Raw genomic sequence first — 72,089 nt, forward strand, 5'->3', positions numbered from 1 at the left:
ACCTGGTAATTTTATTCCATTTGCAAAGCAGTGAGCAACTTCAGCAAACAGCAGCTAAATTAACCTTAGAAAAGCAAAGCCAGTCTCAGTTCTGTATGAGGCAGCATTTTACCATGGGGACTTAAACACAGTGGCTCCATGTACACAGACAGCTGAGCCTTCTGAGAAGCTCAGATATGTGGCATCCTGAGCCAATACAAAATCAACAGTTTGCCTAAAACTCAGGTTTCACAGGCTGAGCTCTGGCCCTTTGGAATACTAAACTTAAGCTGAAATCTTACCATTTCCAACATAACATGTGGATGCTAAAAGACTTGCTTCTGTTCAAGAATGTCTCCCAGACCTGCAGTAGTCACATGAAAGCATGCCCCAAATCCACAAGTACATGGATGGACTATTCTACCAGGCACTGAACTTGTCCTATAAATGCCCCAGTCTCCCCATTCACTTCCAGGGATTTTTCTGAACTCTGACGTTTCCTTTGGTCTGCTCCCATCTGGTTTTCTATCTATGTCCAAGCACTCTCTCTTCATCTACACATTCAAAGCGCAAAGCTAAAATTGCACAAACTAATCACTTCTAAAACTCCTCATTGTGGATGTGTGAAGCATGTCTCCACTGAGAAACAGCAGACCATGGTTCATTTCAGCAGCACGGGCAGACAAATCCGCTTAGTGTGTCCAGAAAAACTGGGGGTTGCCCTGCAAAAAGAGCCCAGAGCACTTGCTGGAGGCGCAACGTGTCCCCTGGTGCCTTATCTGTGCTGGTGGTATATCTGCAGCCTCAACGCAATACTCAGGCAAGGGAGAAGACGACAGAACATGCTCCACATAGATTTAGCCATCACGTCCTCATGTCTAATTGCTTTAAGTGGTTGGCAAAGCTGACAGGATATAATTGATGTGGAGACTTACCCTGTCTCCTGATACTGACATTTTTAGAGTTGTGCTTGCTGACTAGGAGAGAAAAAATGTTAGGATTCCAAAATAACCTGCTATTTGCATGGGCTGGACAGACGCTCCATGTAGCAATAGGCTTGAAGACCAGAGGACAATTTGACATCTCCATGGCATGCCCGTGTGGGCACAGCCAAGCTTATGTTGCTCAACACAGTACTCCAAAGTATCAAATATGCAGCAATTTAAAGTGGAAAATGGAACTTCCCTTGGTTCTGTGATTGGGTTTAAGATGCATATTTTTGTAAAGTACAAAATGTGTGTTTAAAAAGTAGACCTTAAGCCCTTTAAGTCAATATCCACACCTTCTTATCCACCCAACTACACAGTTGTGATGCTGCCAGTATGCTGTAACCAGGCCAGGGGGCAAGGAGCATGAATCGACCGTACAGAACAGGCAAGCCCATGCCCTAACAGTATTCCCTAATGCTCCAAAACCTTTGGCCTGGCATTATTTCTCTAAAAATTCTCAATACACCCCAGATTGGATCAAGATTAAACATATTAGCACGCTGGAATGAATTCTGGAGGTAGAGAGGAAGGGAAGCAAGTAATGTTTAAGGAGTTGCCTTCCATCCCTCTTCCCAGATAAAGCTGGAACGCTGAGCAGCCCAGCCCACGTAATTGTATCTAACCCATGATACACACTCCCTTCACACATTTCTCAGGGAAACAAAAACAAACAGAAAACCAGGCATCCCAAATCAGTAAGGAAAACTCAGAATTTTGCTAAACAGGAAGCACCAGATCATTATGATTTCAGCTCAATCATTCATAAGAATCCACCGAGCCAATTTTAGAAGCAGAAGAACCAACCAAAGGACCTCAGAAGAGATCAAAAATCTGATGATGAACCTTGAACATAACATAACTTCTAGCATGAAAAATTAACCAATATAACTGATTATATTCAAAGTACACGTGGGTGGAATTTAAGTGGGTTGTTAGTAACTTCAGCGCAGAAATCAGATTAAGCATGGGAGAAGCTCCAATGCGTGATTATCATGTGATAATTACTCAACATTTTGACAGAGCCCAAGGCTCCGCTCAGCCCAGCCCTTAACAATGAGAAGGCAGCCTAAACCCGTGAGTATGAAACTACCACTTCTGTTCATCCTCAAGCAGTTCCTTTAAGGGAAGTCCATGAGCTTCTGCTGAAACCCCAGGGTTACCGATTCATGAGAGCCCCTAGGGACCAGAAACCAAAGTCCAGGCCCCTGGAGAAGGCAACATTAAATCAGCTGCAGTGCAAATCTGTTTTGATAACCTTTTGGAACCAGGTCACCACCAATCGTTCACATATAGGGAGTTGTTAGAGAAACCTGGCTGGTCAAGGCATCCATTTGATCTGCTCTTCATGCTGTTACCACAGTAACTGGTGCTTGAATGAAAATCTGTTAGCAAGCTGGATCTACAGACTGCCCCATCACATCACAAGGTAGCAAAAGTGGAAGCTTGAGGCAGGCCTGGGAGGCATTTATCTGCATGTTTACTACAAGGGTTTTCAGCTTTGTTTTCCATTTGTTCTTTTTCTTTTGACAGAACAAGCATCAGCACACCAATTTTTCTCTATCAAAAAGTACTCTGTAGGTCAATCACAGAAATGAAGTCTTTTTGTTTGGCCTGCTGTGCTGTCTAAATAGCTCAAAATTTTCAGTATTTGCATTAGGTTTCCATATCTCATGGAAATTGAACATTTATATTCTGTAAACACTATTGCTGAGAGATGTAACGGTAGCTACATACCTTTGCAGAAATAAAAATGCTTTACAAAAGTATAAAAAATCTAATTACATGTTCCCCAAGAGATTCAGATTTGTCCTGTTGAATTTGACCCAAATTTATTTTATATTTTAGGCATTCCAGTTCCTTGCAGGATATTTTCATATCTGAAAATGCAGATTCTGAGACTTACTTCATTTTGAGGGAGGGAGGGAAAGTCTGTATTTACTTTAGAGCACATTACACAAGCTGACGTAACCTGTGGTATTCTCCCAGTTGACTTCCTGAACTGCTCTGGAATATGCTATATTTCTGTCTCTGTGGCAGGGCAGAAACATTAGAACTAAATTTGAACTCTCATCTTTGTCCTGAGGAGCAGAACAAATGAAGAATAGATTTGGCCCAGTACTAAAGCCACACTGAGATGCAACACCTAAGCATCACGCTTAACCCAAAGAGCGAATTGTGAATTAGTGACTGTGGACAGGTGAGGGGGCAAACTGATGCTGGGGTCAGTGCTAGTCCACACTACCCACATCTTTAGCTTTTGAAATCAATGCTGAATTTTTCCAATAGGAAAGGTGAAAGGTAACACAGCTATGCCTTTGATATTTTCCCCTATTACTCAAAATCTAGAAGTGGGACTACCATTGTTTAAAATCTTTTGTGTCACAGGTATTATTTCTTTCAAAGACAGAAGTTGGGGGAGAGAGTGAGAGTCCAACAGAGAAAGAAAAAAAAAAAAGAGAGAAAGATTAAAGCATACCACTGTGAGAGGTGAGGATACATAAAATAACTAAGCCTGGAATCACAGAATGGTTGGGGTTGGAAGGGACCTCTGGACATAACCTGGTCCAACCCTCTGCTCCAGCAGAGCCACCTATAACTGCTTGCACAGGAACATGTCCAGGTGGCTTTTGGAGACTTCCAAGGAGACAGATCCCACAGCCTCCCTGGGCAGCCTGTGCCAGTGCTCACAATTAAAAAAGAAAAAAAAAAAAAGTTTCCCAATAGGAGGTTTAGGCAGAACCTCCTGTGTTTCAGCTTATGCCCATTGTCTCTTGTCCTGTCAAAAACACTGCTAATTCATTGTGCAATTAAGCAATTTCCTTCTCATGCTCTTAATTCCTCTGGGTGACAATTTTCGTTTCTCTGATTGCTTCATCATGACAAATACAGAACAGCTAGTTCTAGCTTCTATTGTAATAAAGCCATATTTGGTAGAAAAACACTTATACCTGATTTGAAATACATAGGAAATGGGACCTTTATTTAAAGGTAAAGATGAAAGACTGGAGAAGCATGTTTCAGTAAAACTACACTACTGCGCAATTTGCCCGCTAATTTCTTGCAATTAAAAGAACTAGGAAAAAAATCACACGCAAAAAAATCTTCCCAAATATTATTTTTACCGCATCAATACATTAAAAAACAAACAAACAAACAACAACAAAATATAAACAACCTATGAATTTCTTATGAATCAACTTAAATTTCTTCCCATTGGCTATATGAAATTAGACAACAAAAGCTGCATTAAGTAGATTTGTGTGTTGGGAAAAGTCTTCAGAGGGACTTGTTTTGTTTCAAGGTTTCTGGTTCTTGATATTAGGCTGGTGACCTCTCTCTCACCTAGTTTCTTTTCTGCTCCATCACTGACTGACCAGAGGTGAAAAGAGGAACTATTTAGAGCAATCGCCATAATTTACTCAATCAATAGCAGAACAGCTACCCATAAACATCTCTTGCACAAAGTTCTCTGTGAACACATTGGCATGCTTAGTAGCTAAACTTTGCCGTCTGAAAGCACTGTTATGAAAAAACAACTAATCATTAGCATCAAATATAGTAGAAAACACATTTTTAATAGCACCAAATATAGTAGAAGACACATTTTTAAAGGCCAAGAAAACTAAACTGACCTGGAAATTTTTATTACTGGAAGTGTTTGAGAATTGTTTTGTCCTTCTGAGAACACCTAGGTCAGAGGCCCAAGATGTAAATTCTGCCCAAAGACAAGTCTGAGCCTTGCCTTCAGAATTTGGTCTGAATTTTGAAAATACTAATTAGTAAAGCCTCATGTGGATCATCTCTGTGAAATGGATATATTGCAACTAGAAGAAACAACCCAGTAGGAAGATATGAAGCATGCACTATGCAAAGAAGCCCAAATTCTGAGAGAAAATTAGAGACTTTTCATGATTCTTGTTGAAACAATCCCATAAAAGCAACTAAGCTTTTCACTGATCTCAGTCAGGTAAAAGCTATTGAAGTAACTAAGGAAGGAATTAAGTAATTAAGGAAGAAAACTCCAAACCTTAATTTGCTACTTTACTTTTAGTGATTCATTTAATAATATATGTGTATATATATTGAATATCTGATTTGGAAAAGCAACGTGCCTGTCATACCATGACTGTCTCTCTTCCTCAGCAGTAAATCACTACCTTGGTGAGGGCAGAGGACAATTATTCCCTTGTCTGCTAACAAGTACCATGTTTGATCTCACCTTTCTCCAGTGACTTCACTTCATTTTTCCTTAGCTAGGTTAACAACAATGTTCACATCTCCTGTCTCCAGGCCAAGCAATTGTTTTAAGGGCTCCAAAGTCGTTTGACTGATGGTGTGGACAGGAAGGCTAACATTTCTGAGCTGATCAGGGCTTTATTTTAAGACATCTTGGTCCCTCTTACTTCCTCCCATCATACTGCCTAGAAAGACTGCCAATGGCTATGCTTACAAGGCTACCTATTTCAAGCTCATACTAGCATTTCACAGGAAGGCTCCCAGGAAGTTTTGAGTTTGTCCCAGATTAGAGAGACCCAATCTTTCACATTGCAACCAATTCTAACAGAGGCAGGATGATCACAGCCTCAACTTTTCCCTGCACACTCCTGATAAGATCATAGTGCCTTCCGTTCTCTCAAAGTCAGCTGTTAAGAAAAAACATATGAATAAAAAACCCAGTCCTGCCTGCAGTGTACCGTGTGCTTGTATTCCGGATGAGTTCCTGTTACAATCCTGGTGGATGCCATTGTCTTACTCCAGATATTGATCTGGTGGAGCAAGAATAAGGCACGTAAACTTCTGGTCTGTATTAATGTGTACTATAACTCTTGGCACTGTATCAGCTGACATTGCTCTACACCATGTTTTAAATCAATTACCTGAAGTAATAATTGTTTGTTATCAGTATGGGGAATTTCGTAAACGAGACATACTTGATAAATCAATGCACAGATAAATCCAGATATCATAAAGTAATTTACATGAATTTACTAAAATGAGACTACTGGAATTATAATCTTTCAAATACACCAAAATGACGTTACTGTTTCTTGCAGCTTGCTATGTTAAATACATCCCTGTCCATTTTGATCTTTAGACCTTTGCTTCTGGTGAAATGATTAGATATTATAATGAAACTACGCTGTAAAACCCAGACTTATCTTTCTTCCAGTTTTATCTTAATAGAGCCAGTGAAATCAAAATATGAATTATGCTGCTATATCAGCTGAGCAGTTTACGTGATGTACCTCTGCTCCTGCATATTTGAAATTTATTTATTTTTAACAATAGGCTTCGCTCCCCCACTCATTTGTAAACAAGAGCTACTGGAGCAGCACTGAGCCTAGTTCTGCTTTCTCACCAGCTACATCTGTTTTCTTTTCTGTGAATTCATTGCTGGTTTACATCATCATAAACTGGGTCAGAAACAACCCTAGCAACTGCTCATTCGAGCTAGTGAAACATATGAAGAGTGGCTGCAATGACAGAGCTGTAATAATGCTTCTCACCTTTACTCAATTAAATTTAGGCCATGCAGAACTGTAAGTGGAAAATTTTGGCAGAGTGACTGGCAAATCACGGCAGATCTAACAAAGCTAAAGTCATTTAAATTCATCTTCCCTGTGAACTTCAGTCCAAGGCTGTAAAAAACCCAGCTGAATACTACGAAAACTCGAGCGAGGATCGCTGATACAGACACTTCCCGTTACCTCACGATGACTTGCAGAAAATCTGTCTTATCAGTGTAAGACATTCATCCTTTGTGTTGCAATCACAGCTCACCTCACGGGAAAACAAGCAACGTAGTAATGTGCATTTGCTAAACTTGTGTACCAAAGACAGATATTAGAGGAGCCCAAACATGTTTTCATAAGCTACAGAAGAGGACAACTATTTCCACCGGAGGGGATAGGAGAATATGGAATGTGCTTTTGGATTTAGGAGTGCCCTTTGAGAACTATGGAATATATCTTCAAATGAAAACCATAAATTAAGCGTAATTACTATTTCTGGCAGCTTGCATAAGAAAAATAGAGCATTTATCCTGTCACCTTGGCTCACAATCTCAGCGCAGTCTCAAGATTTCTGACTCGTGCTTTTGGCATGGCTGCACTGCTGCTATTATACACTTTCTTTTGATTTTCTCCACCACTGTTTCTAAAAAGTACCTAATTTTCCTTCAAGATTTTGTGGCTAAAATGTTTGCCTGTCCTTTGTCTGTTTCTGTTTTTGACTACTTCCCCAACAATCCCCAGCAGCCACTCTGCAAAAAGTGCAGTCACCTCCCCTCCCTGCCTTAACACCAGCTCAACAGCAATCATAGTCACGTTTTTCTTGCCTCCTCCCATCTTCAGCAGCAAATCCAGATTTTATGTCTCTGCCCTACAGATGATACGAGGTATCTTTCATTACATTTATCCATATGCTCTGCCTCACAATTCCTGCCGTTTTGTCTATTGCCATCTATCTGCAACCCCACCCCAATTTGCCTTTTATTCAGCCAGGCCTACAAGCCAGATCCTTTCTGGAAAAGCCAGAAATGACTGCTGTGCAAAATGCATCTCACTGATTACATATCCAACATAGATTTATCTGTTAATACAGAATGTTCCAGAGGGCAGGGGCTTTGCTTTCGTGCATTGCTTGGGATTTTGTCATTTAAAATGCTGCAGCTATCAGCCATATTACAATGACAGTAGCAACACTACTTTGCTGTAATTAGGAGGGACACAGGACAGCAGGGAACTGGGTTTAAACTCTTATTGAGAAAGAAAACAACAATGAAATAACTAGTCAAGTCTCTACTTACAGAGAACAACCAGGCTTCTAGAAAACCAAGTTCCAGAACAGATATCTGTACAAGGGACATGCCATGTAAAGGATGGTTGAGTTTGTCAAATGACCTGAGAGATGAAAATTTGCCTGCATTGAAGCATGATGTTGGTTTTGGTTTTTTTGGTTTCTTGAAAATATTTTTGAATATTACAGCTGAAAGGCTGCGACATATATTACTTAACATATATATGTAATATATATTACATATATTATTTTCTGCTTAGAAAAGTAAGTACAAAAATAAATACTAAGCAAGATATTAAAAGCTGACAACAAAACCTTTTCCAAAACAGTTTGCTGCAGTATTTCTGCTATGTAGAAATGCAGTCTGGCAGAGAGCACAAAAACAAATATAGAATGTATTTAATTAGTGAATACATTTCTGGGAAAAGGTTTTCACAAAACAGCATCTAAGGGAGAACAGACTCACCCTGACCCAGCCAAGTCTATGAACCAGCTCATCCCAGCAGACACTCATTGGTGAACAGCATGGAGGAGAAAGGACATTGCAGCTGCTCAAAGCAAAAGGAACTCCTATGGTGGCCTTGCTCAGTGGGAGAGTTTTCTCAATTTTAACATATGAAATAAAAAATAAAGCACAAAACCTGTATGCAGAAGAAACCTGAAACTTTTTTTTTTTTCAGAGCAATAACTGTTTTTTTTTTTTGTTTGTTTGTTTGTTTTTTCTCAGAAGGCAGGCAAGCTACTCTGCAAATAGAAATAGGCTCAGTTTACTCAGATTGGAGAAAAACAGATTAATTTGACATTCCTGGTTTTAACTCTACATTAGATGAAACAGCAAAACAACTACCACCACCGACAAAACCCACAAAATGACTTACACTGACTTATTTATTTTTTTTCATAGTGTCTGATAGAACTTCAGATGCATTAATTGGCATTTACCTCTTGGGTTTCCTACAAGCAGGTTCCATTCTCTGGGGGAGAAGGATGTACAAGATGCTCTGTAAACTTTCACCAGGCATGGGCCCCTCAGCAGGCATCAGCAAATGCCCCTTAAATCCATTATTTAGAAGCTATGTACAAATACGTGTTTTTCAGATTATCAGCAGATTCTGTTGATAAAGCAGTTTCCTCTATGTATTGCTCTAGATTTTGACAGCATAATATAGCATGTTACAGAAGCTTTGGTTGCCATCTCTGCTTTGCATAAGCCTGCTATATTTGTTTTGCTGTTTCCAAGTATATCCTGTAAGGGGAAGAACAGTTAGAGAGGAAAACCCAGCAGGAATAATGATGCATAAGATGTTTTCTATAATGTGTTTTCTACCTCTTTAACAAAGTATTGAGAGAAGAGACCAAAATCTAGTTCTTTAAAATAGGATAATTTTACCAGAACTTAGACAGCAAAATTTAAACATTTTAAACATTAAGTTCATCTTTGTTATACAGTTACATAGTTGATCAGTTTATCTGCCAAAGTCAAGATATCTGTTGTTGTAGTATCACTGAAGTGTTAAGTCAATAAATTTTAATATGGACAAATTTCTGATGAGCAAACATGGAATGCATTCAGGTTCTTTTACCTATCTCTTTTACATTTATCTCTTACCTTTACCACTTGAGTAGGGTAACTTTCAGATAATTTGTTAATTACCTCTTCAATACAAGCTGAATCCATCTTTCCTTACATAAAGATTGGTTATGTACCTAATAAAACAAAACAAAATAAAACCTCCTACTAATATTTTTATCTGTCATTCTGGTATTTTACAGCAGGTCTCATTCTCAGTGATCACCTTCAGTTCATATTTTATGAGCAAGCACATAAGGAGTATTGTCATTATCTCTGCAAGGACTGCAACTCACCAATATTGTAAAACGTTTTGTAAAATAAATACTGAAGATAATACTAAAAATTATTCAAATCAGACATTGTCCATCATTGGAGCCTAATTCAGCAAAGAAGATGAGATATACGAACAATTCTTAGAATTGAAAAGCATGCTCCAAGGAGACTTATTTGTAGTTTATTTCATATAAGTTGTATCTAGATGGATAGAAAAAAATGCATTAATGTACAAGGAATTACCACTGCCAATATTGGTGAAGAAATAATGAAAAGATGATTGACATAAATCATTCAGAAAGCTTATTACACAATCCTCAAGCATATATTAAATTGACTGGCATTCCAGAGCTGAGACATACTAAGGTCAGACTTATGCTGGAACACTATTTCTTTCCATATTGTATTGTAAATAAAAAGTGGAATTCTCATCCCATGGGAAATTCCAAGAATTTGACATTTTTTCAGCACAAATAAGAAACATAACGAGTTGGAATCACTGAAACTCTTATAAGCAATGATATAGGAATATAAAAATAATGTAAATATAATAAAAGTTAAAATGAAAAGAATAAAATGCCAATATAAAAGATTTCAATATAGCCAGAAAGAAAGAGGGTAAAATTATTCATTTTGATATTTCCCCATCAAATTTAATCTAAATCAATGTATTCACTTAAGATATTCATTTTTGACAAAACTGAATATAAAATCATATATTTTTTTCAGCTGGCTCTCATTATTAAAGATTGATCAGATTGGAAAAGTGCCAGGGAAAAAAATCCTTAAGAATTCAACTTTTATAAACTGATTATATTGAAAGCAATTTTGATAAAAGTTTTAAAACCAACAAGAACAAAAAGCAAATAATCACAGTAATTATCAATCATGGTCAAAGAACAGGCCTGTAGAGCAGTTGCACAAAAGACAGCCAAGTGAATTGCTAACACGACTGCTTTTACTTCAAGCCAAGTGCTGACTCCCTCCTCTGCAGGGCCCATGGTTCTACGCCTTCAGAACTTTGGTCGCTTCCCTGTTGTAGTCCTGCACTGAGGATTTAGAGCCTCTCTTCCACTCATTTTTCAGCATCCAATTTATTGTCTTGTCAAGGAGAATGTATGTTGGGGTGTCCAGCTTTTTTCCCCACTGACTTTCTACCTCCCTCTCTTTCAAATTTAGCTCCTGCACCTTCTTTTATGGCCTTATATATCAGCTTGCTTCTCCCTTTCCATTCTCATTGTGATCCCTCTGTTCACTTTGTTTTTTAATCCTCCCTCACCTTCTTCTCTGGCTTTTCTTCTTTCTTACGAATATGCTACAGAATTTGTGTTGTCATAGACAAGAAACATTTTCTTCTCTCCCCAGGAAAAATCTCCTAACTCACTGACCGTTCTCTCATCCTACATTAAGTTTAAACACTTCAAGGCTCTTCGGGGAGAAAAAATAAACAAGCAAACAAAAACACATTTTATGTAAACAGTAAGACTTCAGTAGTATTTAGAAAATAAAGAATAATGAGCAGAAAACTTTTCCTGCAGGGAAGGCAATTTAATTCTATACCGAGCTAATTAAGGGAACTCATGAAGATAAGGGATGCCTTCTGTTCAGATGCTGCTATATTTCTTCTACAGCACATACTACTGCTGTACATATACTGTACATCCATTCACCAGGTGCAGAAGGAGATAAAACCTTCAATTTTTCAATGTCCTTAGCTGATTTATTATAATGGTACTATCACTAATTTTTCCAATCTAGGAAAAATTACAGTAAAATTAGTTTGCTATAACAGGTTATCCAGGATTTGTTAATAAAGCAATAAGAAGGACAAATGAAAGAAATTAGTGTAATGTACTTGCTTGTTAACAAACCTTTGATGCTATTGAGCATGGAGAAAGTCTGGCTTGGAAACCCAGTTAGCCTACTCACACATATTGAACTGTTCCCCATCTTATGCATCACTAAACTTCTTGCAGATGCTCAAGTGACTTACACCAAGCACTGCAGAGAGCAAAAATATGAACAATGTCCTGCATTGCAAGCAAAGAGAAGTACTTTACAATCTGGTCCTTGGATGCCATGGCTCTAAGAATGATTCCGTATACTTTCTTTTCTAGAGTTAGTAAATTTAACCTACCACAGGCTTATCCAAGAGTTATTTCTTCCTATATAGATGGTATTTCTCTAATCAAATATGCCTGATTCAGAAGTTCTCTCTCAAGGAAGTTTTCTCCTCTCCTTAAGTCTATCTAATTACTCCTAGGTGGCCCTGCCTTGTTCCACCCTAAATAATTCCTGTTGGTATTTATATACTGTAATTGTGGACATTTATCACTGGCAGTTCTCTAGGCAGTCTTGTGACTTGCATAGCAGAACGTAACTGGTGTTTAGCATTTCCTTTACTTTGTACTTTTCCAAAGCACTAAACAACCATTCATTACCTGCATTTGGCAACTGCCCAAAAAAACTTTAGCTTTTCAAGCACTTGTGAGGATGGGAATGCTGTTAAAGAAGAATTCTCAGAGGGCTGGATGTACATTAACTCGTGCTGCAATTAAAGTGTTTCTGAATATTTTCAGGCAGCTGAGAGTCCCCGAAAGATGATGGTGGGATTCCTTCCCCCCGTTGGTGGGAACTTTGCGGTGTTACATGTCTCTGTCCCCTTTGAGGACAGGCTGGAAGGAACCAGACAGTTATGGTCAGTGTGGTACTGAATCCAAATGAAGAAGGTGGGCTTGGAGGATAGAGGTGTCAGTTTAATCTCTGTCACAGGACTACCTGGCTCCAATTAGAGCGAGCTCCAATCTGCCTAGAAAACATTAAGCAAGAAAACTGATTTCTTACCACTACCTCGGGCAAACACCCTAGTTGATTTTTCCTGCAGCCAGCTTTACCTTCATCCAAAACAATTATGAACCTAGAAATACTTGCAGCACGGCCACTGGTCATCTAGTAAGTGGGAAACGTACAGAAAAACCTTCAGAAGAATTCTTCAGGCAGTCAGTTTTAGAGGATGAGGTTGTGTGACATCTTAAGATTTCCCCTTTTTGCAGAATTAATGCAAATGCATTTTTTTGTTTGTTTTTGACTGAAATGTCTCAGGGAAAAGTGGTTCTTCCCCTCTTGTGTCAGGCATTAGAGAAGGCCACAGTTTCTGAGCAGATCTGGAGAGACAGGATAAAGCACAAATGGAGGGTGTTTAGTGACCTATCATTAATTTAGGTATTTTTTTCCACCATTACACCACCCAGTCCACCCTAGCTGGACATAACCCAAGAGATTCAAGAGAGGACTAGCAGCAGGAAAATCCCCAGCCAAAATGGCCAGGCAGAGCTATTTGTGTATCGGGGTAGGCATGGACTCAGGAGACAAAATGCAAGCCCTGGCACACTCACTGCTTAAAAACCAAACCAAACCAAACCAGTAAAAAAAAACAATGCAACACACAAGAAGGCACAGAAGGAAAACAGAGGGCTGGGTAAATGCCTGAAACACTATTTGGCTTGATGTGTTTTTCTGTTTTCATGCTGTTCTCTTCTCATGTCTTGAATGAAGTGTTGTTACATATTATTACCAATAATGAGAACACACAACAACATTGCCACAGCACACCAGAGAGAGGAAAAAAATATAGAAGAACATCTTCTCACTAGAACAAATGAGTTTAATTATCTGGCCATGATTAAGTTTATCCTTAATTACAGATGATTTTTAGCCATCAAAGCATAAGTATTTTTCTCCTAGGACAAACAGCAGGGGCAACGGAGCTTTCATTTAAAGAAGTAGAAGATGTTAACAAAAAGGATCTGTGAAACAGGGAGGATTTTCACCCGTTCATGCTCTTATATTTGTTTGTTCCTTGACAAAGGAAAGCTGATGTGGTCAGTGCCTGGAAACAATGAATGGCCAGTATGTCCAACTACTTGGGTTGAGGAAAACTCTGATTTTAGCACCCAGTCCAAATGAGAAAGGGCAGAAATGTGAACCTGTGCTTCACACGGCCTACGTGAAATCTCGACCAAAGGGCCAGTGTGTTTCTGAGAACAAAATAATAACAATAAATATAGAGAAAAACATCCTGGACTTCAGAATCTTTTCTGATACAAATTCCAACATAGCCAGCATGCTCCTAGGAAACATTTAAATGTTGAGAAGTCTGCATCTCTCACTGACTGCTAATTTAGTTGAAAAATATTCACTTCACTCTAGTTAAAATCTTCTTAGTTCCACCTCAGTGTTTTAATTTTATGCTCTGCCACAAACTTCAGTACAACTTTCGGGCAGTCACTTCATTTCCTGCATATCCATTTTCTTGCTATGATGCTGCAATTTTCTCTCTCCATAAACTTTTCAGGGAAATGGAGTGTCTGTAATTGTGACTATAACTCATATCTTCATCCGCACGTCTCAGATTGCTACTACAATAAAGATCAGGAGCGCTCAGCACAAGAAAGAACGCATTTGCTGATGCTTGGAGAAATCAGCACTGTTCATTCTGAGTTCTTGGTTTGAATACTATGAAAAAAATTGTTGATACGCAGTGATCCCACAGGTTGCACAACGCAACTCCCAGTAGCTTTAGGATCCCAGCAGGGTCACACCCATCCATCAGAGCCGAGGATAAGTCAGCAAAGTAATAACCTTCCCAGCACCTCTCTCATCATGAAGATAACTTACACGAACTTCAGCCGTGCACGCAGCCAAGCACGTGAGAACACCACGCACAGCATGAATATCTTTTCATCCCCTGAATCATAAACTGCTGGTCTTCAATAGCTACACAGTGCTGCAAAACTACTGCATTATTCATTCAAAGCTATGGTGTAACTTGCTTTATTGATTCTGGATTTAATGCTGGCTCCAGCGGAGGGATGGGTCAGATAACAATTACTTAGGGCCCCACAGAGACCCCACAAAGCTAAGTTAAATAACGCAATGAGTCATTCAATGCACCTGCCCCTTAATCTCTGCCTGGGGCCACCACTAGTCTCACACTGGCTCTGGCAACAAAGTAGAGATTATTACACCTCTGGGTGTATGAGTGTGCTATGTGAGAGCATGTGTACAAGAAAGAAGAATGATCCTGTTTTTTTCCTATTGCTACACAGGTAGTTCCTTTATCATTCTCTGTGAGAAAATACTTAAATCAATGGTGTCTCTGAAGATGAAATTCATTGGCAGAGGCTTGTGCAGTACATTTTAAAATAAACAACTACTAAAAAGAAATGTCAAAAAAATGAAAAAGATCTGCCCTGCACTTGCACTCCACTTCTACATAGTCTTTTTAGTGAAAACAGATGATTTAATAACCTTTCCTTATAAACAGCAGTACAGCTCTTGCTGAACTCGGTTTGTATTTTGTAATTTCTCACGTCCCATCACTACAGTCTTTAAGCACCTTTCAGAGGCAGAGCCAACTCTGTTGCCCTCTAATATACCTTTACATACCTTCAAAGACAGATGGTGTTGCAGCATTGTTACTGAGGACAGAGTGTAAGTTGGAGAGAGAACTGCCTTGATAACAGCACAGCACAGAATTTGTCCAGCAGGATTTTCAATAGGGCCCGATGCACTACCAGGTCCAGACTTAACAATCCATGCCAAACTGCAGGGCTGACTTTGTAATGAATAAAAAAAGGAGTTAAAATAGTTACTGATAACTAAAACCAGATCTCGCTAACTGTGCATCATAACAGAACCACACTTTAACATTTTGTACTTTTTTACCTAGAAATTTACATAGAAAGGCAGAACAAAACATCTAAAATGGTAGTCCATGCCAGCTTTCACTTTATGCCACTTCACTCCTAAGGCAAAGTTACCAGGATTCACCCTAGATTTTTTCTGTTTGAGAAACTGTTTTATTTCTTTCCTCCTCAACACTCCCTAGGTTTACATTAGATTGTCATTTCTCAGCCACAGAAGGGTAGCAGCTTACTAAGACTCACTGAGGACACTTAGGCCATGAGAACTCTGTGACTCACCCCATCGTGCCTATCTCCCATTAAAATGTTAGTTGAGAACTCCATATTCAGCAAGGATATGGGACAGTCATCTAAGCAGGCTTCATTACGATAGTTGAATTGAGGAAAAAAACACTCTTAGTTTGTTTTTCAGGTTCTCAAACGCAAACGAAAAGACTAACATTACAGAGCTAGCCAGGAGTTTTGTTTAATTCTGTTTAGTTAAAAGAAGTTTGTACATTTTTGACTGCCATGGGTTCTTTATGAATGAAAGATGCAGTACGAAGCACCAGATCCTCCATAACACATCAGCCTCTTCTCCACCTGCTCTATTGTGCTCCTGAGTGTGCCTCACTGAAGGATCAGAGCAACAGCTTCTTGAAGAAAAAAATGGATTTTGAGAGGCAGTGCTCCAGCTCCTGGTTTTTAGGTTTGATACCTTAAGCAGAGGGTAGGAAGCATGCACGGATTCGGGCAGTGACAGAGAAGGCCACCTTGCCATCCTCAGTCTTCCTGTGTGCTTCCAAATGTTTGCACGCCAAGGCACCCAGTCACCAGAGGCAAGCATCAACGGGAGCTAATTCAGACTGATCCTTGGCACTACGGATGCATGATACCTGTCAACTGGTGCACTGACACAGCTACCAGGAATGGAAACATAAAGCTACAACAGCATAGCTTCCTTTATAGGCAAGCCTCTGCTTCCACAGATAAGTCTCTTCTATAACACGAGGCTCATGACAAAGGGATGCTAAAGCACTCAACTGATGCGAGACTCAGTGCTTCATTCACACTGAACAGGTTTGGATAAGGAGTACAAGAACTTTCAAATAGGAGACCAGTAGCTGAAATTTTGCACCTCTTTGAGCAAATGTGTATAAGTAAGGCTTTTCTGGACAGAACTAGATCAGCAATGCAGTATTTGTGTTTTTGTTGTTGTTGAAGAGAAATGAAAATTTAATATGACAAAAAGAAACAGCAGAAACAGCAGTCCATACTGTGTGATTGCTGTAACAATTTGGTCTACCTTTTATATCTTAAATGTATCCCTTTTATGTTTTTCCTCTCAGAGGTACAAGTGAGGTAGTAGAAATTGTCTGCATCACTTGGCGATTCCCTAGAGACACGTTAGAAAAGCCTTTGGCAATTGACTCCACTGCAAAGCAAATGGAAGTATCATAGAGTCTCCGTATTATACAGGAACCACAGTTTAGCAAGATTGGAATTATTTTGTTAAACAGAAAATCTATCTGGCAATTCTACCTGCTTTCAAATTCAGTCATTATATGAAACAGCATTTTCTTTATTAATTAGAAGAGACAATATTTTAAGGGCTCTGAGGAGAAATAAGTATTGCTTTTTCATTTTTTCAGTTAACCTCATAGCTGTCCTATTTTCTCTCTCATGACTTGATTATGAGAGATATAATAAGCCTGAACTAAAATTAATATAAAACTAAGAAGTGTTTGCTCAAGTATTTGCACCAGATAAGACTACAGGTTGCCTGTGACTACAGCTTATGCAAATATATCTCTCTGATTAGCATGATTCCCACACATTTATACTTTTCTTTGCCATTTGATGCATCTTGACATAACCGTAAACAAACTCTTTACACTACAGAGGAGCTGATCTACTAGTGAGGCTTCTAAACCCCACAGCAATCTACGTAAATAAACAATTACACAATCAACTCTTGTTGCACGCACAAATCAACTACCAGTGTGTTACTTGGCAGATGGGAAACTTCAGGAAACAAAACATATGCTTCTGCTGAAAATGCAACGCTACTTATATGAGCTTTTTAAGTGCTGGATTTAAACTTGACGCATATTCAGAATGCAGCTAAAATCCCATTAAAATGGAAATGAGTCATCTGACTCTTATTCTTTTATCAAAACTTTCTTTCCGGTTTCTCTCATCTTCAGAGTGGTTACAATTCAGAATTTGCAGCTTCTTATTTAGTCCAGCAGAATAAGCAGTATTAGTGAGGTGAAAGCTTATACTAACATATAAAAGCCTGGGTATTTTTTTTTTTTTATTAGTGTCGGGAAGGGGAACATAAGGCTATGACAGCACAGCTTCCTTTATAGCCAAGTCACTGCTTTTACAGAACAGCTTCTTCCCTAACATGAGGTTCATAACAAAGGGATGTTAAAGCACTTGATTGAGGTAAGACTCTCAGCAGTTCATTCGTCATAAGCACGTTTGGGTAACAAGTACAAGGGCTTACAGAAAAGCATGCAGCAGCACAGAGCCAGCAACTCTGACTTTCCTGTTCAGGCACTAATTCACCCCCTTCAGCTTTACATTTATGCGTACCTGTTCCAGGTAGGATAAAGTGGCTCTTGCATGTCTGGTCCATGCCTTGCAGTAATTGCCAAAGAGCTGGGAAATTCCAAACCTTTCTCCTATTCTGCCACACACTTCTTATATCTTCAAAATTCTCACTTCTTTCTCCTGAGAAGCTTTTTCTAACCACTTTTTCATATTAAATACATGAATAAAATCAGTGGCAGAAGCAGGTTTTTTCAAGCACTGGAACAGGAAAGTTATGAATTTTCTCATCAACAGATGTCAAGACTAGACTGGTCAGATATCAAACATGATAATTTTCAGGACAGTTGTGTCTACCTCCAATGAAGTTGCACTAAATGAACTCCAGAAGACACTTTTTGTTTTGTTTTCTGTGGCTTTCCTAGTGCTATTTAAAAAAAAAAAAAATTTTAATCTTTTCCCCTGTAGAAGCAAGAAGACTGATCCTGGCATTGTAACCAGAAACCATTCTCTCAGTTCTCTAAGGTACCAATAATAGATACATCCGATTACCTATTTTCATACATATACACACCCACAACATCATAACATCTGGTTTCAGCTAGAAATCAGTCATTTTATTTTTTTTTTCCCTGTCAGGAAATTCAGAAAAAAAGACAGCTGAACAGGATGCATCAGGAACTAAAGGCAGAAGCTAGAACAAGCAGTGCTTTGAAAAAGGTATAGCCTGAAAGGGAAAAAGTAACACCTGTACCTTGCTGGGTAGGGTCTGGTGTCCCACTGAATCAGAAGGGAATTGTTCCACTGAGGTAGTTGTAGAGAAGGTTGATGGTGGGCTGGAGCAAAGACACAGAGCTATTTTATCTTGTCTGGCTGCTGAGGAAATGCTTTAACCTTACCCATGAATACACAAAAAAATAGTAAGGGAAAATTATGATGTAAAGTTGAATTATGATATAAAGTTGAAGCTTCATTAAAGGAAAAGGAATGTATAAGTCTGTCCTAGCAAACTTCCATTCAACTAGTCCTCTTCTGAAGAATGGGCCCCCATTATTTTCACCCAGCTTCACTGCATGTTACAAGCACGCTCCAAGTGTCACACTTACACGGATAGCAGCATATACATCACACAGGAAGTACTGGAAAGTATTCAGAACTTTCAAACATTGATAGAAATGTTTTGGATGACATAAGACCAAATCCAACAGGCTGATGGCACGCTTCCTACAAGTAACGAGAGCCAGCTTTGTTGGTTGAGACCTTTCCCAGGCATTGCATTTCTTTGACAAGTCTACTACTCACCCCAAACTGCAGAGCTTTACCAAACCGCACCTATGTTAGTCTCTTTTCTGGAACAGGATGTTTCAGTGTTTTGCAATTCTTATTAAATCCACAAACCCATTGTCAGCTCCTAGCAATCCTCCTCCTACTACTCTGTTGGATTTTCTGCCTGCATTACGCAGACTGGATCACGGACAAACCCAGAATGGATAAAAACTGTTCAAACACATGGAAGCTGCAGCTAGAACAGCAGCACAGCAAATTCTCCTTTAGCAAGTGCATCCAAAGTATTCTTTCATTGCAGAGGGACAGAGCACAGACCCAGCAAAGAAAATAATGAGTAAGAATCAAAGGTAGCTAACACCAGTTACAATAGACTGCAGATTCAATTGCATATGACATTTTTTTCCAGAGTAAACCACTTTTTCCTATATAGGGGTTCTCGTATCATTTTTAAATTCTAATGATTTGCTGAGAACTCGAGATCAAGAAAAAAACATAAATCAATTATTTGCTACCAATGGCCACTGGAATCAGATGCAGCTGTGGCATGGACAGGGTGGTTACAATGACATGGCATTTTCCCCATCTTGTTAGTTAGAGATTATATTGCATTAGATGGTATTAAGAGAGTGGAGAGAACTAGAGCCCTCCTAAGACAGTGATGTATTGTAGAGCTGGATGAGCTAATTTTAGATCATTTAAGCTGAAAAACTGGCAGCAATTTCTTTCAGAGAGCTCAGTTAAGACTAATTTACCTTGAATCATGTACCGAACTCATCCTGCAGATCACAAAAATGTAAAACTATCATGCACTTAAAGGATAAAAAAATACTGTACTAGTTTCTGCAGGTTACAAAAAAATGCTTTTAGAAACTGTAATGCCAAGAGGACATGACTTGCATTTTCAGACTTATGAATGTTCTTCCAAAGTAATTAAAAATGACATGTCCTATTAAATCACTTATAACAGACTATAACAAAGCATATGATGCAGAGGTTTCTTGAAAAAGCCAATTATGCAGTACAGCTCTGTACAAGGTCAAAGCTTCAAAGCAATTTTTAGATTTCATGAGTTACATATGCTTCAGAAAGGGAGTTTTTTCCCTAAAAAAAAAAAAAAAAACAAAAAAACACCTGCAAAGGAAATGCACTGCAAATAAGATACAAGGTTCTGTGCTTCATTTTATCGTTCTTGTTCTCAGTTAAAAGCCCATTGTGTATCTTAGCTCTGGAATAAACATTCAGAAATGATCAAGAAGATCTTTTAATGGGATAGATTCCTTTTTATGCTTAACTTTTGCATAAGTAAAGCAGAGATAATGATTGAATGATGGATAGCATGCAGTTTTGGTATTGCATGTCTATTCCTACCAATGAACTCTTCTGCTAGAATTCAGATGCAAGACAAACCTCAAGTCTCTGCCATGAATCTGCTTTAGTACTCTTACAAGACTACAGATTCCAACATTATGTAACATACAAAACAAAGTTTGTTATCTCTGTTTAGCACAATATTGTTTTGTTCTGCATACACTTAGTGAAAATGAACCCTAGAATTAGTCCTCATGCAAACACACAAAATTATTTCCCGTATTTGAAACGGTAGCAGTTTGAGAAAATTATTAAACTTTAAACATTTAACAAGCCCCAAAGTTAACCTTCACACAATAAGCATACATGATGGAGCATGGTAAGATCCTTCTCAGAAGGGACCTCCACCCTTTTGCCTTGGTGATAGTCTGATACCAAACACTTAGTGGGGTCAGAGCAAGAACAGCAGAAATAGCACCAAGATGTTCACCGCCTCGTGAACAGAGAATTATCAAGCAGGGGTATCTCCCAACTTCAGCACCAAATCTGACTGACAAAGTTGAAAAGAGGACCTTGTGTTAGCGCTTTTATATTGCTACTGAGCAAGGAATGCCTGGCACCTCAACCATTTCTCCTTTAAAGCTGAAACTCACAAATACATTACATAAAACACAGTCCTTAAGGAATTGCCTTCAGTTCCTTCAATTCAACCAAATATTTCATCTCCTCACCAACACCTGTAAAACATCTGCATTGTGTCCACTGACATAATCTCACTACCCCCCTTCAAAGATGAACAAAAATGAAGTATTTGGGTGGAAAAGGAGCTGTGTGACAGCCTTGATATGTCCATGACACATGCAACAAAGAGCTCTTTTTATTCCAGGGTTTTATCATTTTAAATGAAAATAACATCAAATCATAGATTATGATTAATTTACAAGGAAGATAAAGAATACTTCCATCTCCCATTATTTTGCTGAGAACACCCGTAGAGGACAGGCACATCAATAGGAGAAAGAAAGAACTAATTGCTGTAATGACAAAAAATTAGAAGGTGAAGTTGGCTTTTAGCCAGAGGGCTTTTTAAACCTGTAAAGAAGTTTAAAATAAATGCTACAGTCTTGGGCATTCTATTTATTTTTTAAACAATGAAAAATCTTGCTTTCTCTTGGTAACAATTGCAACACAATCAGAGATTCTTGACATTTTTTTCAGCACTTAATGTTGGTTTTGACAGTAACAACCAAATGTTCCCGCTCATTAGAAGAAAGTCTGGGCTGCCCGAAGTACAAGTTTACCAGGAACACTTCCCCTCAGACATCTGAGAGGCATAAGTTTATGGGAGAGATTGTATGGAGATGACAGGCAATTAAAAACATTGACACCTTATTATAAGTAGGTGAGATAATAATTGAAATATACAAACACATCTGAGTTAGGGCATGCCAAGTTCAACTGTGGAACAGCCAAGTATCTTCACTGACTAAGCTTAGTAACTTGCTGTTGTCCCAGAAAATGAATCCTGGTGGTCCTTTCATCAAAACACTTTTGCAGGGTCAAATATTAATATATAAGGGTGAAGAATCTGACTTGCTTAGTAGCCAGAGTTGAAGGAGATATTCTAGCATCATCCATATTCATAAGAAGTTAATAACATACATCCTTTTGGTTTGAAGTATTTATAGACACAGGAGCTTTGCTTCTGAAAAAATCAAAGGAAAGACAAAATGACTGAGGAGCACCAACTTCAACACCTGCCCCTCTGCCCAGACCATCTTCAAATGCTGAAAGTTAATACCAAAGCTATAAGGTTAAAAAGAAGTAGTTAACAACTCAGTAAAAACTTTTGGATTACGGTGATTTAAAAAAAAATAAAATCTTATTTATTTATATCATCTAAGATGCTTGAAAAGGTTTTGATAGAGATGTCAGTTGACTGTTGTATTCCTACTGTGTTATAATTAGCATGTATACTACAGTGGAATATGTAAAAGAGCATTTTAAAAGCCTTCTTCATCCCCTTTCATAATGGCAATAGAGCTTGCTTCTATCTCTGTCAGTGATTTATACCATCTTCCCAAATTCCAGCAAATGACTCAGAGTACTCTGCTACATGCTGAAATGACAACATGAAGAATAGCTGTGGTGCATAAAAGTGTCTGAGAATTATTACTTGGCCTTTGAAACCAAATACCCTAATCATCAAGAGTCCAATCCATGAGTCTCAGAAAGCCATAAAACTATTTTAAACACTCATTCTACGCTTCAAAGTGTAACATCTCAGGAATTTCCAAGGCAAGTCCCTGAATTCCCTGAATATATGTTAACATTCACTTCCCAAAGACATAAAACTTGGTCATATTTTAATATATTTAAAACCCGGACATGTTTATGTGTCAAAAAAGATAGCTTTGGATTGAGTACTGTTTAATACGTTGTTTGAGACTCTCAGTGTAACATTGGATAGAAAAGGACTATTCTCCCACATTTAGCTGATTTGAAATCAGAATTGGTTTATGGCTTTTAGGACAGTCAGACAAAATTTCATCATGCTTTTCATTCACTTTTTCTGCCTTCTTTGTCCCCAGACTGTGCATGAGAAAAGCAGACCCTTCCTTCATCTCGTGTTACCCTTATTTTTTTCAACATGATGAACTAAATACATTCCACTGAAGTTTGAAGAACTATGTTGTGAGAAACCTTAGATGAGTCACCTGATAAAGCACTTATACCACTCTTCACCAGAGAAGTAATCCAAGTTTTCCCACTTTTGTTCAGTTTGTTGGCCTCTGCTTTTGCAGAGATGCACATCTTTACCGTAAGAGAAGCAGAATAGAGAGCATTTATCCATTTGCAATGAAAAAATATTCTCCATAACGAGTCTAATTCTGCACTCCATCAGGATTTTTAAGGATATTTCATTATTTTCAGAAGTGTTTTCACATGGTCCTCCTTTCTGTATCAGTTTGGGACTGTTACATATGTTAATTCAGACTTATTACTATTCTAATAGCCACTGAAAAATACCCTTGTAAATTTGCTTATGTATTTTGGCTTTGTACATGAAATTCATTTCAGTGCATCCAAACATATGGTTTGACAATGCACAATTTGGAAACTGGGAAGACAGTAAACACCTGCTTTCCTTTGAGTGAGACTAAAAATAGCACCTGGTGTTATGATCTTGCAATCAAGTTAGACTGATTTATGAAATCCAGTCCCTCCACCCTTCCATGCCCTATGGCTCAAATGAGACCCACTGGATGAGATGAGGACATTCCTTTAGAATGTGTTCTGCAGTACACTCTCTGCATGGATTGCTGAATCTCTGAGAAGAAACAGCTTGGGAAAAAAGCCAATTTTTAAGGGCTATTTGATCTCACCTGAGAAAACAAGAAAAACAAAACAACAACTGAGGATGAAGTAAGGCTCTGTGCAATAATCTGTGCTTAGCCCACTGGCATGCTGATTTTAGTGTAACACGAATTAGTGATAAAGAGCATTAGACTATCATTTAGTTTTGTTCCCCCGGCAGGTAAGAACTCCTCAGATTAAAGGTTATAATCTTTCATGTTGTAATATTTAATGAATACATTTAAAGTATCATTATTCTAATAAAGGATGACTTCAGAAACCACAAGAATGAAAAAACAATTTACTTTAAGAATTATCTTGACATTTTAATATTTCACTTTGAAAATCATTAAGTTTTTAACTATATGTTACTATTTTTAGGGCTAGCCAGAAAAAAAAAAAAGTTTTAGGTCTTCAGAGTATTAACCATCTACTTACAGCATAGAAGCAATTAAAAAGCAGCAAGATGAGCATCCATAGCTTAGCTCACCCAGTCACCTCCATCAGAGGGAGCAGTGATGTGCATATCCATGATGCTGCCTTCAGTAATACCATGAAAAGGGCAACAATGCTGATCATAGAGATGAAGATGGCCTCTCTCTACTGCATGTCTATTGCTCATTGCGTATTGCACAAAAGGCTTTAGAGGATAACCAGATTTCAATCAATTCTTTGCCTTTTTTCCCCTCCCTACTTTTATTTCCTTGAGCCATTAAATATCAGAAACAAAACAAACAAAGAACCAAAAACACACCCTAAAAATGATCCCAAGTAAAGCAACGTAACACATTTATAAGGCAATGCACAAGTGTGAGCGACTAATCCAGTTTATTTATGTTGGGTTTAGAGATGACAATGCTTTTTATCTCATTTTGTTACAAACAAAAATAATTAAAAATACATTAGTGGTAAAAAAAAATGCAGAAACCCATTGTTTTTGGAGAGCAGAGGAAAAAAACAAATACATAGGGAAGGTATGTAAAGTACGTTTAGGGAAAGTAAGAACTCACTTTCTCTTCAGAACTTTTAAATGTTGAGATGTATTAATTTCTCAATGTCTGACAAATAAAGCTGTCGTTCCTACTTTACTGGAAGAAAGTAATTCAAAGCTCAACAATCTTGCGCAATTTTTATGAGCAATCTATGCTTGCTATCACATGCCACTAGAATTAATTGCAAAGATGGTTCAATCGCTGATTACAAGTACTAGCTCTTGAAATACTGAAGCAATGCGCAAAAGCTGTGACACTAAACGCAACTGCTCTGCCCTACTAATACTATTTAGTGGACAGTAGCAGGACAAACAGGCAAAGCGCCAAGACAAAATCTAAAGTCAAAAGCATTAACTGCTTATTCGCACTTTATTTTAAAAAGAGCAATTTAAGACAGAAGTGCTAATTTAAGGGTATTCTGAGTATGCTCCCTCCCCTTTGCTGCAACACCAATAAAGTACAGCTATCTGGATTAAGCTTTTACATAATTTCATGTCTTATTTCCTTAGTTCCTCCCTCAGATCTCCCTTAGGCCCTCAGATTTGCTCCTCAGGGACATAGTGTTTTCTGTATTGAAAGTCCACAAGAATTCAGGCCTATCTAAACAGCGTTGTAATACAAAGGTCTTCAACAGAGAACCACAATGTCTTAAAATAGCCCATAGCACAGGTTCTCTTTCCATTTTGCATATGTGCCTTACTGAATTTTATTTTTACCACTGAGCATAGCCAGTTTATGTTTTCAGGAACTAAAAGCAGCAAAAGACTTGCAAAAGCAGCAAAAGACTTGAACGGGAACTGCACAACTAAATCCCAAATGACAACTGTTTATAAAGAGTATGAGTCCTTCTATATTTACACAACTAATCCCCTCTACCTTCTGTTCTATATATTCTAAAGACTTCACTGTATTCCCTCCCAACTTGGATTTTTTTTTTATTGATTTATGTATTGCTATTAACCTCCTTGCTATTACCTCCTGTTCTCTGTCAGCTTTGCCTAATAAACTTCCTAACCACAATCCAAAGGCTAATAGGTGAAAAAAAATTGCTGCAGTTCAGCAGTGAAAAGATTAATTGTTTATTTCATGGTTAAGATTTGCATAAAATCATAGAATACAAGAAAACAAGTGCCAGTCAATAGCAGAGCACGTTTTATGACCAGGATTATTATACTAGAAAAAGTGAAGAAGGTAATACCATTCTTTATTAGTCTCCAAGCACTTGTTTATGTAGTCAATTGTCTTCTTAAATCCATCCCATTTTCATTTTGGGTGGTATGTGCTAGCTGCATGAAAGAGTATCAGGATCCCCCTCTTGTTAATCTCTCCTCTTTCATACTGGGATTGGCATAAAGAATTAGATGACTTTGGAGCCCAACATTTATGAACTCTAATCAGATCATTATTGAGCCTTTAAAACTCTTTGAACTGGGCTTTCCGCTCTTAAAAGTAGTCAAAAAACTATTTAGCATCCAAACCTTTACCACAATGAATACTATCCATACTTTATTGAAAATTCTACTTCCTCTCTTGAACAAAGTCAACACACTGCATAAACATGTACCCTTATTTAAGTATGATCTCCCCAGGAAGTTCATTGTTGCTTCTATAAAAGAGAATTAAGCAGTCAAACCCCAACATTTAACGTTAATCTGATACACTAGCGAAATTCCAAACACACGTCAACAGAAGATTTTTCATTCTTAAGCTTATCTGCAAATATTTATCTATGACATTATTCTTTCAATTCCTCTGTTGATAATAGATCCCACAAACTGCCCCAGAGTCTTTAGGTCTTTCAAGTCACCTGTCAGAAGTACTAACATAGGATTGAGTAGAAATGATAACTATTAGGCTTGGGTCCCAGAACAACCAGAGAGATCAGAGAAATAACATTTTTCCTTTTCTGATGGAACTGAATCACAGCACCCGTAACATTGTCACGGAGAACAAGGTCAGAACACGTAACCAAACTTCAGCTTGCATGTAGAGAACAAATTATTCCATTACAGGTTTAGCCAGTAACATGATTATTAAATTTAAGTGCTACATTTAAGAGATAATCATAATGAAATAGGTTCACGCACCATTATGTAACATTTCTTGTTTCCTATAGGCCTCAAACACACTGGATGAGTATTGTGCTACATGCTAAGTTTATAGCAGCACAGAAAGTGGGAATATATATATTATGGCCTTAAGTTACAAACCATTTTTTTTTTCATAAGTTTGTTCTTTCCTTGCTATTTCTTTTAGTAACATCCCTAGCAACTGATTTGAGTTTTGTCTTCAAGTAAATGTGAAACTGATGAGAATGGACCTTTTTCTCTAGCTGATACCTCGCTTTCCCTTTTTGCTTACTTACTAGTTTGCCACAGGTTTATCTCCTTTGTGAAAAACCTGTGGAGATAATACATCAGTCTAGGACACCTTCAAAAGCTGTGTGCCCTATACTTCAGTAATAAGCATGAGACACCTGAAATACAGACTGAAGTTGCCCATATCTGAGACAACTGAAAATTTGTCTTCCTCAAGGCAGGCAACGTCAGACTTGCTTACTTGCTTACTGTTGCAGAAAACCTGTCAAAAGTTGAATGTAGAAAGACATCCTGCACCTATTCCCTGTCTTGAGTGATACCCTCTCCCAGTCCCATATTTTGGATCTAGTTATACATCTTCCTCTGTATAAATCCCAACATGCGAACATCCATATAAATTCACCAGAAACTCAGCCTAGGTATTAGGCTACGCAACACCTTCAAAAGACTGTCTTGAACATCAGGTATATGTATGCTTATGCACGTGTTTTAAATTCTCCTAGTTTATAAGAATTTGAATAATACAAAAAGAGAAGTCTTTGAATTCAGTTTCTTGCAGAGCCCCCTAACAAGACCTAATGCAACTGCTGGTGATCAGCCAGACCTGCAAACAGATCCTGTCAATGACACTGCTCTTAACACATCTCATTTTATAACTTTAAAATGCTGTGCAAACACCAATCAATCCTCTCGGTGCTCTTGCAATATATGCTTATCCTCAGAGAGGTTAAGTAACCAAGTCACACCAGAGATGCAAGACCAGGAAGTTCTAACCTTTACTGCCACTGCCCCAATAAGCAAACCCAGAAGACGCGAACAATGTAAAGATGTGCGTTTCCTGTTGATTGAGGTCAGGATCAGTAAGGTTAACTTAATTTCTGGAGAAGACTGAACTAAATTACATGTAACACCTCAACAGCAGAATCCTAGGCTTCCTAAGTCAGCGACTCAACTCCTTTACTAAATAAGCTTGAAGGGAAGGGCCTCGTTCAGTGATGCTTCATCCAACGTGGGAGGCAGTTGGCTTCCTTCCCAAAACGACTTCTCCACCTCCATAGCCTGGCAGAGGCCTTGAATGTTATGGAGACACCATTCTGGCAATCAAGGAGCACCTTTAATCCACTTCAAGAGGAAAAATCCTTTTAAAACTCATCCCTCACCTGAGAGGAGGGAAGCATTCTCAAATGTAAAAAAAAAAATAACATTTAAGAGCAATAGAAATACAATCAGGAGATGACAGCTGTAACCAAAAACACACAAAGTGACAGAGGAATGGGAAGAGAATCAGAGCTGTTTTGGAGGTGTTTGCTCCAAGGAAGATATGGACACTCATTTTGGGAATAGAGACAAGAAAGATCTCATATCTCATGGGGTAGATAATCTGTCAGGACAGAGGTGGAAAAAGCAGTTACTCAGGTTATCGAAGTTCTGCCTGCAGAAGAATGGAACAGAGCATAGCAAAATCTTTGTTTCCCAGTCCACTTACTTGCTGGTCTCACTGCCTACACCCAGAAGAGATGGGATGGACAGAGCAGATGCACTTCTTGGCAACAAAGCTGGCTGGCATATCCCCAGTACAGGGTTTTACCACAGGTGGTAGAGGCTCTACCATGACTTTTCTTCCTGCTTAAGGTGGGGGAGAAGAAGGAAGATAGAGAAACTGGTGAAAAAATCCCCGACAAAACCAATCTTTCTCCCCCTACCAACCCTAATTTCTTTCTCTTCTGCCCAGCCTCTTGCCAGCATGGGCTCCCTCCCTGCCAATGCACAATTCTGGATCATGACTTCCACTCAATAACCATCCACAACGGTTCAGACCCCATCAGTGCTCTAAATCACCCTCCACCCACAAACTATGCAAGCCCAAGTCAGAGCATGTCAGAAGGAAGATTACACAAGGAAGTCTGTGCCAGGTTTCCAGGAGTCATTTTTACAAGGCAAGAAGGTGGTGAACCACGCCAGCATCTACCCACAACTCTCAGCCTCAGTTAAAATCAAAACAGCAACAACGCTAAGTACTAAAAGGGAGTTTCTTGCCCAGGAACTCTTCTTAGTCAATTTAGGTATAATTTACACTGACCTACAGTTAGCATGCACACTACTCAGAACAGCAGAAACAAACAGGTCAAATTAAACACAAATGGGAACTGTTAGGACAACACAGTATGGAAAGGAGACAATTTCTTTGAAGACTGAATTCCTTGCAGTTTAAGGTGCACTGATTGTAAATCCTTATCAGACATTGCGAGCAGAACCCCCCTGCATGTTTTCCTATTCAGAAAAAAAAAAATCATTCTTTTCTTCCCTATCTAGATACATCTGCTACAGGCACAAGCACAGCTTGTTTTGGTAATCTGATCTTTTCTCCCCTTGCAGAGCATCACCATACATGCACAAACATGATTTTGTCATATTTATTGGTCCAAAAGAAAGCACAAGTAGGCAACAGACCAGTCACATCAGCTCCGCAAAGTAAACAGCATTTTCCATCTTGCCTCCCAGTTAATAAGCAATCAGTGGTGCCTCCCAAACATCTTGTCATTATAACACTTCTGAGCACAGGATTGCTCCTGTTTTTGCTATGCAAAGAAATTATCTTAAAGGATGGTTGCTATTTTTAGAGGCAGCACTGGAAGTTGAGCAAGTCATCTCCAAATAGCGAGCTCATATACCTTAATGGAGGTGAAGATGTCTAATCCCACACTCAATATTCACTGTGTACTGTCAATTAAAAAAAGGTCTTTTAAGGAGTTCCTAAACTGCCTCTCCATTTACGTGAATTACAACCTTGAGAATAGATTACATAGTGCTGCAAGCCTCCAAAAAGAAGAGGAGAGCTTGCTTCATTAGACCACCGGTTATTTTTAATTAAAACATTTGACCTTTCCTTCCTCTGCCATTCCCAACTCCTAACGCATATCCAGGAATTCTTCTCTTGCCAGTAGTCAGTGGAGACTTAAAAGATTTAAGCACATAGGAACTCTAGTTTGTGGCTAAAAATATATATATATATATATTTTTTTTTTAATATTTGAGATGTATTGAATAAAGGCAAAGCCCTCAAATCTTCATCAAAAGCCACTCCAAGGGGAATACTGGAACTCTGGAGCCTTAGATAGTGGAGTTAGATGGAAAGTCTTTAATGTCTTTTTCTGGCATTTCAAGGCTTATTACACACTTTTGTATCTGTCAACTTGCCCCCACAATTCTTGTGCAAACTAGCTGCTCTTGTGTTACTTAAGACAAATTATAGTGCTTAAAATACAATTAAAATTCATGCTATGTGGAAATCCATCTACTAATTTGATGATTAAGTGTTTTCCGTGTTTCCAATAACTGTAATCATAACCACTTCTAGACCTGGAAAGAATAAATGTCACCAATAAGTTAAAACACAGTTTTGCTGTTTATTCACTGTTTCAAGAGCTACAGTCCAGACACAGAATCCCATAATTATCAGTGACCCAGACAAACCATTACTTCAGCTAAGAGCAGATTCAGTAAGCAACTGAATATTTTTTTAACTGTAGCCTACAAAAGGTTATTGGTATTTTAAGCATATGGAACAGCCCTTTAGAATTTGGTGAACATTTATGACAACAGAAATGTAAACAGACCATTTGGCCTTTGGTGTCACCATCTGAATGGCTGTACTACTCAAACATATGAATGATTTGGAGGCAAATGAATTTCAGAACAAGGTATCTGTTAGCTTGAGGGAAGATTGCTTGAAAGCATTCTAAATCCAGTTAGAACTGCACTAATTAAGTTTCACACTAGTTAAGTTCCATCAAAGGAAGTTTGACAACAGAATACAAACATAGGTAGATATTCATTTAAATGCTACTTATGTAGCTTAAAAAAATCAGAGGCTCTCCATGTAGTTTTCAGTGTCTATTGTTTTCACTAAAGCAAACAAATGCACACACAAAGTGCTAGTGCTAACTACCTGCAATTAATCAGGACCACTTAATCAGCTAGTTTAGTGATGTCTGATTCACGTAATTCTTTTGGGATAACAACCCAATCTCATTGCACTAGAATGTACATAATTCCCCCGAAGTTTCTTGTCAGAGGGTAGACCAGCAGGAACTATAGAAATTGCAACATAATGAAAGAGGCTAGAGCTGTCTCAAAGCCTTTTCAGACCCACATCAGGAAATTCTCCCTGTATTTGGCCACTATACAGGGCCTACAATTCTTTTATGTTTTTAAATAATGCATTCCCAAGGTACAACAAGCCAGAATGGTATTGGGCAAAATGAACTTTGAGAGTGAGATACAATATAGCCCCAATTCTTGGGAAAACTGACAACTTAAGCATTTAGGATCACATAACAGCTAGATTCCAGGAGCAGAATACTTGAGAAAAGATACTTTAGAAATGACTGAAGCAGGAAGCCATTCTACTTAACTCAGTCTCAGACAAAAAAAAAAAAAAAGGGAAAACAACCTCTACATACGGGAGTATTTAGTTCAGTTAGGTTTTTACTTCTGAGATTCTTTTTCCTCCTCTAATATCTGCTGTCAAGCTTAATGCTTTGGCTTTTAACTATGTCTTGTTGTCATGGCACCTTCTACTTTACATGCCAGCCTAGTGAAACACAAACACATTCACTTAAAATACTGCTTTTGCTGTTAACTAATTTTTGTATATTTTAACTGCTGAGTTTTAAACTTAAAGACTAACTGTACAGAGCACTCGATGCATGTGAAGTATCATTTAGAAAGAGCTGAGAGCCTGGACAAGTTTGACAAGGAACATATACCATTAGTACATTGTTACTGATATGCAAGCAGTAATTATTGATCAATTAACTTGAACCTGTAAAACAAATCTGAGTGTGAAATAAAACTCAATTAGTGCTCTTACTTAATAGTAAATTCAGGAAGTTGCTGTTCATTGGCTTAACGCTTCCTTCCACACCTGCTCTATAAGAAGGCTACACAAGTTAAACTTGGCCATTTCCTGCCAGTTGCTCATGACATAAAGCCATTTGACTGCCTTTTGGCTTACTAAATTCCAATTCTGCTATTTATACAGTGCCAAATCCACAATGTGGAACTTGTTCCTAGCAGTCCATCCTGATCTCTACTCACTTTTTGAAATGGCTCAGATGAACCTCTGGATCACCCACTTCAGCTTATAGACTTCTACGCTGTCACTTCTACATTATTTTATCTTCTTTACTTCAAACTACAATATCTGAACTATTAAGAAAGGCAAACTTTCAGGCATGATAGATTTTGGCAATACTGCTCTTAAATATGCTGCTGCAGAAGATAGCAAGCAGGTGGCTCTAGCTACTATTTCTGTGAGACTGGAACAATGAATTCCCCAGAGCTTTGAGGCACAGCAACAGCAGAAGTAGAGTAAGTGTCCCTAGTGCCAAGTGAAACTACTTTAGATTACTGCTAGGCATCCACAGCAAAACCCCAAAGCAAAATACCAGCAAGAGTTGGTGCTAAAAACCCACCATAAGATTTCTTAAGTATGCAATAACGTAAATCATGGTCAGACACAACAGTGCTGTATGTGTTGTTTATTGAACTTCAAATTCCATGGTACATCATAGATTAAATAGTTAAAAACTGTTTATTTACTATCATACAGTGTTCAAAAAGTCTTTCAAAACATATTTTTGGACAAAACTAAGAGCCAAATTCAAACATAATTCCCCAAGAGCAGCATGCCATTGGTGGAAGAAAGCTTCAGAGGACTGACTGTACACAACACAACACAAAGCATGACAACACACCAAGTCATTGTTCTCTGCTGCGACACAGTCAGAAGAGACATTCTCTGCAATTACCACCGTTGGCAGGCACCTACAACATTAGTGGGACAGATTGCTCTGAAATTTTTCCTTCCAAACTTCAATACTCTATGTAAGAGTACAAACTTACAGTTTCTGAGTTCTGTGATGTTTTACACTAGAGCTGACATCAAATGAGACTATAAGCTCTAAATATAGTCATAAACAGCAAGACCAAATTGACAAGGTCTTGCATTTATACTCTTCAACCCTGACACACTAACACACAAAATTCCTACCATTCAATTTTTCGTCTTAAAGACACTGTCACCTGAGGTCAAACAACTATGAATGTGAACAGCAGCAATGTCCTAGATTACTTCAAAGTTTTAGACTTGAAGTGTGATACAAGTACTTGAATCGCACTGCTCATCACTTGCATACAATTTGTGCCATCTTGCCATAACTGGATATACAATTAAGTAAAGTAAAATGCATCAAAAGAAATAAATCAGTCAACTGTAAACTGTTGGCAAGAATCATTCAGTTACATATTTGTCTTCTACCTCAGGCATTTATACAAGATACTGAAGCCTTGAAGTGTCAGCTTAAATTTGTGCAACTTAAGAATTTCCTTCAGGAAGAGTTCAGTCATCTGACTGGACGAAGAGATCTCCAACCTTGCATGGCAGCCATCAGTCATAGCTCTCCTCACAATAAGGTTCCGAGCTATAACATCATAAAAGCACGTTAGTGCCAATTCCAAGCAAAGTCAGGATTCACTGTTCAAGATTTCCCTGCTGTATTACTGTTTCCATTTGCAACGCTATTCACTGAGGAAGCCTCTCAAAAGCACCACTCCCCACTGCACTACACGCAGTGGTACTGATGCAAAAGTTTATTTTGCCCCAAAGCAGTTGGATATATTAGGGCTTCCACAGAACCAAGCGTGTACAACATGGAAACATGTAAGACAGCAGGTTTAACCTCAGCAGCCCCGTTGAGTGATGTCTTGTCCTGAAGATTTTGTAATATCCATCGTAGTGAACACCTGTAAGACACCAAAACAGCTTATTTACTGTTGCTCTGTATCATCCACGTGGCTATTTGGTCTCCTCTTGCGAAGTAACAATACTAGATTTCCATGAACTATTATGGTGGAAAACAAGTTGCAGTGCACAGTTAACATACGTTTCCTGTCATGTGCTAACATCTTGTAGCCAGAAGTTAAGCAAGTACTAAATAAATCTCAGTATAGAATGCACTTCAGTATTATTTTCTTGCATGTATTTTTACTTTTAAAGCAGGTTTTAAGAACAAGCTCCCCCCTCACCCTCTTACCTCTGCACAAGTTGGATGGATACCAATTGTTTCATCTAGTAATTCTTTGGTGAGACCACATTTTATTGCAGCAGCAAAACCCTGGGTAACTTCACCAGCATTAGGTCCAAGAACATGAAATCCTACCACACGGTTCTTTAAGGGTGCAGAAAAACAACAATGAGTAAAGTAGGTAAAGTTTAATAAAAGCTCATGTACATAACTCCCATTACCCTTAAAATTATATGCTATACAAGCAGGTCAATCTTGTTAAAACACCCTAGGTTTGAATTTTGAGCAAGCTATCTGTGTAGCAAAATCTACAGTGATGGGAGTAGCCTGTAAGAATGAGATAAAAACGATGTGGTCTGTTTTAATTTGCCTGATGAATTGATTTATTAAGAGAAATACAAACAATGGTTTAAAACATTTTCCCTAGACATCCCTGTCCTGGTTGCAGTTAGAACAGAATTAATTTTCTTCCTAGTAGCTGGTGGAATACTGTGTTTTGGCTTAGGATGAGAAGAGTTCTGATAACACCCTGATGTTTTAATTGTTGCAGAGCAGTGCTTATACCAAGCCAAGGACATCTCAGCCTTTTGCTCTGTCCTGCCAACGGGCAGGCTGGGGGTGCAGTAAGAGCTGGGAGGGGACAGACCCAGGACAGGTGACCCAAACTAGCCAAAGGGGTATTCCATACCATCTGACGTCATGCTAAACAATATATAGGGGTGGCTAGCCGGGGGGAGGGGGCCGGACTGCTCGCGGTTAGGCTGGGCATCGGTCAGCGAGTAGTGAGCAATTGCATTGTGCATCACTTGTTTGTACATATTATTACTTTCCTATTATCACTATTATATTATTATTATCATTATTATTGTTATTATTTTTGTTATTATTATTTTCCTGTCTTATCAAACTGTCTTTATCTCAACTCACGGGCTTCACTTTCCATTTCTCTCCCCCGTCCCAGAGAGGGAGGGGGGAGGGTGAGCAAACGGCTGCGTGGTGTTTAGCTGCCGGCCAGGTTAAACCACGACAATCCCAATGCCTTCAGAAAAGCCCTAGCCCTGGTCTGACCATAATTTGCAAGACAGGATACAAATTCCTTACAACACAGAGAACCAAAGACACTATTTACTTGACATTTCCCCTATCACTTAAGCATGCTAGAAAAAGCTTTGCATAGAAATCTAAAGAAAATCTTCCCCTCCACTGTGATCTTTTCACTTGGCGTTCTTGCAGTCAGTCTCCACTAACAGCAGAACTTTGTGCCCTTCTGCATTCTTTGAAAAAGGCATTGGCAGGGTAATAAGGAAGAGTGAGTTTATTTCCTCTTTAGTTCAACAGCCAAGCTATTTCATCATATCATTCCTTGTCTCCAAAGTGATTTTACACTCTAAATTCTTCCTTTGTACATCTGTTCTCCTAGTTTTTGGGACAGATAACAGACAGCATTGGCACTTGTTTTTGAAACAAAACTCACTCATCTCTAGAAATAACAGTTTCTTATCACTGAGGTTCTAGGATCAACAACATTTTCCAAGTTCCTGTTAAACATACAAATCTCTGCACATTGCAAAAAGTCCAAAGCAAAAAAACACGATGGTCCAGAAGCCTAAGGGAAGACTGTAGATATGTAATAGTTCAACAGCCCTTGGAAAAACCCTGGAGAACTTCACAACTTTATCCTTTAATAGAGACTCAGGATGAAGTTTCATAAACCTATAAAGCTATCACTTGCTCAAACAACTGTTATACAAAATCAAACAATCAGCTCTTTCCAAATTGATTGAACCTCTTAAACTAATGCCTATGTTAACAGCAGATAGAGCTAGTCTACAGCAGGCCAGATATTCTGTCTTTTGGCTTGTCTAAATAAAAATATTCATTAATACACTTGACACATATATTCTGGCTTGCTACTTACATTGTCGTGTTTAGCACAGATAATCTTTGCGTAACAAGTATTGTTATCTCGGCCTGGTACTGTCCATTCAAGTGGCCAGAATAAACTGTGATAAACCTGGGAGGATAGCAAGAAAGAAGCATAACAGTTTGATGAATTAATTCAGTCAGACAATTCTAGTTTTTTAATCTGTATTTACAAATAGGTGGTTTGACATTTAACTCACCGGACTGTTGTAGCACATTAAACAACAGTGCTTTCCTCTCAGCATCTGCCACCCCCATCCTAGCAGTCCATATTCCAAAAGTTAGTAGAGGAACACTTAAAATGTGTCCCAATTAAAGCTATAGCTGTTTTAATTGTTTAAGAGACAGCATCTTATGATTATTTTCAATGAGAGAAACTCTTTAGTAGTGCATGTTTAATTTCTAGTTACTACATATTTAATCCTATTCTGCAAAGCAATTAAAGCAAAAACTAAATAATGCCAAGTATATTTGAAAGACAAAGGAGTTAAATACAAGGCATGCAAACAACTCTCTTGAAATTGTCTTCAGAGAAGTGCAGAAGCTGGAAGTTACCATAAAACAAACAAGTTGTGGTTGATACTTCCTACAGTCCTAAGTAAAGGTCAGGAAGAATTTAATTTCCAATTCAGGTACAGCGAACAAGTGGAAAATAGGCAATCCCAAGAGTTTGGTATACTTCAGCCATAAGAATATTTACTTTGCTACAACAAAAGAGCTACCCACAGTTTTGAAACCTAATTTTGGCCTCCTGAACTCAAGTGATTCTCAGAAGTGCAGAAATAGCTATGTAGAATTCTAACCTTATCAAGTCAAGTCCTATATTTTTGGCAATCCATTAACTTGTTACTCAGATTTTTCTATGATCAAAGGGCTGTCTAGGTAATCTAGGTACACAAAAATTCTCAAGCTACAAGTTAAATAAGTCCTGAGTGCTCTCACCTCCAAATTTTGCTTTCCATATTTTTCTATGGCTTTCTCTTCAGCTAGCCCACAGCTGCCATACTCTAAGGGAGTAAACACTGTTGTTGGTACATTGATATAATCACACTGAAAAGAAAAAAAAACAAAGTTTATATTTAGACTGTGCAAGTTCTACATGGTAGATCGTAGGAAGAATTTTATTAACCCAGTCTTATGTTTGCAAAACACTTGCAGTGCCCCCAGTCATATGAACAACTTGTGTTACTGCAATTCTGAGGAAAAAAACATAGAAGTAAATTAAAATTGTGTTCTTACACCTTTACCTTTGTGGAACTACCACCATAGAGCCTGCGGGCTAGGAGTTTCCCTGCTTGAATTGCAACTGGAGTAAGTTCAAGCTTTCCCTCCAAGATATCCCCAATAGCATAAACATAAGGCACATTGGTTTGTTCTTCTTCATTTACAGGTATTTTCCCATTCCTTTAAAACAAACAAAATAAAACGGAGTTCAGTATCATGACCTTCCTCAGAGCTCAGCAAAAAACAAATTGGACATGTTCTGCTACAAAGATGTTAGTTTAACCACTCAGCGTATTTTATGAAGTATGCTCACGCCATTTTAGTTCAGTTGCAAGCTCTTCAAGGCATTGGTTTCTGACACATGGGTGAAGTTAAGATTCAATGGGACAGTTCTGTCTCCAGCAACAAAGAAGTCTGATGACAATGAAGTTAGTCAGGCAACTTTGGACTTTTGATCTTTTATTTGAATATTATACAGCTTGCAATTTACATTTTTCCCTATGGGGGAAAAAAGCTGCATCATCACTCACATGTATAAGTGAGTTGGTTTAATAAGTTGCTGGTTGCTGCAAGCTGATTCTAATTCTATTGCCTGATCTACATAATCCTGCCTTTTTCTTCGCACCAGCTTTGCACTGACACTGGGGAGAAAAAAATAAAAAGAAATCTGAAGTGAGTTGCTTACTCCTTTTTTAGATGCTCAGATTGACTTGCATGATTTCCAGGACTACAGCATCAGACTTACAAGCCTATTAGGCAAAAAAAACCTTTACATATGTACTGAGATTCCTGTTGAATCACAGTTCAAGCTCACTTATGTGGAACAGCCTTCAAGAAATAATGAAATATACACTAAAACTAGAGGAACGCGTTAAAAGTTAGTATGCCTAAAATCTAAGTAAATAAATGTATTCCTTGAGTACAGTGGCCAACAAGTAGGTAGTAGAATAATTCTTCCATTGAATAAATATTTAAGAAATTAAGTCCCTGAGCAATTGTACTCAAATTCAGGAGATGTTAAACAAGGCAATTAAGTGAACCTTTAAAAGTGTGGGTTGAAAAAAAAGCATCAGTAGCATAGATTGTTAAAAAGTTTTAAAAAAAATAAAATCAGTGGCTTAGGGGAGTTGAGAAATACTCACTTCTCATTGATTTTGACACCAATCGTCTCTAAACCAATATTTCTGGTACACGCATCACGACCAATAGCTATCAAAACCTAAAAAATAAAATTACACCCAGTAATTTTACACAAGGAATTGTAATGCTGGTTATGTTTTACTTTTCTCTTTCTTAAAAAGCTTTAAAGCATACATGACTGAATTGACTTCTCAAAACAAAAAAAATAATTGGAAAGAGGAGCTACCCGCTGCTCAGTCTCCTCCAAGCACAACTTATTTCAGAGATACAACAAACAGCAACATGTTAGTAGAAGAACAAAACAGAAACAACACTGTTCACCAGAACCAAATTCCAAGCATGAGAAGTTTCACCTGTTCTGCTGACAGGGCACAACTGAAGACGAATATTTAATTTTCACCTTTTTTTTTTCCTGCTAGCAAGTAACATAAATAGTTTTCCAAGCAAGACTTTATTTTTCTCCTGAACAGCTGTTAAGGTATTTTAATACATATCCATAGTATTGCCGCATTCAGATATTTTAAATCCAGAAATGCTTACAGTGTTATATTCTCCCACAAAAGTTTCTGGTCCCTCAGTAAACTGTGCCGTCACTTTTAGTCTTCCAGGCGTGCCATCCTCCAACTTTTCAACCTGTATAAATATTTGTAAGCTTAGAATGACCTCAAACAGCAGAATTCTTGCATTAGCACTTCAAACTTTGACCTATTGTTATTCAGCAGTAAAAAAAAAAAAAAAGCTTAGTCTCATAAAACATTTATTCTTGTACAATACCAAAACCTTCCCAGAAAACACATGCATTCTAGCTATGCTGTTTACAGTAATTTAATGTAGAGAGAAGAAAGCTTAGGAAGCACTTGCCTGAGTAGGTATACACTTTCTGATGAATGTTACACCATGTGTTTCCATGTGGGCACCTATTTTTTCTGCCATTTCTTGGTCAAAGCCCCGAAGAAGTATGGAACGCACCATTACTGTGACATCTAGACCTAGACCAGCAAGAAATCCTGCACACTCCAGCGCCACATAAGAAGCACCCACAATTAGCGTTTTGCCAGGACAATAAGGCAGGGAGAAGAGGTCATCACTAAAAAGAGAAGAAGTATAGGTTACAAGGTTCTTCGAAGACAGACTTGTCTTTGCAAATACTGGAGCAGACAAAATTCAGTCTATTATGCCTTTTCATCTCACCTTGTAATACAATATTCTTTATCTCCGGGGATACCAAGATATCTAGGCCTTTCTCCTGTTGCCAGGACAAAAGTCTCTGCGGTGTGATAGGTTACTTGTCCTTTTCTATTAGTTGCCTGTTACATAGACAGAGTTAAAAGTCTTTATCACAGGAACAGGTATTACAACAAATTAAAAACTACATAATCCTCACCTATAAACACTGTTGATATGCTTAATTCTTAAGTGCTAGCTTCAAATAAAGCCTAATACATTTACAGATCCCATGCAGATCACGTAAGAATAACTGGTTTAAATTACAGACTGTTAGGCTATTCTCTATCCTTTTAGGTTAGAGTACCTAAAATAATTTACTATTGGATCTTGTTTGTATGGACAGAATTCAGTCTAAATGAGTTGTTGCTAACTTGGAAGTAAGATCACAAAAAAACACATACCAAATTAAGGGTGCTCCTACCCCTTGCTTCCACAGAAAGGCCAATACTATGCTAATTACAGAATAACTTCAATTATTTCTTAGACTTATGTAGAAATTAAAAAACAAAAAAACAGATTTACATGCTTTAAGAGGGCCTAATACCCTATTTTAAACAAATTAACACTGAATTTAGGTATTTTCTTGATCTCTAGAGGCCCTGGGATTTTCATCATGCCAATGCATCTATTTCAAAATGCAACCTTCATTCATGCACTTTAGTTATTTGCCAAAACAGATAAAGTTAAACTCCCCCTAGTACAACTTAGATCTTAAAGTCTCTGTTCTAATTCATTTATAATGCTAAGGACACTATTACGCAGATGACCTGTATATGTGGACAGAAATAGTTGGTAGATGAGGTATGTAAAGCATATCATCTCCTCACCACTAGTCTCTTGCTTTGAAAGACATTTAATTCAGCTTTCATAAGCTCATATCAAGAACAGAAAATTGCAGCCACTGAACCAAGCAGTTGTCTTCAAAATGCAATTCTTCTAAGTTAACCTTGCTACATTGCTATCACTCACAGCAGGATTACCAGCACATGCTTTGTCTTGCAAAACTGGCAGTTTAATTCTTATGCTGATACAGCATAAGGTTCTATCAGCAGTGTTATGCAAGTGCTTTAATCCAAATTTGATTTCTACAGTTTGTGTGCTTTAGTATGAAGAGTTTCCAAGTGGCATATTGTTACAGTTGAAGGTTTTGTGTTATATGTTATTTTGTTTGTTTGCTTTTGGCTCAGTTTGCTGACTTTTGTCATGACATTAGCAACTAAGACCATCTCATGCAAGACTTAAGTTTACCGGAATCTGCGTTACTCTTATGTAACAGTTAGTAGGTTTGCAAATACTGTGACACGTAATAAAGCACAATATTAATTTCACCAACTTATTTCAGAAATGACTTCTTTTAACTTAGGCTGACTTAAGTTGGCAGCGTTAACATGAAGCCTTTTCCTTGATGGATTTTAAAAGGCAACTTTAGAATACAAGTTCTCTCTCAGGTGAATAAAATGTTTCAACACAGCACATACCTTAATTTTGTGTGGTTCAACGAATTCTCCATAAGAATTTAGGTATGTCACAGATTTCTCCCTTAAGGACAATCGATAACCCCAGTTTAAAGAACCAATGTAGTTTTGAATTGCTTCTACCATGATCTCCCAGTTGTGTTTAACTGAAACAAGCCATTAATTTCATATTTTAGAAAACAAAGCACAACAAACCCTTGAAGAAAAACTTGTCTTATTTATTGTACATCATGCTAAGCAGCCATCATTGTCATCAGTAATTAGGATACTTATTAAAGTCATGTGTTACCATGGTGCACTTACCTGACTTGTTATTACCTGAAATAAACCCATTCTAAAAGTTAATCCATTTATTTCAGATTCCATGTATGACTCAAAAAGGAGAAATGCTTCTGATTCCCTTATGAAAACTACAGAACTCTGCCTTTATTTACTAAGTCTGAAGTCCAAGAACCACCTCTACTATCTGTCATCTGTACACTGCCTTATCTGTCCTCTGTTCTTACTAACCTTGTTCTTCATATTGCCAGCCATATTTCCTTGAATCTTTGAGTGCCTGTCCCAGAAGTGCTGCTTGATGCATTAGCTTCTTTGGAATACAACCTACATTTACACAGGTGCCACCAAGACCTAAGATGGAAAGAAATATGTTATTGTATTGCCCACATGAACAGAACATGCTTCTGCTATTATGTGCTTTCAATAGCCACCCATAGATCAGTTGTTGATGCTTGCTGTAACATGGAATTTCTGCTGTTAGACATTTTAAAATACAGTGAACTTTATTTGACTCATCAGGCCAAGAACAGTACCATGTGATGTCAAACACAGAGGATAGTTACTTACAGAGTGCTTCGTATTTTAGTTTGATCAGCAAGTAAGCATGGCAAAAAGCCCAGAGTCCCTAAAATTTAGTATCATCTATCTGTAGAATATGAAATATGTATTTGATTGAAGTTTTAGCCATAATGATTGAAGTTTTAGCTGTAAGAGCACATTCAAAGCTTGACTCAAAGTTTGACCAGTGAAATACCTTACTCATTCTCAATTGCCAATAACATTAATTAGGTCAGACAGTAGCTGCCTAATTATGAAAAGGTATGAAAAGGTGAGGCATGGACAGCTATAGTTACATAGCCTAGATCAGTTGTCCTTGAAGTAGAACTAGATGAACTAAAGTGCATAATAAAACAAACACAAGAAAGTGAACACATGCACACATGGTATTCGGCTACAGTATTAAAGTGAACAGAATTAGAATGAATTCTCAGTTCTTTTTCAAATGTAACAATACGGAAAACAGAAATAACTGTCCAGAAAAGCAACATCTTTGTTACGTGTTCCAGAATTACAGTAATTCTGCCCTAATTTTTAAGGATACAAATCTGTAATATCTAACAAAATAGTAACTATGACTGGCACTCAAACACCATCAAATACAAGTTAACAGAAACTTACCCCAGGAGGTTCCAAGAGGCGTTGGAACAACATAATCTAACACCATTACTTTCTTTCCCAAGGTAGCAGCTTCCTGTAAAAAAAAAAGTCAGCATCGATAAACTTCTCAGCAAAGAAAAGCTTTTCTTCTCTTTTACAGTCATGATATACTCAGCAATAATAGCAGGCTCATTTGCTAGTCTCATTAATACATGCCTCTTCTACCTCCTCCACTAAGCAAAAATACATAACCTTGTTTGATCTCACAGCTGACCCTTCTTGGAGCAGGAGCTTTGTCTGGACATCCATCTAATGTCCATTCCAATCTGAATAATCTTATACACAAGGAATGACCAGACACTTGACTGAATCTACTTGCTGTTTTGTATTTTAAGGGCTTGGATCAAATCTTTAGGTGCCTCTAATCTGCTTAAGAACTCCTGCACAGTTGCTGAGATCCTGGATCAAACAAGGTTTAGAATTAGCCAGTTATTTTGTATTCAATGAAGAGTCAAACTCTCCCACTCCAAACAGGTTGGTGATTATCACTACAGTTACAATTCATGTCTCAGAAGGCACTTTGAGGAAAGACCTGCAGCATTCTGAAAATAGCTAATGAAGGAGACTGTCCAAACGGAGTTGTGGGGCAGAATAGAGGGTGGTAGTAGAGGGTATAGGCAGTTCTGGTGAAAGAAAAGAACTCACACCTTCTCCCACAAACTAGAATAAAATATGAAGCTGTATCACCTTCTCTGCTGTTTTTATATTGATCTAGTTATAGCCGCATGCTTAACTGCATTGTCTAGCAATCAGCAATGTTGCCAAGAGTAACCTCACCATGGCCAAACCATAAACTGATGGTTAGGATAGCTAGCTGAGAGGTAGGAATTGTGGGTTCAAATCCCTCATGTAGAAGAGAAAACTGAATCCGCATCTCAGGTCCTGAGGCATTCTGAACAACAGCTGATTGTGTAAGAAGTACATAATCTCTATTGCCATTTCTGCAAAAGCAGCTAGAAGAAGAAGCAATAAAGCATGAGGAAGTTTCTTGAGATAACAGCTGAAAGCTTTTCATTTTACAGTGTTGGTAGTCCTGGATCCTAAACAGAAATACTTCAAGAATAACACGTACATTTCTAGATTACTGTTTGGATGTGTTCAAGTGCCTGTACACTACACATGAAGAGGAGATACTTAAAAAGCTTTTGGTTCCACCCTCAGCCAGGAACCTAAAGCCTATTATTAGATGACCTGACTAGGCATTGGCTTGAAACTACTCTAGACAGACTGTGATCTTTTGAGTAAGCACACTACTAGAACCACTACTGATTCATTAGCAAGTTGAAAACTAATAATCATGAAAATATAGATTCTTTTAATTCTACTGTGATTAATATGAAGACTAATTTTTCAAGAAGTTTCATATAGAACCTGTTCTTCGTGTCATACCTTGGAACAAGCAAGTCCACCTGAGCCACCACCAATAATAATGAGGTCATAATCATAGGTTTCCGCATCTTTGACATCCCCAAGAAGTTTCTGCAGTGTTCCATTCTGATAAGCCTGTAGAAACATGTTTGAATTGATTTTAAGTAAAGACTGAATTACATTGCCTTTTCTGATGTAGATCATCCAGTCTTACATCTCCCTACAATATCTTAACAGAAGATACAGCTGTTGCTCAATTTCAAGATCTGTATGGCCAGAGACTCCAAGCAACCTGATCTAGTTTAGGCTGCATTGAAAGTGGGGGGTTCCTAAAGTAATTCTGTGGTTGTGAAGATCATGGTCCTGGAAAAGATTCAAATGTGTTTCACATTTTACTTGCATAACAGCCTTTATGTCACAGAAAAGGCACTAAGAATCAAACAGCAAATTAAAAAGAAACAAACAGATTGTCTATTTCCTCAATCATACAGGTTGGATTGAGTACTACACAAACTTTCTAAGAACAGTCTAGAAGTTCCAGAGCCTGTCTTACTGACAAATTCAAGAAAAATGCTTGTATACTTGTAACAAACACAGGAGTTAATTCACTAACAAACTAGGCAGTAAAAACACAAGAAAAATAGCTTGATCTAACACTCCCCCCCATAGTCTTGTTTACTTCCAGTTGATTTTTAAAGAAAAGTTACCTTGTAAGTTGCATCACAGCCTCCTACGTGCTTTCCATTCACAAATACGTTAGGCACTGTCCTCTGATTAGTTAGCTCTGCTAATACTTGCTGAATACTGGGTCCATCAGCTAAAAATAAATGCAACAGGTACATTACACAACTATTTTAAAATATCTTTTTACTCCAAACCATACCTATTTAGCATCAGTGATTATAGCAATTGCAAAGAAAAAGTATTCTTAATGAGAAGTAATTCCAGAAAAAAAGAAAAATACTGAGAGCTGTATTATGTGCATCTTAAACTATAACTAGTTCATAGTATCTCAGTTTTAAAAGTAAAAAAAAAAAAAGTACAAAGAGATACTTCAGATTACTAATTATGTGTATTTTCCCTCCAAACATAGCTTAAGCACAACCACGTTAAAAAAGCATTAGAAACTAAGTTTTGTCTCTGTATATAGAGAAAAAAAACAGTGGGTGATAACACACAATCAACAGTTTACCAGTGGTGTGGTGAAGAGCTTAGTGAGAATTAGAATAGCTAGAAAGTATTTGTTCTTAACACTACACTCATTATGTATACGTAATGGAAGGCACACAGTACTATATTTGTAGTGAAACTAAAGCAACTTGGGCTTTAGGAAAAAAACAAAAAACTGGCAACAGTCAAGATACTGGAATTCACTGTTCTTTCCCATGACTCAGCAATGTCCCCCATAAAGGTCACTCTTATACCACGTCAAACATTAACAATTCATCTAAAGCCACAAAAGAAACTGAGACGGTAGAAAAGTACCGTGTTTTTTTTTCCTGAAAGACAAAACTTCTGATGGAGAAATTTGATCTCACATCTGTGTAATCAGTTGACAGTTTGCACAGAGAGTCAAAGCCTTCAGTTATATTAAAAACACATCCTCCATTAAAATCCACACTGAAGGCTAACCGGTCTTTTATCTCTGTACGCATTAAAACTGATTTTAATTGCTTTTTATTACTTTCAGTTAGTTCAAGAGAGCTTGTAGTCATGCACAGTCACTGATTTTTTAGCTGCATGAAGCAACACCTGGTAGGTTTCCTTTCTGCTACTTACCTGTTACATCCAGTTCTAAAGCATAGTACTCTACACCCATGGAGCTGAAGAGTTCTTTCACCTGCAACAGAAAGGGACACAGTGTTTTTGTACACAGGCAGACTGCCAAGGCAAAGCTTTCACAAGATCTGATGCACAGTTCAGGGTAAGACCTAATCGTTGGATGTAGGAACTTAAGTCTCAATTATATGAGCATGTAAGGACTTCTAAGTCTCATTTATAATTCTTTGAGTGCCAGTAGATGTTTCTGATAAAGTTTGGCACCACTACTACATTTTGCACTGTCCTTATTTAAAGCCAGAGTATTAAACAGCATTCAGATTAAGTATCCCACATCTGAGCAATCTTCTATTACAAGTCTTACTGACCTTATGAGACAGTTTCTTTATACAATTGGCTTAGCTGCAGATCTCTCCATCCCCTGACAGACAAAAAAAAGCCCATGACAGTAACTGCTACGCATTATATCATCAAGAGAGAGAATGCAGTAGCCAGATTCCTTGATAATACTAAGGAAAGGGAGAAGAGCAGGGAACAGAGGATAACTTGCAAAACAAAACGCTGATGAGCACATGCAAAACAAAATAAAAACATTGCATTATAAAAAAGCCACAAGAAGAATGACTCTCCAGGTGTACTCAGCACTGGGACAGCTCATGTCTACCTGCTGCCCTGCCCACATTCAGTTTTGTTCACTGCACCTCAGAAAATATTTAGAACAAGTGGAGAACAATTATTCTGACTAAGAAGACAATGAGCTGATTTCAACTTAAAAGATGTGGAAAAATGGCTGTTTCAATAAATAATTGACTGCCATAAGGAAGAAGAAAAGTGGTGGTGGATGCAATAACTAATGGGCTTGAACTGCATCAAGAGATTGAGATGAGACTTCAGGAAATAGTTTTCCTAATAGCAAGATGCTGAAACATATAGCCTACATAGAAGACAATCTTCATCAGTGAGTGGCTTCAAAGTACATATCAAAAGTATTTGACCTACTGCTTCTCCTACACTGAGGCTGGGGACAAGACTTTTTTTTTTTTTTCCCGCCTCTGATTTTTGGTTTGCTGTTTAACAACACCTGCCTTAGCCTTCTGGAATAAGCAGGAGTAGTTCTAACTTGCTGGCCTTAGTAAAACAAAGTCATTCACATCCTCCTTGTGAAATATTGACAGAGTTAGTATCAGAATGTAAGTTACATTTTTAACCTTTTAGATTGCTATTCTTCCCCACAAGACAGAAGGGTCTAATGATACTTGGTCATTAAAAGTCTCCTTGCCTCCTGCGCTGCCAAGAAATATCTCAGACACAGCATCAGTACAACATGTTCCAGAAACATGTTTCATGTACCCAAGAGCCAGTATGGAAACAAACAAGCTAAAACCTCTATGTACAAGCCTACCCTTAAAAAGAAAAGTCATCCTAAATGACAACTCAGTTGAGATTTTTTTTCCTCCCCAACAGCTTCTGGGTGTTCTTGTAATACTAGTTCTGAATGGACAGGCTGCTATTATTAACAGATTCAAATCAGGTGGCCTTTTTGAAGTAATATTTTTACAGTAATATCCACTTGTAAATTAGCAGCATGGAAATTATGAACTGCTCTTCCAGAGGGACAAGGACATACCTCATGGCACAAGTAATATTACAGCTGGCAGCATTTATTCCTTCAAAATATACTTTGACAGACTTACCTGTGCAAACAGATATCATAAGGCATTGGGTAAAATATCTGCTTTTAATCATAACCATCGTGATGTATGAACAGCTCTAACAAGAAACACTAAATTTGTGTGCTCCTTGGGAGCATCAAGTCTGAATAATAAAACTCACTAAGCTGCTGATAGATAATTCAGAAAAAAAATCTTCTACAACCAGCTTTCCAATGAATCCCTGATTTATTGATGGTAATTCATTAAATTGAGTCATATCTAACAACCTTAAAAACGTTGAACACATGATAAAGGAGTGTTTAAAGTGTTTAAAGAATGCTGCTGTGATCCATAGTGCTACTATGACAAAGGCCAGGTATTTCACTGCTTCCTGTCTTCTGGAGTTCCAGCTTTCTTCAAACAAAGCTTTTGTATTATGTATTAACAACATGGCACATTTCTTACCACATCGTATAGCAATTGTAGTAGAGACTACAATAAGCCCTGCATGTATGACTGATGACATTAGTTTTACAGCTGCAAATTAAATAAAATTGGAACAGCTCCTTGGAAGTCATTTGATCCAACTGCCTGCACAAACAGGGACAAATGTGAAGTTCGATCATGTTGGCCAAAGCACTGCCTAACCCAGTTCTGAGTATTTACAAGGACAGAGATACCACAACTACTCTGGGTTGTTCCAATGTTTGATCATCTCCATAGTGAAGAATTTCCATTTTATCTCATTGGAATATTCCTTGTTTCAAAACATACACATTGTCCCTTACTTGGCTTTTCACTCTACAGCTCTGAGAAGAGTGTGACTGTCTTCCCTATAATCACCTGCTCAGCAGTAGTTGAAGATGGTAACAAAATCCCTCCTTAGCCTTCTCTTCTTGAAGCAGAACAAGCCAACCTCTTCTTCACACATCTACATGGCCCAAAAAGCTTTTGTCCTAAACTCACCATTACCATAAGGCTTGATTACTGGGATGACTATAGCTGTGGACTGAACAGAAGGGAAACAGCAGTGGAACTGCTTCAGCTCTGCAACTTCTTTATAAAGCCCAAGCCAGATGCCACAGAAGATCTAAAAAGCAAAGCTCAAGAGGATTGCTGCTATGAAGTGGTACGCTAAGAATGTGAAGTCACCAAATTAGCTACTTGGCTGCTGTTTTAGTTTGCAGCAAGACAGCAGGGTGTAACATGCAAGATTTCATTAGCAGCTTTTTAAAAAAACAGGAAAAAATGCTCTACAGCTTGAACATTGCAATATCAGCCAGCAGGGTGGAGGACAAGACAGGATACTTTTGGAACAAGAAAGGATTATAATCAAGAAAAAGACAGATGTAAGACAATGCCTTTAGGTGACATTTATTCTCCACTGAAGATATGGTGTAAAGGAAAAAAAAAAAAAAAGACAAATACCAGCACCCCAATTAGAAGTAGCTATTACACTTTATACTTGTATGAACAGAATATGCATGTGTTAGTGGTGGTGAAGCAGAAAGAAAAATGACAACTATATGAAGAGTTGAGATCTTCAATGCAGGCAAGAGAGACTAGAAGATTTCAGATTGGAAATGAAAATTATTAGGAAGAATAGAAAGACAACACACTAATCATGAGTAACCTAGAGAAAGTAAACAGGAAATGATTTCTGAGAACTACTAAGAATTCAACAAACGGCAAAAACTGAAGTTACTAAAAGAAATTATGAAACAAGAAATAAACTTCCATGCAATATATAAGTCGGAGAGCTTTCTCACCCCTGACATTTTAAGAGCCACTATTAAAAAGGAGATCAAAAAGAGCTACTAGATCAGTCAATGAAACAACTGTCCACTGAAAGCGTTTAACTCAATAAGACTAATAAAAACTCGGGTCAACAAATTCTGGAGCCACACTGCTGGAAAATTCAGTGGCACACTGGTAAGTTTTCTTCTTTATTCCTCAGTCCTAAAAAGGTCATTTCTCCAATAAGTACCAGAGCCAGGATACCAGGTTGCATGGTTCTTTAATCCAATCATTTACTTGCTTTCTGACCATTGCACTGGCCTTCTTTCCCTGTTGAGCCTTTCCCATTTTCACAAGGAAAAACTAGGAAGATTTCTAGATATTACTAAACATTAGACAGATTTTCCAAAACTTAGTGTTAGGCAAATTTCTTCAGAAAACTCTTCTTCCTGGAGATGCTTTCTGTCATTAGGGTAGCTAAGTAGATGTGAAGCTTCATACAGCAAAGTTAAGTAACACGGTATGTCGTGTCTACTGTTTCACCTATCAGCTAGCACTCTTTAATAGCTAGAGATGAGTTTACCTGACATTTCTGTAGATACAGACAACTTTCAGTAATAGCATAACATGTAACAAGAATAACTGGCAGCTTCTATACGGCTACAGCTGTTGCTCCTAAAATTATTTCAACACATCACAGCATTCAGACTCTGCAATTTTTCATGCTAATAATGTTTTCTTTATACATTTCTACCGTAAGTCAATCGTTTCAGGGTGGCAAAAAAATAAAGAACAGTCAAATTTAGTTTTGACAAGGAAGTCAGTCTAACACCACCCCTTTCTCACTACTGCTGGCTAAAGCAATTGAACAATAAATTGCAGTTGCAGAAAGAACTGCACAATTGCCTAGTCATGCTGCTAAATGGAACAAACAAAATCAACTACTTAATTTATTTAGAGAAATTACTTGCAGTACTCCTAAGATTGTGCTTTCCTTCAGATTTTTTTTTCCAGCACAGCTACAGCCATTTGAAACAAAGAATTCTTCCCACACACCCAATTATGCCCTTTTAGAACACAAATACATGGAGCACCAGTGCTCAAGCACACCAGTTTTTCAGTTAATCCTACCAAAAGCACATTGCTAACAACCATCTATGGTGAAAGAAGACACACGCTGCACAGCACTGATATCCCTATGTCTTTAAGAACTCAGAACTATGTGATTAAAGGCTAAGTACCCAAGCTGTAACTTCTCCTTCAAACTATATCCACTTCATTAATTCTGCAGACTAAATCAGCTAGCAAGAACACTGCATTATCCATTGTTCTCTCATTCCTTTCATTACTTTCTAAGTCTTCATAGGAAGGTGTTAAAACTCATACAGTTGGAGATACTTGTTTTACCACTTGATGCCTTTCCTGAGGTCTCTCTAGCTTTCTTCTAATTGTCTCTCTGCAATATATATTTCTACTGGCTTTCTTCATTGTATTACCTTTCCCTCCTGTCCCCAAAATGAAAAGTAAACCAAGGAAATCTGCCTAGAATAGAATTCAGTTCTTTTCTCCCTCATTTCCCACTCCCTGCCAATTTATCACCTGTTCCTCAAAGATTCATAGTAGAGCTTTTAACTCTCCCTCCTAGAAAGTGCTATGAGAGAGGGTCCTCATACTTCATACATTGTTCCTCTCCGTTCCATGACAATAAAGATTACATTCCTCAGATCTGAATGTTTCCTTAAAGCAAGTAATCTTGCTCAGTGAAGAAACTCTGAACGAAGAAAATAACATTATTCTGGAATTTACTTATTGGACTACAATCAAGTCTATTTTTACCTAAAGCTCCTTGTGTTAGTCAAGTCCCTCCACAATGCCAAAAAGAGACGAATGAACAGGTTGCAAACTTTATAAAGTGACTATGCCATGTTAGGACCTCAAAAACCACTGGATTGAGTGCCATATGTGTCAACAGTTGGCCAGTCAAGATCACTACAAGCACACAGAACAACACAGACAGGAATGACTTTAACTGTTCCTCAAAGGACAGCACTGAAGCCATCAACAAACGATTCTCATCAAGAGAGGACAACACTGATTGGTTTGTCCTGTCCTCTTACACACAGAAGTTTCCTTTCTGAAAGCATCAATTAAGTTGCAAATGTGACAGAATACATTCACTCAAGTTTCCTACAGCAAGGCCCAAACACAAAAGTCCTCCCTCACAAGAGGGACTATAACTAAGCCCAGCTACACACAGGAGAGCAGCTCCAAGAACCTTCTCGGGTTGTCAGCTCCATTAAAGCATATCAGAACTCAATCCCACTTGTGTTTCTTCCACCATGGCCACATCATACATGCCATCATTAGGTTTAAATAACATTCCACAACATGCTGTTTGTAAACATCCAGGAATCGTACTGCCTACGAACACCCAGGTCGGTGAGGGCTATGACTACAGCCTGTTGGTATCACTGAATTCTAATGAAGATCCCACATTTCTTTAATGACTCTTGCTCACCAGTTACAGCTAACCTGTGTGATTCACACATAACAGGGCTAGGGAACATCTCATCACAACTCAGCAGGAGTGACTTCTTTTGGGAAAAGATGCTTCATGACTAGGATTTTGAGCTTCTGATTTTCCTATAGTCAACCTTCTCCTCCGGATTTCAAAAACAAGATAAGGTTTAACTTTCTGTTAAGTGAGGGTGCACCTTCATCCAAGCTGAGCACAAACGAGGCGCTCACATTTGTGGCAGGAAAGCAGCCCTGCCAGCGCCCTGACCTTGAAGCAGCAGGTCCCACAGCGGAGGAAGGCACAGGCTGTGTCGCACATCCCACGCACTCCGCTGCCCTTTGCTAACGTGGCAAAGGAAAAAAAAAAAATAAAAAATCACCCAGAACCCCAGCTCGGACCTCACCTCACCTCAATCCCCACAAAACCTGCTCTCACCGAGCGTTAAGGCGGGCACAGCACCTCAAAACCACAGCGCAAACCCCACAGGAGCCCTGACACGAAGCAGCATCCCCGCAGCGACCTCACTCAGCCCTCAGAAGCCCAAGGCCTGGGCCTTCGGGCCTGAAGGAGAGGCCGAGGGGGCTCGGGGGCCGCCGCCTCACCTGGTTGCAGTAGGGGCAGTAGCTCTTGCTAAATATCATCACGCGGTGGGAGGCGATCAGGGTCCGAACGCGGAGTTTTAAGCCGTCCCAGTCCGGGAGCTGGGTTTGGCCCGGCGGGGGCGGCATGGCCGGGTTGTTCTGTGCCGAACCGTGTCGTGCCGGGCTGTGTTGAGCCGAGCTGAGCCGTGCCGGGCTGTGCTGAGGCGCTGAGGCGAGGCGAGGCGCGTTCAGGGCAGGGCAGCGGCGCTGAGGTGAAGCCGCCCGCGCGCGCCCCTCCCAGCCAGCGGCCGCCCCACGCGCGTGCCCAACGCCCGCTCCGGCCTCCTCCCCTCACAGCCCTGCCCCTTCCGGAGCAGGGAAGGCGACGGGCTGGGCCGACCCACCCGCCGCCGAGGGGGGGGGTAAACAAATAATAAGGACATCCAGCAACGCGAGCCATCATGACATAATCTCAATTTTTTTTATCTATACAAATAAGCGTTAGTTTTTATGTAGAGGTGGTGTTGAGGGAGATAAACGTGTATTTTTAAGCTGTTCCCCCCCCGCTGAGAGCTGTGGAATGACCCAAAAGGAGGGGGACGAGAGGGCGCATGCGCAGAGGGGCTGTGCCCGCGGAGGGGCGGGGCTGTGCCCGCTGAGCCCTCCCCCGGCGGGACGGGGGGCTGCCGGCGTTTTGGGCCGCCTCAGGGCTGCCTCAAGGCTCCACAGGGTCGTCAGGGCCTGAGGTGGCGTGGATCGCCTTGTGTCCCCGCGTGGAATAAATACTTTTGTTTATTAATAAATAAAATGGATTCTGGCTTGAGGACAGGTCGGCTGAGGCAGCCGGAAGAAAATCCCTTTTTTTTAACTAATGTTGGGTTAAAGGAAAGGGATGCCGAAGCGTTATCAATGTCCTGCTTATCATTGCACACATCTCTGATTAGGCTGATTATCCTCTTCCCAAGAATCAGTAATTCTCAGGACTGCAGGGCGGAGGGGACATGGTGCTGACCTGAGCCTGACTCAGGGCATGGAGCAGGAGGCACCCTGTCAGGTTATTCCCCTACTCTGGTGGATTTTTGGCCAGGGAACGCTAGGCAGCGTGTCAAGGTCTCAAGAACCTGCTTATCTTCCTTTAGAGCATGCCCGAGTTCAGCAATTGCGGCAATAACTTCCCGTAAACAGTCATAAGAGGTTACCCTGGTTTAGCATCTGGTGTTACTAGAACAAACCCTGCCAGCTTCTGAGTGACAGGAATCGTTTTCGGCTGGTGGGGAGACGAAAGCACAGAGACAAAAGCGATTTACTCAGTTCAGTGGGGAGTTTCTAACAAAGCCGGCAATAAAGTCCAGTGCACCCTCCCACACCTGCCACAGAGCAGCCTTACTGCTATTTAGTAATGCTAAAAATAATCACATATATAAGTTGTACTGCCACCAGTGATGAAAACGGCCCTGGTGGAAGGCAACTGACTCAACTTAATTCCTTTTTGATCACATATATCAGTGGTGTTCTCTGCCCAGTGAGCTTGAAAAATTGTATATTACATGTATTTTAATGTTGACAATGAAAGAGTTCTAGACTAAGTGTTTCTACGCTTCCCACAGAGAAAAACAAATCCAAGTTTTGCAGCCTCTTATTTCAGTAGCAGCATGTAGGAAAGTGGATACAGCACTGCAGCTGCTGAGTTTCGACATAACATGCAGGGTCCAGAACTATCCACTGTACATGGTTCATAGTCCAACGAAAACTGCTTGTTTTGTTCCTAGTTTTGGCTAATTGTTCTCCCTCCTTAGACTCTTTATGGCAGATGAGAAAAGATCGCTACCCTTGGTATTCTTCCAGTAATTATTATCACAAGTTTAAGATTTCGTGTCACCATCTGAAGGCTGAAGTGTTTTCATCCTGAACTTGGGATCCATCAGCTCTAGAAAGGTCACAGAACAGAAAAAACATTCAAAATATTTTTTTCAGTTGACTCTCACCAATGATGGATATGTGTCAATTTCTGTGAGGAATGAATGTCCAAAGCAAATAATGTCACTTGAGTTTTTCCTTTCTGTGCTCTTTCTGCTGTTGGTTATTGTTACCAGTGTTAACGTAGATCAGGAATGGATAAGAGGGACAATGTCACCTTGGAACACAAGTGGGTGGTTTGCCATGGTAGGACATTGAGGTAAAAAACACACAGGAGAGATTCTAGAATAGGATGAACAGAACAGAACAGAACAGAACAGAACAGAACAGAACAGAATAGAATAGAATAGAATAGAATAGAATAAAGGTACATAATTTCCACAGCTCTTCCACAGCACTAGAAGGCTCTTGGCATCCTGGCATCTGATCTCATACTTAAAAGTGTAAACCTACACACCACCCTTGAAAACATGGAGTAAGACAATCTCTGCCATAAAAAAAAGTCTCCAAACGACAAATTGATGAAGACAGCAAGCATTGGAAGCTGCAAACAAAACTGGTTGCAAGAAAAGATTTGGAGGAAGGAACAAATGGCTGGTAGAAAAGAACAAGAGAACTATTTTAAACATAACAACATGAAAGGCTTTAGCCATCCTTTTGTCTGAAACCAAAATCATGTGTCACCTGGGCTTGCTCCCATTCCTTGGGGACACTCACATAGCTGTGAGCCTTTATGCTGCTAAAGGGAGTCAATTTAACAGTGAAGAATAGACAGTGAGCTCCCTTGCAGCCACATCCCTTTGTTCCCTGATTCAGTCCTCATGTCACAGCACAGGAAAGGAAAGAGCGTGGCCTATCTCCAGCTTTATATTCCACTGGGGATCTCTCTATGAGGAGTTATTCCCCAAGGTTTCTCCCTTTTTAATGCATCCAGAATGCTGTAACAGAGCTAAGAAAGAATTGCAAATGTGTCTTAAAGATCAAGAAGGTGACAAAAGCCCTGAACTGTGGCCATTTTTTTTTCTCACATTATGCCAGTGCCTTCCCTGATCTGCTGGAAGCTTACCCTTTGCATCAGGAGAAGAATTAGGGGGGCGCATTTTAGGACCACATTTCCTCTTTTGCCGAAGGAGCTCGTATCTGCCTAGAGCTTCAAGCATTACCGTAGAAATCATTCATAATCCAGGAGGCAGATGAAGTCTTTAGCCATGAGCATGGTTCCACCCTTTGTCAACATTAACAATAGAGAGACTGAGCCATGCTGGAGGCTGCTGAAAACCCGATTTGATAGCCAGTCATTTGGGTGACATGCAGATTGCCTGCAGCTCTGAATTCATGAATTAGCGTTTGTGGCAAATGATGTCAGAAGCCTGCCGGCACATTCACAGATTTTGGCACAATTAAGTACATTACCGTTGGCATTGTTGGAGTCCTGGTGGCACACAAAATACAGACCGTGTAATAACCCTGTGCTTCAGGCCTGAGACTGAGAGGGCCTTTCAGATCATAAGAGACTTCAGCCAGGGAGGGAGGGGGAATGGCTGTTATTCCTTCACTGAAGAAAGAGGAAATAAGCTCTTTAGCTGAGAACAAACACTCTCCAAGAAGGGCTGGGCATAGCAGTAACTTCTGTTAGCAGCGGTAGTGCTAAAATACAGTGAACGTGCACACAGCAGAGGGCAATCACATCTTCATTGTTGTAAAGATCCAACATGCCACCCTGAAATGCTTGTCTGGGCATTGGTGGAGCATTGAAATGAGGCCTGGAAGTTAACTGCTATTGAGAAGTCGATGGGGGAAGCTCAAGACCCACCAGGAATTATTTTTTTCTTCCAGTTCTTGAATAAATAGCGAGAAACCTTTGTGCTCCTTTTTTCGGGGGCATCAGAAACAAGGCAGTTAAATGAAATAATTGAAGTGGAACAGTTGGGACCTGCAGCTGCTAATGATGTGCACATGTGTTTTTTCCATGCAAAACTCATGCTTGTGAAGTCATAATAGACAGAGCGGGTTCCTTGAGTTCACTCTCCTGGTTTTGCAAACCATCTGCCAGTTTGTGCTTGCAAATGAGAGGTGGCTGTGGATTTGCCTTTCTGCAGCTGTAATGTTGGTGGTCCTGTGTTTCAAAATTTGGCTCTGCTGAATCTAATCTTACCCATCACGCTTTCAGTCTAAAGTGTCTGATGAGTGTCCCTTGAACAATGATTAATTGTTCATTAATAATAGCAATAATTAACATGATTATTATAAAGTACTAAGGTGAGCATGAGGCTGTCTGAATGCATCATAATAAGGTTGCCAGCACTTTGTCTCAGGGAATATCTCCTCCCAGAGGTGTAGGGCACAACACTGGTTTATGATGTTATATGTATTTTACAATAAACAGTAGTGTAGAGAGTGCCAGGTCTTCCTCAGGTGGCTGCAGCAAGAGGGAAAGCAATGAGGCTCCAAGGATTCATGCAGACCAGGGTCTCCCTTTGCCCTGGTGAAGCTTTAATGATGTCAGAGAGGCATGGTCTGGATATAAACCTGCAGAATAATGGCCTCCAGCGTTCAATTGTGCTAAATGCTACAAGCCAGAAGCTTTTCTAGAGCTGACAGAAAGCGTTGGTGCTCCGCTACTTCACAGAATGAGCCTGCTATTTGCCTGCTTTAATGAACAGCATGGTGTCCATCTCCTGTGCACCGGAGTCACCTTTCCGTGCTACGTTTCTTACAAGGGCTTCTTAAAAGAGAAAGGAAAAGAAAAGGAGTGTAGAGCGAAAGGATAGAAAAGTCTTTAATCTTTCAGAAATATGGAAAGTTGGCTGTATTTCTAAGCAAAACCAGTTCCCATAAGTAGTCATATGTTACACATTTCCCAGGAGAGTATTTTAATGAAGTTTTTTTTTTTTTCTTTTTTTTTCCCTTGTCAGCTAATTCTAGTCAGCTTTAGCAAGGCAGCTCATTTGCACTTGCAATGCAGGGATCCTGGCCTGGAGTCTACACCCCTCTGCACCCCTCACTTCCAGTGAAATTTCTAGTGTCTTGACTGCCCACTATGACCATGCCATTCTGCACTTGAGAGGGATGGTCAGAAGCACCAGAGGTTAATATTTCAGAATAGGGGATATTCAAATGTTTCCTACTATTTTTTTTTTTCAGCAAGGCCAATTTATTTTATCCTGCAGCTGCATAGGAATGCTCAGCAGGGAGGTCAGATAATAAATTCAAAAGCACAGATTTCTTCACTGCCTTTTTTTCATAGATTTATTATCAAGCGTGTCTCTTAAAGTCTATTTACATGGGTTTTCCTTCAGGTAATTAAATACTGTGCTGTAGAGAGCAGGGATTCTCCCAGTTTTTCTCCCTCGGGGTAGCTGCATCAGAGAGAGATCTTTCTGTGTGTCCAGATTACCACCCAGTTTGTAGTCACCCCCTTGTTTTTTTTCTTCCGTTCTGTGGATGAGAGGGCTGGACGTCTTTGATTCCTTGGTGTGAAGAGCTCTGCCCTGTGCACCCTTTGGTTCACACATCTGGTGCTCTCCACTGATCAGAATGGTGTCATTGGTTACATATGTCAAAAACAAATAATAATAATAATAATAATTAAAAAAAAAAAAAACACCCAAAAACCAACAAACCAAAACAAACCAAAACAAACCAAAACAAACAAACAAACAAACAAAAACAACCAAAGAATCCTTTCAGGACTTTCAGGGCTTCACTGGAATGAGATAATTCTTAACAGTGGCTAATGCTGATGAGGATACTGGAGGCTGAATTTTGATCCATTCAAGGTTTCACATTTGCAAAGGGTGGTTCCATCAGTAAAAACAGACCCGCCCAAGAGGCTCTTAATATTTCCTGCTCCTGGGTGGTGATCTCAAGCAGCAATCTTTCTTGTGGTTATTTGATGCTTCCAGGCCTGGCTGGGGCCCAGGAGGGTGCAGAAAGCACAAGAGAAGGTATTGTGGAAGGAGAAAGGCATAACAGAACCTAGATTTGCTAAAAGTTTAGAGACTAGATAAGCTCAGATTTCAGGAAAGGATCAAATAAACCTGTGTTTGTGCTGGGATAGTTTTCATGGCCCTGCTAGATAACAGCATAATTGAGACACAAACCCAGACTATTGTCAGATCCCAGCATTTTAAGACACCTCTCTCAATTTTTGTTTTGCTTAAAACAGTGGCGAGGAGAGAAACTCAGCCTTCCCTTTTAGCTTTTGTTGCAAACAAAGGCTTGGAAATATGAATTGGCAATCTCAAAGATCAGGCTGACCATGCAAAGAATTCTTAATGGCATTCTAGCGGCTTAGCACAGAAACCAGAACAAAACATTCCCAAACACTGATGTTTGGCCAGGTCTAAACACAGCTTTTTGGTGTATCTGAAATGTTTTTGTGCTTCAGCCGCAGCACCAGCAGGGTGCTACTTTAAAATCCTAATTCCTGAGCACTCATTGGACTGCCTGTGCTCAGATGTCCCTTACATTGCTGAGACAATATTCAGAGTTTATCTAGCTAATTTTAAATTATTGACTTTATGATTGGTGGATCTGTGGAGGAAAGCCTTAGCGCTGTTCAGTGAAGGTCTAAAATCCAAATCAAAGCAAATGCGTTTATTGATTTTAATTAACTGAATCCAAAGTGATAGTAGTTCAACGTAAGAACTGCTGAAGTGCTGTTGTTGGCCCTGGAGTTTCCCAAGGCTGCTGGTGTTTGTCCTTCTCCTCTACAGTAATCCACAAATCCCTGTCCCCTTGAATGTCAACACCTAGTACAGCAGTCAGATTGAAGAGTAGGATGACAGAAATTACTTCTTCCGAGGTCCTCATTGTACCCTGCAGTGGAGCTGCTTGCTGCCAGCTCCAGGTGATGTTAGATGGCATCAGGGCTGTGTGGATACCGTGGTCTTTGCTCTTGCCAATCTTGCATATCCTTGGCTCTGTTTATGTAGATCTTGTAAGCGTTTTGTCGTGGGATGCTGTGGTGGATGGGCTGAGGGCAGTAGGAGGGACAACATGAGGAGGCAGAATAGTAACTTGTTATTTAACTTGAATAATTGCTTTTGAAGCTCTGCTTGGAGTGGAGGGACAGCCAGGCAAGGGCGTGGGACTGCTTGCACTTCCGCACTCACTACTTGATTTTTCAATTGCTTTTACTCTCCCTCATATGGAATCCATTTTGTTATTTTGACTTCTCTCCGGCTAGAGTGTTTTATGTAGTACCTTGGATGTTACTGAGTCATTGATAAGTGCTAACAAACCATCTGCTTATCTCAATTTGAGCCAGAGGATAGGCTGAAAAGCACGGCAGTTCCCCCCCCCCCCCCCCCCCCCCTTTAATATGTCAGAGAAAAATGCAGCAGAGGGCAGTGTGTTGTTAGGTTTCAGGGGAACATTTACTGAATTACACCGGGTGGCTGGGAGTAGCCTCCGTCCGAATGCCTGTACAACTAAATAACACATATTAAAGGCTCTTCCTCTGAACATGGGGGTTTTAGGCTTTAGCAAGCATCTTTTTTGTATTGTAAGGACTTGGCTGTTTTAATTTTTAGAGCATGGGGGAAGTGCTAGCGTCGGGATCTTTTTCTATTATGCACAGGATCTGAAAGAGCCTCGTTAAAGGAGCAGCGTAGAACACATACGACATCGAGTAGGCAGGCTACCTATAATAATGTCGTGTTTTGTCATTTATAATAGATAGTTCTTCCAAACCTTTGGGATTCCCACAGCACTCAGCAAATTAAATATTTGAGCGTTGTTAAAGGGAAGCTTGTTCAAGGAGACTGGGCAGCTGTGAACTGGGACATGGATGCCATTGCAGAAGGAGGTGGAGCGCTGAAATTTCGTTTGAGGAAAGTCCCCAGTCACACAAAGCATGCCTTGGGACATTTCTTAAGCCTCTCTTCAATAAATATGGCTTTGTTTAAGGTGTGATTAGAGGGGGCTGGGTACAGTAAATAACATGCAGCGTTTTCACAGCACTGAGCTCTGCAGCATGGCTTATCACATGGCAAGCTGTGTGCAAACCCTTTTACCTTCAGCTGATGGCAGGAAGGTGGATCTGATGCATCTGGAAAGAGAGTCCATGGCTTTAGGAAGCCCTGTTTGTTCAGACTGGAGGCTGACAGTGCCAAGCCATTTCCCCATGCCCGACTTTGCTTTTAAGATAATGTTGAGATGTTAAGATAATTAATTCTAGATGCTTCAGGCCAGTGGTGAAGGTTTCTCTGGTGGATAGAAACTCTGCAGGGTTAAATGCTGTGCTTCTCTGAGCTTCTGGAGCTAGGTTTGGGTGTCACAGACTACACCCACACACAGGGAAGCATACACACGCAAGGAAGCTCAGGAGGTTGATTAGATTGTTCTTGTCCTTGAAGTTAATCATGTGCTTAGATACGTGATGGAATAAGCTTTATTATATTTAATTTGTAAATCTGGGTTATTGGAGGAGAAAAAGATATCCAAGGAGGAAGAGAGACTGCTTTGGGATGTCCTGCCAGCATGGCAGGACATGCCACAAGTGAGGAGCAGGTAAAGCCCTGGAGAAGGCAGCTTAATCTCAGGGAAGCACGGGATTCAGTCAATCCTGTTTTGGGTCAAAGGCAGGATGTCCCGGTTCAATGTAAGTTCATGACCTTTCCCATGGGTTATCAAGAGAAATGAGATGTGGAGAAGCAGCCATAAAAATGAACATCATTCAAATCCCCACAAATTAGAGGAGGAATAAAAGGAACAAGTGGAAAGAAAGTCTTCCCCTCTCCCCCTCACATAAATGATGTTCTTATCCGCATAATGGTGACAGGAGGTGGTCAGATGGCATTATTTAGCTGAATGGCCTGCGTCTCCGTGTGTGCTCAGATAAAGTTCAAAATGACCTTTAAAAAAATCCATTTTTAAAGATTCTTTTTGCTTCAGAAAGGTCCGACTTTAGTAGCTTAAATTTAATTTTGTTCTTGAGGGAACTGGCTGCGGGGGAGTGAAGGCAGTGCTGGAGATGCTCACAGTAAACTAATAGCAGGTAAAATGTCATTTAAAAAAAGTGAGTGGAAAGCATGTGTCATTGCAAAGAGGAAATTAATGAATTCTCTTCCCCTAATTCCTTTTCTCGGATTTAATTTCTGATGTCTTTTCTTCTGACTGCCACACCATTGCTTCTGCTTATGTTAACACCAACTTATTAGCTGGCTCATTGGCTAGGCTGAACCCAAGGTCACCAGAACAGGGATGTCGTAGCGGTCAGCTGCACACACTTACAAGCACAGCCATGGGAACATGAGCTTCTTGGCTCCGGCTCTGGAAACACGCAGCTCAAAGGACATTCCCACTGCTCCTCGGTAAGCACAGACACTGCTGTTTTCTTGCAAATATCCAGCAAGAGAAAGATAAATTGACTGCAAGCACTCGCAGTTGTACCCCATAAGGAACAACAGTGACATCTAAACATTGGCAGGCACGTTGTAGGAGGCCAGGGACTTCATCACTTTGTTACAAGCAGTAGTTGCTCTCCTCGGTTCCCACCCTAAGGAAATTGGCCTTTGGGTTAGTGGTGACGCAAGGCCAAGGAGAGATTGCAGGCAACCCGTGTTGGGGCTGCCTGGGTGAGGTGTTCTGGCACTGGCCCATTGCGCAGGGGTGGAGCTGCCTGCCTGACCCCAAAGTAGTCCTTGCTTTCACGGAAATTTGATTTTGAGCTTATTTTAATGTTGCTGTTGTGTAGAACACAGATTGCAGTCATGCCAGTTTGCCCTGGTAAGAAGTACAAAATGCACCACTGCAGCAGCTGGTAAGCAACCAAAGGAATGGGTCACAACCAGCAGAAGAAAAGGGCCACCTAAGCCACTGGTGTGAGCAGTTGCTCTGATTGGCAAATAAACCATCCATAGAGTCCATAGCAAAATATCTTCCCTTCATATCATGCTTCTTCTTGCTGTCTGGATGCTCTTGACTTCATCCTGGAGACAGCTCAGCACCTTCCTTCTCTTAATTTGGGATCTATCGGACGGAGTCACTCCATCCTTCTTTCCCCATAACACATGGACCTCCTGCTCTGAGCATTTCCAATGTCAATCAAAGGCTGGTTGCTGAACCCCATGGGACACTACCATTTTCTTGCACTCGAAGTACCCAGCTGCCTGGTGAAATGAAGCTGAAATTAGCTGTGCTGGCAGCTTTGGTTTGGCTTCTCCTCTGGTTAAGCTGCTGACAAGCTAATTCACACCGCTTCATTTTCCCAGGGGATCCCAGCCCTCTCCTGGGCTTGTTGAGAAAAATAAAAGAGGTAGGAGTGGGGATGGATAGCCAAGACTAGCCATGTGTGAGGACAAAAACAGACAGTCCAGTATGTCAGGATTATGCTGGACTGACTGGGTCTGCCACTGCCTGGGGATTGGGGCATAAACAGCTTTCTGGGGACTGTTGAGCAGGTGGATGAGGTTTTGCACATAGGTGCAAAGGATCCTGCCAGGATCTTGCAGCAGGATGATGCCTGCTGGCAAGGCTGTATTGGCCAGGTAGCAGCCTGGCCCCCTTCTCTCAGCCCTGGTGTGCCTGAGAGATAATGTCTAACAGGAGATCCAATTGGAAGCTGACTAACGAGAAACAGCAACTGAAGGCTGAAGTTGGTGTGACTGCTATGGGTAAAATAGAAAATCTATCTGTAAATCCATCTAAAGACTGCTATTGGAAATTAGTGTATCTGGCTCCCTTATTGCTAGTGAATAACCCATATTCTGCTAGGACTCTGATGGATGGTGTCAGCACCCTCTGCCCTTTTGGCAATGCACTGACTCATTCACAGGGGTCCTGAAACTCAGCTTTCTTTCTCTGCCTGCCACCAAACACAGTAGATCTTCCTCTAATAACGTTTTTTTGTTGGACCTAATTCTCTGCTGAGATGTTATTATGGCAAACAAGGAATCAGATCTAATCCCATCAGCCTCTCTTTGCAGGAGGAACTTGGACCTCCACACTGCTGCCTTCCTGGGAACATCTGCAAGCTCAAGTTTTTTGTGTGCTGTGTAGCTGAGAGTCTGGGCTGCCTGAATGACCCCAGGCAGATAGTCAAAGATGGCTTTTAAGGCTGGATAACGTATTTCACAACTGTATAATCCTGCAGTAGCCTAGGGGTTTAGAGTTGGTTTGTACTGTTTTTGATGTAGGGCTTATTTTAGGTTTTATAAAGAGATGTTGCTTTCTTAACTAAGACTGCAGTAGCTTACGAGCTGTTCTGCAGAGGGCCTGTTTGCTTTAGGCTCTCTGCATACAAACCCATGCTGTTCTGGGGGCTGTGTTAAGGACTGCACATGGGTAGAGATGTGCTGGCCTATGGACGTACAAGTGCCTCTGCTCATACAAGCAGCTACTGTACTGTCACTGTCATATGAAGATCGACCCATACCTTCTCATGTCAAATCTATGTATATGTTCAAACACATGCTCATATGTGCAGAGGGAACTCAGATACATACAAAGAGGTGTGCACCTATTTGGGTATGTGCAGACACAAAGGCACGAACACACTTGAATTAAGAGGTATCTTTTCACAGTATTTCTTTCATGTAGTGCCTGTGCACATATCACTGCCTGCATCCTGGCTCAGTTGGGCCCCTCTCAGGTGATAGATTCAAATGAGCCTCGGAATACCTGAGCTAGCAAGGAAATTTAAGAAAAAAAACATAAGGTTCTAACATAAGAGACTGTGGTAGGAGTCCATTTTGAGCCATTTTCCTCTCCTTTCTTTCCCAAGCCCTTCTAGCAGAGTGATAAAAGGTGATTCTTCTATTTTTCTCCTCCAACACCTTTCCTTATAAACTTTAATAAGTAATCAGGTGTGATCAATGCCAGCCACTACTTTCCTGTTCCTCTGTTTCCTGTTCTCGTGCAGAGCGATTCTGTAAAAATGACCTCCTGGGGATCCTTCATTGATTCCTTCTGAGCTGATGTGAAACTTCAGCCATTTTCCTTCCTGCATTGTCCCTGGTACAGCCTGGAGGCAGAACAGGCTGCTCCTGGTGCATGTTTGGGTCTGAAGTGGGGATATGGATGGAGCAGGACAGACCTGGCTCAGGGTCAGGAAGGCAACAGAGAAGGAGAGTTAAAGGGACACTTAAATATGCTCTCTCTCTGTCTCTGTCTCTCTCTCTCTTTCTCTCTCTATTTACTTATTTTTGCATTTATTTGCAAGCCATGAGTAAAAAGTCACCATATGTTTTCCTGCCATCAGAGCTCACAAGGGAAATGGTATGACATAAGCCCAGGAATGTCACCAGGGGAAGATGAGAGACAGGGTACAGGGAAGGCTGTACAAGGTCATATCAGATATCCCCCTCACCTGGGGGAAGGTCAGATGGACAGAATGGCCCTTTTCTGCTACATTTCCCTGGCAGATGATGAGCTGCAGTTCAAGGCATGGCCCTGGTATGTGTGCTAATGGGGAAATTTGCAAACAAGCTGGGTTTGCTGCCCCAGTGTGAAGCTGGAACAAACCAAGGAGATCTCAGGGCAGAGGCACGTGGCAACACTATGGAGACCAGAGCAGGAGCTGGGCCTCTGATCCTCCCTGTGCTGCAAACACAGCACGAGAAGAGTATGCAGCAGAATATGCCAATTGTTCCAACAGGAAGCTCTGGAGGAATCAGCCCAGCAGCACCATCCCTGTTTTTTTTTTTTTTTTTTTTTTTTATTTTTATTTTTTTTTTTATTTTTTATTTTGTTTGTTTTTTTCCCCATTTAGCGAAATGCTACTTGGGGACTCTAGAGCCACACTCGTGGTGCTGGTTTTGACCCTCTCTTCTTTCCAGCTGAGATAGATGGAAGAAAGGAGGGTTTGGGTATAGTGAAAAAACACCAAACAGACAACAATGACAACCCTGCCAGGTCAAAAGGGCTTTGGGTTAAAGCCCTGGTGTCAGAGCCCTGCAGAATACACAGCATCACAAGGTATGTAAGGGTAACAGAAGGTTAAAGCTCGAAGTATAAGAATGCCGGTGTTTTCAGCTCATCTGTATTTTGGGTTTGGATTGACTTCTATGGCATCCTGTGATACAGGAGTCACCCCGCAGCCTGTCTGTGGCTGTAACCACCAGAGGCTACTCCTGGTTGCTTCCTCTCTCCTTTGGCGCACAGCCTGCCCATCACTGCGGCACAACAGGGACAGGAAAACCCTCCAACCCCAGTGTTCAGCCTCCCTGCACCTGGGAGGATAAAATCTGCTTCCCCCCTCAAGCAATTACAAGCGATAGCTATTTTGCTATTCAAGGATCGTGATTCCAACACTCGAGGGGTTAATGCACCAGGGAGGCAGCTGATGCTTTCGTGCCACTGTGCTGTATCAAACAGCTCAGTTTCCAGGAAGATGAATATCCGTAACCAAGTAGCACAGCAGAGCCCAAAGCCTGTTCAAAAGAATTCTTTTTGATGATCTGGTTTTATTACTTTCAATGAACTGGAGTCTCCAAGGTACCAGTGAATAAGGGATGCTGTAAAGCGGCATCTTGTATACACGTTTCAAGCTGCGTCTGCTGGTGCTAAAAAGGATGAAAGAGAAACTGCTTAGCAATGACCCTAGGGCCTAAACCCAGCTCAAGCGTTCCACGGGGCATTTGCTGAGACAAAAAGAAGATCTTAACCATTTGCACTGGGACATGACAACCAGGATGCAGCCTACATCATTTGCTTCCCACTGGGAAAACTAATCCATTTCCAGGACAGAGCATGTTATATGTTTCATAAAAGCTCTTTGCCAATTGGGGGGGGGAAAAAAAAGTCAAATCAGGAACAGGTAGGTGTGAATTATAGGGCTCAGTGCTATCTGGAGAATCTAGGTGATTTAATAATATGCTATGTGAGATGCTACACTGGCCAGAAATCCTCCACAGAAATACAGCACGTAAATTTACCTTTCTTGTTTTGTTTCTATATAATACATGAACTTGAGTGTAACACACAGTTTGAGCACATGGACCCACCTTGGATTGGTTCAACATTACCCTGGTGGACATGCGAAGGGAAGAAAAAAGGAATGAAACCTGTCCAAAATCTGAAGAAGGAGCAGCTCTTTAGGCACCAGACCACCTCACCACTTCTGTAACAGCACTAAGGAGAGATTTTACAGCTGCAGACTGAAGCTCAACTTCTAAATGGACAGGAACAGAAACTCGGACAGCTTGGAAGTTCTCTTATCGTTAAAGGACATCAGCTAGTGGCCTTTCCTCCTAAGCTCTGCGTACACCATTACAACAATATTAGCCTGTGCGCTGCCTCTCAGTGCTTTCACTTTGGAATTCAAATCATGTGTGTGTTTTATAAAAGGCTCTCTAGTGTGAGCCTCAGAAATACATATGCACTCTCCAACTGTGTGGGTTTTCTCTTTCCTGCCTGGTGCACAAATTACTCATTGTAACATGATAAATGAATGGGGCTGTGTAACCCTCTTTATAGTTTACAGTTTTTATAGTGCTTTGCCACCATATGTTATAAATTCATGAAGCAGTTGTAGCGTGTAACAGGTTTTTCTGTTTGTTTATTTAGTTATTTGCTAATTCTTACAGCTGTATATACATATATGGATATGTGTGTAAATACATATAGATATTTGCCTGGTGGACTGAAGCCTGGAGGAAAAGATCAGCTGAATCTGGAGAGCACTTGGGCAGAAAACAAGAAGGGTAAAAATATTCCCTTGATGTCTGGTGAGAAGTGAGGAAATTGAATAGAAAGTAACTTCACAGGGTGAATTCACATTTCATGGTCTGCAACATTTTGGGGCAATTTCTGCTAAAATCAACCGTATTGTACACTCAAGGAAATACAGAATATAAAATTGCATTGTGAAAAGCCTGGGGAATCTTCATGTGATCCCGTAACTTGCAGACTTTGGCAACGGAAGCTGTGCGCCTGGGAATGAGAAAAATGTGGCTTTAGTAAGCTTCTGGGATTTCTGATAAGCATGGTCACAGATTGTTGCTGCACCTCTTGAGGAATGGAAGTCCTAGGGAAGCAGCTAAAAGCAGTGCCTGATGGGGAGAAGGCCTGGATTCACAGGTGAGGATGTAAAGACACCTGCTTCAGCCTACGGTGCAGCAAGCTGCCCTTCAGAGCTGATTTAGCTCACCTTACTTCTCTGGGGCAATGGCAGGAGGAGCAAACCTGGCTGGCCCTTGCAGGGGAGTGGGGATGTAGGGAAGGGGTTATTTGTGAAATGGGGTTTCTTCTTGCCTTTATTCTGTTCCTCTTCCTTCTCTCTTGTGACTTCTCTGCAAGTACTGTTTGGTTAAGCCTATCTGCTTGGTTCATCAATTGTGAATAGGGAATTATATTCGCCGAGTACCCAGACAGGTTGATTTAATTTCCCCATGTTTCCTAGTGGGAAATCAATCCGGTGTTTTAGTGGATGTCCCCAGACATCAAGCCTACTTGCAATCAAGGCCTGACAAAAGGAATACATATAACTCCCTATATATCTATATTTGTGTAAGCATGCTGCTTTTTTCATATATACAAATACAGCGATATGCATAGGTGGTATCTATGTGTGACCACATGTATTTATGCCTGTGCGTGGCCACTTTCATTATCTTAGCAATTTCACTGGCATTCCCATGTGTTTCACTGTTTAACAGAATTGGACAGGACGTGTTTACGCTTTATTTAAGAAACACTGTAAAAACAAGAGGATCTTAATCATCACTAACCATGGTAGCTGCAAATTAAATATCTGAGCTCTTGGAAGCTCGTTCATCATAAATATGCTATGTGTCTCTCCAAGAGGGAGGCCTAAGGAATCCTTGCTAGTCCTACCTGAGGGGAATCATAGGGAGGGCATATGTAGTATAAGTCAGCTGTAATAACCTCTATAATGATGGCATTGGTCCTTTTAATAAGCATAGTTCCTCGGTTTTCTGTGTCTTATTTTACCTATAGCATATATCTTTCCCATTTGGAGAACATCTCTAAGACAGGACACACTTTTTGAAGCCGTAAGTGAAACTGAGGAAGAGGGGAGGGAATGAGGGAGCACATACAGGAAAGGGTCAAACAGGATGGACGGCAGAGGCTGTCATGAAATCACAGCAATAATTTGCAATATCCTTTCTCCGGCCTCACTAGATCAACCACAGGACCCTTTTGTCTGGTAGCAATTACAATATAGCTGATGATTCAGAGAAAGAAGACTAGCTTAATTAGTAGTTTCATTAGGCCAATTCTCTAATAGCTCAGACTGAAGGAAAATTCTTTCCTTGCTCTCCTAGAAGGGTAAATTATGATAAGTGTTTTCCCATCAGACTGTTTTTTTATTTACCTACTGATGTTATGTCTGTGTGTAGATTCTGGAGGAGAGCTAAATCTAAACCCTGGATCCAATACTGCTGAATTTTGGCACATGGAAGATTTATGCCCTGACTTGGAGTGCAAATTTTACTTCACCATTGCCCTGACAGGCTGAAGAGATCTCTCCATAGGTCTTACGAGAATCATACTTTATCTGAAGAGTATGATTTCTAGCTCTTGATTCACATCAGACACGACAGGTACTCAGCCCTCCTGGAAGTCAGACCACTTCATTAGGCTCCTAAGCAGGGCTTTAGAGGGCTTTCTTCAGCCTTCTGCTTCTGAAATGAAGAAATGCAGATTTTCCGATTTGCATGCACATGGATTTCATTGAAAAAAAAAAAAAAAGAAAAAGAAAAAGAAAAAGTTCACAGTACCAAACATGCAAGCTGTGTATATTAGCTTCACCAAGACAATGCAGGCTATTAGCACCTGGCTCACTGCAGATACTCCTACCAGTGTGCATACTGGTTTGCAGTTATACCCAGCTTACAGCTCAGCTGCATCTCCAGAGAAGCTGAGGTTTAAATGCTTTGCTGCAGCATGAAGGTAAGAAATGGGCAGCAACAGTTGGGAATTTAAAAAAAAAACACATGCAAAACTGCTTTAACCATCTGGAGAAGCAACCTTTCCTCATATCATGCAAATACTTTCCAAGTTTTGTTTTTTTTCTTGTCTTTTTGTTGTTGTTGTTGTTGTTGTTGTTAAGTAGTTGGGGAGTGTGTAGAAGAACACTGCAGATCATAAAGTTAACACAGCAGCTCATCAGCTTGTGCTTCACATGGAATAAAAGGAAATTAATCATTTGCTCTGTAAAGGGTCACCATCTCCCAGATATGTTTCTTCAGTGGTGCTATCCAACAGCAGTGATACAGTACATGGTCTGTATCAGAGAAGCTGGCATTGAGGTCCTGGGTGAATGTGTGCATGTGTGTATGCATGTGAGTGATGGAAGAGGGGAGAGAGGAAGGGACTTGCTCTTAGAGAAGCTGAGAGAAAAAGGAGAGGAAAAAAATAAATCAACTGTCTCATTCTTTTCTCTATATATTGATTGAGAAAGATTAAACAATTTATTGAATCATTGCCAATCCAACGAAGCATTCACCAGCACAGCCCGAAGTTATTCTTGGAATAACAACAGAGATTCCTCAGCTCTGATAGGAACTAAAAGAGTCAGGGCTATCCGAAAAGTGCTCTTAAAGGCAAGATCTGAGCCATACTGTCATGTGGGGAATGGTGCTGGGCCCACCTTCCCCTTCCTCACTAGGAAATGAGAGCTTGCAGTGCTGCAAGGTTTCACAACTGCCTTCTGCCTGGGACATAATCTGGTGGTGGGACCCGGGGGGGATACAGTTGTTCTGTGAGTGGTGAGATAAGCGTTTGGTTATAGTGATGTTGGTGTGCACTGTGGTGTTGCAGAGGCTGGTCTGGAACCAGTCCCACAGGTGGTTGTGTTGGGTCTCTGAGCAGCGCTAAGGAATTTCGCTGGGCAGAGTCTTTATGCAGGTATCTCTAGTCTTGTTGACACCCAGGCTTCATGGGACCATCTCATCACCCTGCTTGGTTCTGTTTCCTTGTATTGACTGAATAAAGGCAGGACTTAGTCCTCACCCACCTGCCCCAAAAACATTCATATCTCCTGTCTTTAGACAGCCCTCCTAAAAAAAAAATAACCTGACGAGGTTCCTCCTCCTTACTTTGTTCCTTGTTTTACCTCAGATAGATCAGGATTTTAAGGTAAAGTCATGGGAGCAAGAACAAAATAGAAATGGACACAACTTGTGGTATTTACAGATGTTAGATCTAGATGTGCCAATTGTAATTAATCTAGCCTACGGTCCTGTTTGAGCCAGGGAATTTCACTCAGTAATTCCTGAAGAATTCCTTTGATTGCTTTGATGTTATTTGACTTCCCCTTTGGCGAGTCATGGTCTCCTGCAAGACTCAATCTCACAATTACCCGAACTCCCACTGTTAAGTGCGGAATAGTCCTAGCTCCCATGGAGCCTGCTGAAATCAGCTCAGGGCAAGATCGAGCCACGAGTCCATTCTCCCTGCTCCCCTCCTCCTCTCCTGCACATCCAGTTTTGTGGCTTGCTGTACTGTGAAGTATTACCCTTAACAGTCACTGGGTACCGAAATCGTACTGTTGTCTGCCCCCTCTGAAGCCACCCAGGTGAGCCTGTGTTCAAATGGCACATCCTGTGTTGTAAAATGTCCTCCGGCAAGGACTCTGAGAGCCATCATCAGATGAAGCTGACGCTGGCAGTACATGCAAATTCAGCCAGAGACCCACATCCCAAACTGCCATGTAAATCCACACCCTGACATCTGCAGGCACATGCCCTTGTTTCAGGATCTTAAGTACATCACAGAAGGTGGCTGCCAGGCATTGACTTCGGGATCTGATTTACAAGGAAAATTTGTACTGCAGTGGCATAACCTTTTCATCGCCTTTGCTCTGAGCAAAAAAGTAGATTGTTTTAGACAACTTAAGACATGTTCCCAGGACTGCAGGTGATAAACTGAGACACAACTGGCTATCAGCAGAACCACAGTGCTCCTAAACCCTCCCCAGTAGCAAAAGAAAATGGTGTTGTGTCAGCTCTCAGGTCTGCGCAGTCAGCAGAAAGAACCAGGTTGGGCTGGAAGAGTGATATGGGACTTAGGAAATCTGGGCTTCCCATCAAGGCTGCTTAAGTGATTCAGTGTACGGCTATGGGCACTTGCAGCTCACTGATCAAACTGCTGCAAAACACATGTGCTTTGGGTCTGGCAGGGCATGGCTGAGCCCAGTTATTGTGCTCTTCCCATCTGGTGCACAGGACCTATGTCAGGGTCTGACCACATCAGTCCCTGTGTCCAGGTATCCGTATGAAGCATTCTCAAGGTTCCTGCCTCCCTGTTCATGTCAGAGTGGAGTGGTTCCTATTATAAAAAAAGATTAGGAAGGCAAACACGACCTCATGCCATACCAGGCAGCATCAGTGGCAGGGGGCTCAGACCTTCTTCCTACCCCTGGGGAGATCTGTGCTATTTATCTCATCCCAATTCTCTGTCTGTAATATCTGCAGCTTCTTGTTTCAAATGATTAGTGATCTGATGACTGGCATTAACAGTGATTAACAGGAACTCTGCAGAGGAAGAAGCTCTGACTGTGTGTATACACTATCTGAACTGGGCCCGTCAGTAAGTAGACTCAGGAGAGATTTATTTTGTATCACTCCCAGCCCTAGAAGAATGATGCTAAACTCTATCCCTGCTTTATGAGGCCTCTTATGGCACCCCACTGCTAGATTCAACAAACCATTTTGCATATATTTACTGTCTTCCTAGCCCATAAAAGCTGGCTTTCCTTTATTAACTACAGTTTACTGCCACTCTCAGCAGAAGCAAATAATAAGGGAAATGAAACTGTACTCATTTTGAAGACCCCAGTATACTTCCAGATGTTGGTCACGTCGGCAGTGCCATATCAAACTGTAATTGCAAGTATTGTGATTACAAAATGGTTAACAAATAAGTGTTGTCTGGGT

General features: G+C 40.0%; 1 protein-coding gene across 1 annotated transcript; it reads right to left on the reverse strand.

Moving 5' to 3' along the window:
* Positions 1–32,642: 32,642 nt before the first annotated feature.
* On the reverse strand, positions 32,643–52,620 carry TXNRD3 (thioredoxin reductase 3). The gene is made up of 16 exons (XM_005025088.6): positions 52,345–52,620; positions 45,836–45,896; positions 44,764–44,873; positions 44,078–44,191; positions 42,650–42,722; positions 41,702–41,821; positions 41,195–41,337; positions 39,681–39,796; positions 39,351–39,576; positions 39,030–39,122; positions 38,492–38,568; positions 37,373–37,529; positions 37,068–37,175; positions 36,121–36,216; positions 34,212–34,346; positions 32,643–33,921 (listed from the first exon to the last, which is right to left on the reverse strand). The coding sequence occupies exons 1-16, from the start codon at positions 52,468–52,470 to the stop codon at positions 33,859–33,861; spliced, it is 1,818 nt and encodes a 605-aa protein (XP_005025145.4). The 5' UTR covers positions 52,471–52,620; the 3' UTR covers positions 32,643–33,858.
* Between the last annotated feature and the right edge of the window lie 19,469 nt (positions 52,621–72,089).

The sequence above is a fragment of the Anas platyrhynchos genome, chromosome 13, assembly GCF_047663525.1.
Source record: "Anas platyrhynchos isolate ZD024472 breed Pekin duck chromosome 13, IASCAAS_PekinDuck_T2T, whole genome shotgun sequence".
Classification (NCBI taxonomy): domain Eukaryota; kingdom Metazoa; phylum Chordata; class Aves; order Anseriformes; family Anatidae; genus Anas; species Anas platyrhynchos.

Excerpts from the sequence above, each read along its gene's own strand:
- TXNRD3 (XM_005025088.6), bottom strand. The coding sequence starts at position 52,470 with ATGCCGCCCCCGCCGGGCCAAACCCAGCTCCCGGACTGGGACGGCTTA. Across the intron at positions 45,897-52,344 it reads ACTGCCCCTACTGCAACCAG|GTGAAAGAACTCTTCAGCTC; the intron begins GTGAGGCGGCGG and ends TTTCTGTTGCAG. Across the intron at positions 39,577-39,680 it reads AAAGAATATTGTATTACAAG|TGATGACCTCTTCTCCCTGC; the intron begins GTGAGATGAAAA and ends TTCTCTTTTTAG.